The 72,089-nt window shown below is 36.1% G+C and overlaps 1 protein-coding gene across 1 annotated transcript; it reads left to right on the forward strand.

Moving 5' to 3' along the window:
• Positions 1-309: 309 nt before the first annotated feature.
• Positions 310-38,220, forward strand: TRIM25 (tripartite motif containing 25). Its single transcript, XM_051994239.1, has 10 exons — positions 310-1,268; positions 6,860-6,955; positions 7,829-8,062; positions 12,372-12,549; positions 20,549-20,626; positions 20,737-20,811; positions 29,498-29,518; positions 29,863-29,949; positions 30,050-30,148; positions 33,298-38,220. Exons 1-10 carry the CDS (start codon positions 639-641, stop codon positions 33,825-33,827), a joined length of 2,028 nt encoding a protein of 675 aa, XP_051850199.1. The 5' UTR covers positions 310-638; the 3' UTR covers positions 33,828-38,220.
• The last annotated feature ends 33,869 nt before the right edge of the window (positions 38,221-72,089 follow it).

A 72,089-nucleotide genomic window follows, 5' to 3' on the forward strand; every position in this document is an offset into this window, starting at 1 on the left:
GCATATTATTGGATTTAGTGACACAAGCCTTTTCGATGTTTCTTGCAGGAGACCTCCATTTCCGGGCTGCATTTTCGTAGGCTGTCCCCCCATCCCTGGAAAGCTTCTCTTCTTATTTCCTTTTCTTACCTTTCTTAAAGTTCAAATCTTACCTTCTGCAAGAAGCCTTTACCATGCTTCCTTAATGTTAGTGTTTTCTCTTTGTGATTACATATATGTGTGTATAAAGAGAGACATATAGAGAGAGAGTATGCATATATATAACCATGCATACATATTTTGCATTAGAATACACGGATTTTTGTGAATTTTTATTTTTATTTTCGCCTTTCTGTGTATTCCGGGTATACAGTATACCGCCTGGTACATAGTAAGTGTTTAATAAATGTTCGTTGGTTTCGCTAGAGTGTTAAATGAAATATAGCAGTTTCCGGCTTGTATTTAAAAGGAGAGTATTGATATTTTCCTTTAACGAGCCCCAAGGCCATCTCAGCCTTGCCACTCCTCCCCCCCCCCCACGTGATTTCCCGTAACTCTTCGGTGCCCTCCCCTAAAGCTAGTTTCATTTCCCTCTCCTCTGCTGCGGTCTTGGAGAGCTAGTTGTCTTCCTCGAAGGCATCTATCTGGTAAGGATCACGATGGCCGAGCTGCAGCCCCTGACTGATGAGCTGACCTGCTCCATTTGCCTGGAAATCTTTCAGGAGCCCGTTACTACTCCGTGCGGACACAACTTTTGCTCGCGCTGCCTGGACGAGACCTGGACAGTCCGAGACTCCCAATTCTTCTGCCCCCAGTGCCGGACTTGCTTCCAGGTGCGGCCACAGCTGAAGAAGAATACAGTGTTGTGCGCAGTAGTGGAGCAGTTGCAGCAAGCCCACAGCCTCTGGGATTTGGGGGCGTCTTACAGTGAGTCCCAAGATGGCGAGTCCTTGTACCCGTCGTCGAGGAAGGGAAACCAGGCGAAGGAGGAACCCGCAAAGACTGTGGCCTGCGACCATTGCTTGCAGGCTGTTGCCATCAAGACGTGCTTCACCTGCATGGTGTCCTTCTGCCCCGAGCACCTGAAGCCGCATCTGGACAATCCCATGTTCCAGGGTCACGACCTGCAGCCGCCCGTCTGGGACCTGGCCAGCCGCAAGTGCCCGGAGCACAGCCGCCTGAGGGAATTCTTCTGCTCTCAGCACGGCCTCTGCATTTGCTGCTTGTGCCTGGTGGGGCACAAAACCTGCTCTCCTGTAACTCTGGACGTGGCCAGGGCCGATTTGAAGGTAGGCAGAGGGGGAACTGGGAGAGGGAGGGCGAGAGAAGTCTGGGCTGAGCATTTGTAAGCCTGGACCAGGGTCCCAACCTAAGGCCCCTGCGGGAAGCAGGTAACTACGCCCGACTTAGTTTCAATTTCCCGGTGCCAAACTTAGTTTCTTTTCTCTGGCACTCAAGGGAATTGAGCCAGAAACAGGTAGGGGGCTTGTAGACAAGGGCGAGAGCGGCTCAGCAATCTCGGGACATCTATTCTCTATGTTCCGCGGGTTACAGAAAGGCGTTTGGGTTCCTTTTCTGGGTGAGCGTGTCAGTTTCTTGGCCCAGACTGTAGGAGAAGAGGCGACTGTCGGTGTGAGAGGACTTGCTTAAAGGATAGGTTTTTGGGGTTCAAACCCTGTCTCCCATATAACAAAGCTTCTTAAACTATGGGCCACGACACACTATATGGAATTGATAACAATGTGGCGGTTGCTAAAAATTTGACCATAGTAAAAGGTATCAGATATTTCGCCAAGATTTCATCTTTATATAAAAATAAACAAGCACACCTATCTCATTAATATGCACAATTATGGTTTTTTTTTTTTTTTAGTAAAAGACAAAAGTATGTGTATAGCAAGGGACTGTTTTAAAATAAATTACGACTTAGCAGTAAATGTTAGATTTGTATATCTATTTTATGTACCTGTATATTTGGGGTCACGTAAAAATTTCTCCTGTGGGCGGGAAGTGAAAAAAGTTTAAGAACCTCTGCAGTACAGTAGGACAAACCCCCCCTCAGTGCTCCAGGTAACTTATAGATTGCAGAGTTAATGCTATTTTGCTTTGATAGAGGGATATTCCTTCCCCAGAATTTTCTGAGGTACTGGGTAGATCCTGAGATCTTTCCCTATCTATGAGTCATTATTGCTAAACCTGAGAAATCGAACTTCCCAATATTATTTTAAAATGTTTGATGAGGAAATGAGGTCCTGATTGAAATGACTGCCCATGAAGCTCAGCTGTCTTTTTCGGTCTTCATAGAGCCATAGAATTTAAGAGTTGGGATTTCAGAAGCCATTTCATCCATAATCTTTATAGATGAGAAATTGAAGTCAAATGACTTGACAAGGGTGACAAAAGTAGTAAATATCTGAGGTAGGATTTGAACCCAGGTTCATTTTAAAGCCAAAGCTTTTCCCTGTTGGCTTTCAATTTTCTCACATGTAAAATAAGGGGGTTAGATTAGTTGATTTCTAAAGTTTCTTCCAGCTCCAAATCCTATGATCAGGAACTTAAGGGTCAACCTATCCTACTGTAAATCTTTCTGCCTCTGTGTCTCTCTGTCCCTCTGTCTCTAGTCTGTCTCTTGTCCTCTCTCTGTCTCTGTCAGTGTATGTGTATGTATATATATGTATGTATGTCTTTCTCTTTTTCTCTCTCTCTCTCTCTCTGTGTCTGACTTTCAGGCCAAAAATACCTCAAAATTTCTCTCAATGTTTTCTTTTTGGAAGTTATTTGTTGTATCTTCCAGTAAAATGTTAACTCCTTGGCAGCAGGAACAGTTTTTGTGTTTTTTCTTTGTTTATCTAGCACCTAAGATATAGGACCTAATAAATTCTTGAATTAGACTATGATTAGGTCTTTGAAACTCAGCATTCTTGTAAACATTCTTTAAGTCTTCATGAACTTTATTCACAATCTTCTCTCCCTTTTTTCATTTCAGAAATATTTTTATCCTTTATTTTTTACCATTCATTTAAAAAAATTTGAGTTCTAAAATCTCCTTTTCCTTCTAGCCCCTCCCAGACCCATTGAGAAGGCAAACTAAGATATCCATTATATTTGTGAAGTCATGTGAAACATACCTTTTTCTTTTTAATGATGAAAATTGGTTTGTCTACATACATTCCTTTTTTCTTAATCTAACTCTTCCTGGGGTTTTGAGGAAGTTTATCATGGCTGCATTTAAAAAAAAATGTTTTTTCCCCAGTTACATGTAAAAACAGTTTTTAACATTCATTTAAAAAAACGAGTTCCTGATTTTTTCTCTCCCTTTCTCACATTCCCCTTCCCTAAAATGGTAAGCAACCTGATATAAATTATACATGTTCAATCCTGCAAAAAACATTATCATATTAGTCATGTTGTGAAATAAGATACAAACCAAAAGGAACTGCCCACACAAACAAATGTGAAAATTGTATGCTTACAACTGCATTCAGAATTAATCAGTTCTTTCTTTGGAGGTGAATACCATTTTTCATCATGAGTCCTTTGGGATTGTCTTAAATCACTATACTGCTGACAATAACCCAGTCATTCACAGTTGAGCATCATGTAGTATTGTTGTTACTGTATATTGTGTTCTCCTGGTTCTGCTTATTTCACTTTGCATCAATTCATGTAAGTCTTTTTCTGAAAAATAAGTCTGTTCATCATTTCTTATAGCACAGTATATTCATTATAATCATAAGTCATTCATTCATTCAGCCATTTCCTAATTGAGGGCATCTCCTCGTTTTCCAATTCTTTGTCATGACAAAAAGTGGCTGCATTTTAACATTAGTTTTTAAAAAATTTTTGAGTTACAAATTCTCTCTCTTATCTTTTCCTCTCCCCTCTGAGAGAGGGCAAGCAATTTGATATAAATTAGATGAGTATAGTCATGCTATTAGTCACTTGCAAAAAACCCTCTACAACACACAAACAATAGTAACAAAAAAAGTAACATAATCTGTAATATAAAGGAGATTAGGTGGTCTCTAAGGTTGTTTCCAGCTCTAATATCCTAATTATGACTTGTTCAAGGTAATACTGCAAGTTCATATCTCTAAATCCAAGAGTCTATCTTCTGAAATCCTTGACCAAACAGCCTGAGTTTCCCTCTTGCATCGTGGTTCTGTGATTTACTATTTTGGACCTAGATTTTATTCAAGAAATGGGGCTTTTTGTTATTGTTGTTGTTAATCATCTTATATGTCACTGTCTTGTAATTGGGCTTTAACAATAGGATTCTCAGTGACCTCTGCTTTTAGAGTAACTTTATCTTGACTTTATTTTTCTATCATATTCATGTCATCACCTGATTGCAAATTTTGCTTTAAGGTCAGGTTCTGAATTCTGGACTGAGTCAAAAGGGTTGACTGTCAGTCAAACAGGTGAAATGAAGTTCTTCCCTGGGTACCCAAGAGATTATATGCAGCCTTATTGACAACAGGCTGACCTCCTCCCCCCTGCCTATTTCTATGTCCATGGTTTGTATGAGCTATGAATTTTCTATGTGACCTTGGACAAGTTATATCAAGAATGTGAGAACTTCAAATAATCTTAGATGTCCTGGAGTTGGAAGACTTAACCTTTTTTTTTTTTTTTTTTTTTTTTGTATATACCTCATATGTAAGCTTGTGTATTCTTTCTCAGAACAATGTTTTTAGATATAAATAATATATAGGTTTACATATATATATATATGTATATATATATAATTAAGGAGATATAAAATAATAGATAGGATCATTAAAGAAAACAATTATAGAGAAATAAAGTTATCAGACTACTAAAAGAATAAGCTTCTCAGACCTTAAGGTTAAAACACCTAATATGTGGGAAAACATTTTTTACATTCAAAGGTTCTGATAAAGACTTCATTTCTAATTTATAGAGAGAATTGACTCAAATTTATAAGAATTCAAACCATTCTCCAGTTGATAAATGGTCAAAGAATATGAGCAGACAATTTTCAAATGAAGAAATTGAAACTGTTTCTAGTCCTATAAAAAGGTGCTCCAAATCATTATTGATCAGAGAAATGCAAATTAAGACAACTGTGAGATACCACTACACATCTGTCAGATTGGTTAAGACAAAAGGAAAAGATAATGTTGAATGTTGGAGGGCATGTGGGAAAATTGGGACACTGATACCTTGTTGGTGGAGTTGTGAACACATCCAATCATTCTGGAGAGCAGTTTGGAACTATGCTTAAAAAGTTATCAAACTGTGCATACCCTTTGATCCAGTAGTGTTACTACTGGGCTTGTATTCCAAAGAGATCTTAAAGGAAGGACATGTGCAAAAATATTTGTGGCAGCCCTTTTTGTAATGGTAAGAAACTGGAAACTGAATGGATGCCCACCAATTGGAAAATGGCTGAATAAGTTATAAGCTGAATGTTTTTGTTTTTGTTTTTTAATTTTTAATAGCTTTTTATTTACAAGTTATATGCACGGGTAATTTTATAGCATTGACAATTGCCAAACCTTTTGTTCCAATTTTTCCCCTCCTTCCCCCCACTCCCTCCCCTAGATGTCAGGATGACCAATACATGTTAAATATATTAAAGTATAAATTAAATACAAAATAAGTATACATGACCAAACTGTTATTTTTCTGTACAAAAAGAATTGGACTCTGAAATAGTGTACAATTAGCTTGTGAAGGAAATAAAAAAAGGCAGGCAGGCAAAAATATGGGGATTGGGAATTCAATGTAATGGTTCTTAGTCATCTCCCAGAATTCTTTCATTGGATGTAGCTGGTTCAGTTCATCACTGCTCCATTGGAACTGATTTGGTTCATCTCATTGTTGAAGATGGCCAGGTCCTTCAGAATTGATCATCATATAGTATTGTTGTTGAAGTATATAATGATCTCCTGGACCTGCTCATTTCACTCAGCATCAGTTCGTGTAAGTCTCTCCAGGCCTTTCTGAAATCATCTTGTTGGTAATTTCTATAAGCTGAATGTTATGGAATACTATTGTTCTGTAGGAAATGACCAGCAGGGTGAATACCGAGAGGCTTGGAGAGACTTATATGAACTGACACTAAATGAAATGATTATACACAGCAACAACAAGACTATAGATGATCAATTCTGATGGATGTGGCTTTCTTCAACAATGAGATGATTCAAACCAATTCCAATTGTTCAGTGATGAATAGAGCCATCTACACCCAGAGAGAGGAACTAAATGTGATTCAAAACATCATTTTACACTCTTCGTTGTTGTTTGCTTGCATTTTATTTTGCTTCTCTTTTTTTCTTGTGCGGCATGATAAATATATCTATATCTATATCTATAGATATAGATTATATATAGTTTAACATATATTTCTATCATGTTTAACATAAAAAAAGCCAACTAATACAGTCTAAGTCTCCCCATTTTGCAAGGGAGACTACCAAGACCCAAAAAATTGAAATGACCTGTCCAAGGTCTTGTAGCAAGTTAGGAACTTAGACTATGTTTCTTCATCTATAAAATGGGAGAGGTACTCCACACCCAGATCACAAGATTGGGAAATCAAAATGAATTGGGAGATTTAAATGAGAGAGGCAAGGCAATGTGAAAGTGTCTTGAAAAACAATTTTTTAAAAAATTCAATTAAATTTTTTTTTTTTACTAATTTTTCATTCTGAAGTTAACCAAAAAATCACCCTAAAATGATCACATCCATATACATAGAAGAACAGAAAAAGAGATTTGGCATGAAAATTAGCTCTTTACAAATGTATAATGCTGGGGACTTGGCAACTTCCGAAGGCATTTATGGGTGTTGGACTGAGGATCACTGCTGATCAGTCACTCCAATTTCTCTTTTCATTTTTAATTGCAGTTAAAGATGAAGCAGAAGTTGACAACCCTATATGACCACATCAATAAGGCTTCAAATGCATTGAAAGATGTAAAATCAAAACAATATGCAGTCCAGGTAAGTAAGCAGTGCCTTTATAAGTCATTCAAGATTAGATGACTATTTCCCTAACTCCCAGATGTCTTATTTTTAGTGGAGATTTTGACAAATTGGGGAATGCCCAGAGGCTTTCATCCAGGATTATAGAGACCATGCCCCAAACCTTTTAACTCTTAATTTGAGGATTAGTGTTTTCAAATATTTGGAGGTCTATCCTGGGGAAGATGGATTAGACTGATTCTCTTTACAAAGAAATGGCAGAACAAGTGTTTGGAAGAGACTATTTCAGTTCATTGTCATTCCAGTCCACTAATAAAAACTTCTCACCAATTAAAGTCTTCTCTCACTGGAATTGATTGCTTAACCCCTAATACCACTTTTGGAGATTATTGTAGAGTGGAGGAGATTGGATTAAATTACATCTAAGGTCCTTTGAACCCAAAGATTCTATGCTTCTATAGGTCTTAGAAAACATTCTAAGTCTCCTGGAGAGCTGAGAATCAAAGTTGAGCTCACAAATCCTAGTTACAAGTCAAATAGCGAATTTAAATCATTTTGTTGAAAGGTAGCCTTAGAGACTTGCACCTTCTTCCCTCTCTGCTTGCTAGGTAGGAACATTGATAAATTGGAGACATACCTAGAGACTTCCATCTAGGATTAGAGGCACCCATATCTGAAGTAGAGATTAGAATCTTCATATATTTGGAAGTTTACCATGGGGAAAATGGATTGATAGATTGCCCTCAGCTTGTTTTAGGTTATCTAGCACTACTCTGCTAAATGACTCTGATGGGGTAGGGAAATAGTTCTATAGAAGCATTAAAGTTCTCGGGGACTCTTCTATTTTAATTAAAGCTGCTACATATCAAAATATTTCTTTGGATTCCTTAGGAAACAGCAGCCAGAAAGATGGAGTTGTTAAAACATGAATATGAAGAAATGAAAGTCCTCATTGAATCAGAGGAGAAAAATTCTCTGCAGAAAATGAAAGAGGAAGAAAAGAGAGTTTTGGACAAATATGATCATGTTCATCAGGTCCTGCTCAAGAAAAAGAGTGAAATTGAGTCTATGAAAGAAGAGATTGAACTTTTGCTCACAAAAAATGATGAGATTGCTTTTTTGGAGGTGAGTCCTCAGTGGGTCAATCCACAAGAGTTGTATTGAATGCTTGACTCGTCAAAGTCTTGCTGGGCTTACTGCTCCCCACAATTCCACCCTTTTGAGACTGTCACTGTTGTTCTGGACTTGTGATTTTATCAATGTAAGGAACTCCCAATGTGGAAATTTCTAATGTAGAAGAGTAAGTGATCTATAATTTAGCTTCAGGATTACACTGAGAAGTATGTATCAGAGGAAAGCTTGACTCCTTCCCATTGGAATGCAAACTCCTCAAGGGCAGGAATTTTTTTTGTTTTTGTTTTTATATCCCCAATCATAGTGCCTGGCACCTGTTGCTTTATTGTACCTCACTGTCTCCCTAGCCATTATAGAATACAAAAAGTATAGGAAAACATGGAGCCCATCCTTTAAAAAACAAACAAACTGTTTTCTTACCTCATATTTAAGGCACCATCATTTCAATACTCTTTCTATTTCTCCAAATTGAACATTCCTTGTAACAAAGAAAAATTAGTTAGTAAACATACTTTTTATGAACTACTGGGTAGCACAGTGGATAGAGCATGGGCTGGGAGTCAGGAAGACTCATCTTCCTGAATTTAAATCTGGCCTCTGATGCTTACTAGCTGTGTGACCCTGGGCAAGTCACTTAACCCTGTTTGAAAAATAAAGCTAAAAAAAGAAAGAAAGATAAAGCTCTTATTTATTTTTTAGACTGAGACATCTATTATTTTGGTAGTATGGCACAGTACAAAGATGATTGAATCTAGAGAAGAAGGAGATCTTAAGTCAGATCCAAGTCTCCCTCTCTGATTTGGGGCAAATGACAGCCTCTTTGGACCTCAGTTTCCCTATCTATAGAGTGATAGAATTGGATGGTCTCTGAGGTCCCTTCAAGCCTTCAAATCTATAAGTCTATGATTTTCTATGAGAGTAGTCAGTTGGTGCAGTGGATAGAGCAACTGGTCTGGGGTCAGGAAGACTAATTAATTTTGAGTTCAAATCTAACCTTGGAAACTTAATAGCTTATATGTGACCCTGCAAAGTCATTTAACAATGTTTATCTCAGTTCCTCATCAGTAAAATGAGATGGAAAAAGAAATGGCAAATCACTTCAGTGTCTTTGCCAAGAAAACCCCATATGGGGTCATGAAGAATCGTATACAACTGAAAAACAACACACAAAGGGGACCTAATATGGGGATTGCCTCTGGTGTACAACCTTCTATCTTGGGGGTCTTCCACTTCCCATTTTGCTGATTAGGTAGTATAGTAGATAGAACTCTGGACCTAGGATCAGGGACCTGAATTCACTTCAGATACTTGTTAGCTGTGTGGTTCTGGGAAATTCATTCAACCCCTGTCTGTTTCAGTTTCCTCATTTGTAAAAATTGGCAATGATAATAATAGCACCTACTTTCCAGGATTATTATCAGGATAACCTGAGATAATGTTTTGAAAGTTATTTACAAAACTTAAATCACAATCTAAATGTTAGCTATAATAATATAGTAGTATTATTTTTCAGTCAAAATTCTGCTTCCTTCTAATTTTATTTCCATTTGTATTGTTGTAGTCATTGTGTATGTGTTACTCTTGGTTTCACTCATTTCATTCATTATTATACCATAATTAGCTTCCTATGTGTTTTTGAACTCACATTTCCTGCCCAATAATATTCTACTCCATTTATGGAGTCTTTCCTCAAACAATGAGCACTTATTTTTGTTTCCCATTCTTTGCTACTAGAAAAAAAGAGCTGCCATGAATGTTTTTCTATATATCAGGCCTTTGTTTCTGAATTCCTTGGGCTCTTTGCCCAAAGATTTCTGGGTTTGGATAGTTCAAGCACCTTTTTGGAGTAATTTCAAATTGCTCTCCAAAACAGTTCCACCAACAGCATATTAAAATACTTATCTTCCCACAGTCTCTCCAATACTGATTCTTTTTGGGGTGTCATTTTTGCCAATTTGCTTGATGTAAGATGAAACCTCAGTGTTGTTTAAACCTGAGGTTTTTTTTTATCTAGTCATTTGTAATATATTGCCAAATATTTTTCATTAAAAAAACTTTCTAGCCTTTGACAATTGGTCTGTTGAGAAGAATGGTCCTTGGCATTATGCATTTGTGTCCAAATCCTAGAATATTATTGAATAGTAAAAAGTGATGAAAATGAGGAGTTTGGGAACATATGGGGGAAATCTGCATGAAGATGATGTGGCTGGAGGACTATCCTTTTTCAATATCTGTCTGATAAATTCTCAAAGTCATCTGCCATCATTCTTATAATAGAGTATATTATAGGCTCAGTATTAGAACTTTCCTAGGTAGTAACAATTCCTCAGCTCCTTACCTCCACCCACATGCCCTTCTGCCTGTTTATAATGCAATTTCTTTTAATCTGTGTAGTTACGGGGAGGGAGACCCACAGACTGATTTGTTCCAGGTCCTGTACTTCCCTAGCATAGAATTGAGTTCTGCTCTCTCTTACCCTAGCAAATTCCCTAACTACTTCCAGTACATTTCCTTTCATTAGGAGTTCGAGGATAGTGGAGGGTCTCTTGAGATGATTTGATTTTTACTTGGTTTCCCCGTATGTCCCATATCATGCATGTCCATGAAGATGGGATTATGTGAGAGATAGTGTAGATGGTGGATAAAGAGCTGACTTCAAAGCCAGGAAGATCTAGAGACTCGAGGCAACTCTGTGAGTCTATAAGTTGCCCAGAAGGTGCTGATCTAGTTTGGCAGGGGAGTTTTAAGTACTCAATCTTAGGCCTAGTCTCTGTCCTCATCCCTCTTACTCAGGTTCAGGGTGTTTGTCACCTATGACATAGCAAAGCTACCTGGATCTTAAAGGATGAACTCTAGGATATTAGGCAAGTTCTTTTTTGTTTTTTTGTTTTCTGAGTTTCAGCATCCTTGGTAAAATTCAGTTCAAGAAATATGTAGTAAGGGTTATGGCCAACAAAATGACAATCCTTGCTCTCTGTGAGTTAGTGTCTGTTAGATGGTGATAGAAAGATAAATCTTCAAAAATAAGTATAATTGGAGATTATTTGAGGAAGGAGACAAGACTAACAGCAGATGGGATCAGGGAAGCTTTCATGGCAACTGAGCTGAGCCTTGAAGGAAATCAAGAATACTAGAAGAAGAGTGGAGGAGAGAGTGCATTTTTTTCTTTTTAAAACATTTAATTGCTCTTCGTTTACATCTCTGCCACTTTTCATTAATAGCCTCCCTTCTAGCAAATCAGAATATTGAGCAAAATACAATGGCCATACCAGAAAATACCTCTCATATTTTATACTTTTGGTTCAATAACTCTTGGAGGAAAGATGAAGGAGGACACTTCACTCACAAGCCCTCAGAGGTCACAATTGGTCACTATTATAGTGCTACCTTTTGGTGTTTTGCAATGTACTCTCCTCTTCTTTCACATTGTTCTTCTGGTTCTACTTATTTCACTCTCTTCTTCAAGCATTGGTTGTTCCATATAGCTCATTAATCATTTCATTTTATTCATATATGACATTTTGCTTATTCCCCAACTACTGAGAGAATTCCAGAGAAACTTTGGATGATTTATATAAACCGATGCAGAGTGCAGTGGACTGAACCAAGAGAGAACATTTTTCTTCTATAATAAACAAGGACTGCTATAAACGGTTTTTTTTTTTTTGTTAGCTGGAACCTTTGGAGGGAGTGCATTCAATCATGAGAGCCATTCATTCCTAAAACCATGGAGGAGGCAAGAGATATACTTGAACACTAAGAATTAATAAAAAGGAAGAGCTTGAGATAAGGCTAAAAAGAAGGTTGGAGGCAGATTATTTAGTATTTTCTAAAGCATCCTGTGAAATTTATAGGCAATAGCGGGCCAATGAGTAGGGGAGTTATATGGTCAGGCGTGTGCCATTGGGAGGTTATTTTAGCAGCCATATGAGGGTGGTTTAGAAAGAGAAATAATTGAAAACTCAGAGACCTATTAGGAAGTTATTATAGAAGTCTTGCTAAGAGGTAATGAGGGACTAAAATGATGTGGATATGGAGGAGGACAGGATGAGAGATTGTGGGGGTGACCACTTGCTATATATAAGGTAGTGGGCTAGGAAAGGGATGCAGCAAAATGACTTCTAGATTGCAAAATTGAATATTTTGGAGGGAGCTTTTGAGATGTTTCAGTGCATACACCTCATTTTCAGAAGAAAAACAGGTCTAGAAATGTTCAGTGAGGGAGTTGGGGAAGGTAGTTCTTCATATCCCTTTTGTGATTTTCTGAAGCTACCTGGGTTAACTATCTGTCTTCTTTTAGAAAGCCTCAAAACTGCAAGAACTTGTCATCAAGGCTGTGTTTGTACCAAAGAATGAATTAAACCAAGAGATGATGCACAGTGTTTATCAAAATGCCTTCTCCTTTAAAGAAGTTTTAAAAGATAAAATAAACAATCCTCAAGAGAAGAAAACAGAAGAGTCATCTGGTCCTGGCCCAGGTAATTACTTAAAAATATATACAACTCTTTTGATCTTAACAAAAAAGAAATCCAATTGGGATTTTCATGTTCATAGTAGAATAGAAAAATATACATTTAATTGAAGACTTTTATTATACCTAGTTTGCTTTTTTAAAAACTATATAATAAATTCACTATGTAATTTTCAAAGCTTCCTTGCTTATCTGTGGTTCTTTCTGGCCTTCCCTCTGTTTTCTTCTGTGTATTGAAAATACCTACATAACTCTTTTTCTTTCTTTTCTTCCTTCCTTCCTTCTTTCCTTCCTTCCTTCCTTTCTTCCTTCCTTCCTTCCTTCCCTCTCTTCTCCCTTTCTCCCTCCTTCCCTCCCTCTTTTTCTTCATCCCTCCCTCCTTTTCTTCCTCCTTTTTTCCATTCTTTCCTCCCTCCATTTCACCCTTCCTTCTGTCCTTCCTTCCTTTCCCTAACCTCTTTTTTCTTTCTCTAATCCCCACTGGAGAGAAAAAAAAGATAAGTTCTTGTGATATTTATACATAGGCAAATCAAATTCCCACATTAATTGTATCTGAAAATGTATGTCTTATTCTTTATTCTGAGACCTACCTGTCACCAGGTAGGTATTTACTTATCAGTCTTCTCAAACTGATTATTGCATTGAGCAGAATGCCCAAGTCTTTCAGATTTGTCTGTCTTTATACTTATATTGTTAGTCTTTTTTTTTTTTTTTTTTAAGTTCTCTTGGTTCAGTCTACTGCACTCTGTATCAGTTTATGTAAATCTTCCAAAGTTATTCTGGGACTATCCCTCTCATTATTTCTTACTAGCCCCAGAATTAATAGTCATTATTTGGAACTAAATTTGTAACCTGCATGGTAGGGTAGAGGTAGTTGGAGGTTTATGAGTTAGTGGTTTAGGGCAGAACTGAAAAGTCCTCTCCATATTGGACGAATTGAGGAAGAAAAGGAGAGTTGATCACTTTTCAAAACTCTAATCTCTTCCATTGCCAACAGTTTAAAGCCAACAGTCAGGTTTTACTCTACTTTTCTAGCCTTATTACACATTGTTCTCTTTCTCACATTCTACTTGCAGGACTGGCCTTCTACCAACTCTCAAATCTCTACCTTTGCATAGACTATCCCCCATGTCTGGAATATATTCTCTCCCTCTCCAATTCTTAGAATCCCTATCTTTCTTCAAAGAAAACACCTTCTTCACCTTCTGCATTGTTAATTAATTAACCTTCTTAATTAATCCTTCCCCCACCCCCAATTACCTTGTATTTTAAAGATATCACAAAATTTTTGAGTTGGAGTACTCTTGGTAGCTATCTTGGTAGTTATCTTAACCAATCAATACACATAAAGAATCCTCCAGAGAAAATAAAATTAATACTAGCTTGATTCTATATTGAATTAATTTTATATTGTAATTGAATCTGTATTTGTCTAAAATTACCTATGTCCTTGAATTGTGCTAGGAGTTAAAGTTATAATTAAAAGAAAAGTTGTTTTCTCTCAGACTGGTAGCCCTTGGGATACTTCCATGACATCTCTTTGTTCTCTTGAAGCCCTACAAGTTAATTTGGCTCTAGCCTTTAATGATATGCCATTAGTCCTTGTGCAATTAAGGGTTTTTCTCTCTTATAAGGAAACAGCCAGTCTGATAGTTTTAATCCTTTAGCAAATTACAAAATGCAGATAGGTCCTACTGAGCAATTAGCATTCCTTAATTATCAGAAAGGGTCAGTAATTAGCCTCATGTGAATGCCAGTCTGTCTTTCTCAATTTAGCCAGTTGTAATGTTCCTGCCCTGACCCTGTAACATTTTTTTCCCCCATGTCTACCTTACCAATAAAGAGGGTCACATTTTCTCACTTAGGTTGTCAGTCTGCCCCCACTTTATTAACAGTTAAACACATCACTGTTAATAAACTGATTTTGCTCAGAGCTGTGTATCTCACTTTACCTTTATTATTTTATTTACCATACCCCATTCCAATTTTGGACATCTCTAATTATTATGAAGTTTATCTTGCTATCATTCCTAAATATAACTCTGCAGTTTCCAAACCATTATTTCTAGTTCTCTAAGGTCATAAAGAGCAAGTCTAATTCCAACTAGGTGGCTAAAGTGTCTAGCCTACCAAACTAGTCAGGAAGACTCTTCTCCCTAAATTCAAATCAAGCCTCAGAAAAGTGGGCAAGTTACTTAATTCTGTTTTCCTCAGTTTCCTTATCTGTAAAATAAACTGAAGAAGGAAATGACAAACCATTTGTTGTGTGATCCTGGGCAGGTTACTTAATGCTGTTTGGCTCAGTTTCCTTATCTATAAAATGAGCTGGAGAAGCTAATGGCAAACCACTTTAGTGGTTTTGCAAAAACAAAACAAAACAAAACAAAACAAAAAACCACTCTCCAAATGAGTCAGACACAACTGAACAACCACAAAACAACAAATCCAGGTGATAACTCCTTCAGATATTGGAAGAGAGCTAACATGTCCTCTTTGAGTCTTCTCTCCACTAAATATTTTTTATCAGTATCCTGAACTGATCCTCATAAGAAACTGATTCAGGGCCCTTCATTGCTAACCAGTGTTTTTCTTAAACTGTGGCAACAAGAACTGAACACAATATTCCAGAGGAAGTGTGACTAGGGCATTACATAGTGCTCTTATCACATCGTTATTCCTGGAAACTATTCTCTCCTAATGCATTGTAATCCTAAGGATTTTTGCCTCCCATGTCAATCACATTGTTGACTCATATTAAACATGTATTCCCTAAACTCCTCAAATCTTTTAAAGAATGATTGCTGTCTAACCATGTTTCTCCCATCTTGAACTTGTAAAGTTTTTGTTGTTGTTGTTGTTCAAAATGTAGGGAATTTTGCATTTATCTCTCTCTCTCTCTCTTTTTTTTTAAATAACTTTTTATTGACAGAACCCATGCCAGGGTAATTTTTTACAGCATTATTCCTTGCATTCACTTCTGTTCCGATTTTTCCCCTCCCTTCCGCCACCCCCTCCCCCAGATGGCAAGCAGTCCTTTACATGTTGAATAGGTTACAGTATATCCTAGATACAATATATGTGTGCGGAACCGAACAGTTTTCTTATTGCACTGGAAGAATTGAATTCAGAAGGTATAAATAACCCGGGAAGAAAAACAAAAATGCAAGCAATTTATATTCATCTCCCAGTGTTCTTTCTTTGGGTGTAGCTGCTTCTGTCTATCTTTGATCAATTGAAACTGAATTAGCTCTCTTTATCGAAGAGATCCACTTCCATCAGAATACATCCTCAAACAGTATCATTGTTGAGGTATATAATGCTCTCCTGGTTCTGCTCATTTCATTAGCATCAGTTCATGTAAGTCTCGCCAGTCCTCTCTGTATTCATCCCGCTGGTCATTTCTTACAGAACAATAATATTCCATAACATTCATATACCACAATGTACTCAACCATTCTCCAATTGATGGGCATCCATTCATTTCCCAGCTTCTAACCACTACAAACAGGGCTGAATTTTGCATTTATCTCAACTGAATTTCATCTTATTACATTTAATCCACTATTCTAGGCAATGCAGATTTTTTTTAGTCCAGAGATTTTTGAATCCCCATTTTATCATTTACCATCTTAGTGATCCCATCTAGTTCTATGTTTGTGTAAAGTTTCAGGAGAATTCCATTTATGTTGCTTTTGATCACTTTTCAGTTTTGTCTAACTCTGACCCCATTTGGGATTTTCTTGGCAAAGATACAGATATGGTTTCATTTTACAAATGAGAAAACTGAGGCAAACAGGGTTAAGTGACTTGCCCAGAGTCACACAACTAGTATTTGAGTACTTCATCTATAAATTTATCTAAATCACCAATAAAAATGTTAAATTCTGAAGGGCCAAATACAGATCTGTAAAGTCCTTTCTTAGACATCTCCTGCTATAATGAAATTGAACTAGAAAATAAATATTTTTTGAGTCAGGCCATCTAATCAGCTAACATCCATCTGATTATCGTCTTGTCCAATCCCTGTCTCTCCATCTTTTCCAGAAGAATAGTATGAGCAAAGGTGTGTTGATAATTGTGTATCATCCAAAGTAGGCGATAAAAGAAATGAAATTTAACATACATTATTCACGTTTTCTCTGTCACTTTAAGTCTCAAAAACCAACAAAACAAAAAAAAAATCAGATTTGTAATGTTTGCCTGTTTTTGAGATGTGAATGCTCACACTAAAAATTTAACAATTGGCTCTTGTTAATTGATTGGAGCTAATGCCAGCATGCTCCTGAGTTTTGGGCACTTTATCAAGAACTTTGCTAATATTCAGGTAAATTATATTTGTGATATTCCTTTCATTTCCTTGTTGGATTATCCTGACCTCAAAAGAAAAAAATTTACTCTGACATGATTTCGTTCTCTGAATTCTGACTCTTTGAAATTATTTCCAGAAATTCACTGATTCTTTGATGACCCATCTAAGTTACTTAGAAACAGAAATGAGTTTATTCTCTTTCCCCCCTCCCCTTTTAAAAATTGGGATAATATTTGTCATACTCTGACTCTCCAATATCTTTCCCACTTCCTGTGATCTTTCATATATTACTGGTGGTAGAAAAGCAAGCATATCTGCCAAGTCTTTTAATCTCCAACAGTATAGTTGCCCAGGGATGTGTATTCATCAAAATCAACTAAGTGTTCTCTGGTCATTTCCTCTGTAAAGGTCCTAGCCTTTTTATTCCCCTGAGGCAATTGGGGTTAAGCGACTTGTCCATGGTCACATAGCTAGGAAGTGTTAAGTGTCTGAGGTCAGATTTGAACTCAGGTCCTCCTGACTTCAGGGCTGGTGCTCTATCCACTGTGCCACCTAGCTGCCCCAAGGTCATAACCTTTTGTAGATAAAAGAGAAGCAAAATATGCACCAATCATTTGTATCTTAGCTCTGTGGTTAATTATCATCTCAGTTACCCTCAAATAAAGGTTTTATCCCTTTGTTCATTCCAAAATAGTTTTTTCCCCTTTGTTTTGTTCCCTGTTTCTTTTTCTCTTCTTTTTCTTTTTTTTAAATCCATTTTTTATTAGCTGTAGTTTGCTTTGAAATGTAGCACATGACACTGTTTTTTTTATGATCTGTATCACACTTTCATATGTATCTTTTGTTACCTAACATTGCTTCCTTTTCCCTACTCTCCTTCTCCCCTCCCATTCTCTGTTCACTGAGTTCCCTATGCATCCACATCAGTCCCTTCAGAGCAGTCTCATTTTTTCCTCAGCCCTAGTACTGTTTGCCATTGATCTTCAGAATTTCATCCTTGAGAATCTCTTATTCTTAGTATCATTTTACTCTATGGGATTCTAGTTAACTTTCTTTTGTACCCATTAAAATTGGTTTTCTCCAGATCCAGGTTGCATGTCTGAATCTCCCCTTCTTTTTCTTCATTATTCCCCTTAGTCCTCCTATTATTTTTACTCCAGTAATTGGTTACTCCTAATTAGAGAATCAGATCTGGAATAGAATTTCCTCTTGTTATTTCTTCTGTTTTTTGAAGGATGAAATACATTGTTATTCTGAAAAGTCAATAACTTATTAGCTGCTCTGCTTCTGACAGAGAAATAGAGCTCCATTAGAATTCTGAATAATTGAAATTCCCCTTCACTATTATAGTATGCCTCTATATCAGGCTTGTGATCTGATTCCATATTCTTTGTCCATTTTTCTTTTCATCTAGATAGTCTCTCATGTACTTCAATGACATCCCTTTTATTTTTTCCTTCATTGACCTTCACCCGATATATTGTGTCATTATTCTCCCTTCCACTTGCCTGTATTTCCTCATATATCTTTTTAATAATCAGTATTACTACCCCTTACCACCTTTTACTGATGCTATTTCTTTTGAATAAAGAATACCTGTCCAGAATTTTACTCCACTCATGGGTTTCATTCTCCCAAGTCTCAGTGATACTTATGAAGTTAAATTTACTCTCCTTACATTAGGATTTTATTTTTTTTGTTGCCTAAATTTTGGCATTAAAAATCTGAGGCCACAGGTTTTACTACTGGATCCTTTCTAGTGTTTTGACTCCTGTGAACTTCAGGGTAACTCAGTTGTCTTTTACTCTTCATTGTAGCTTCAATCTATGTTATGTAGTTTGAGGGATATAAGTAGTCAATCTGCTCCTTCCTCCACCACCAGCATAAAGCTCATGTGATTAAATTGGCAAGACATTCAGTGAATTTTCAGCAGCTGGAATGATTCAGTGGATAGAGTGCTGGATCTGGAGTTGAGTAGAGCCTAAGTTCAAATCTCTTATATATTTATCAGCTATTTCATTTGGATGAAACTGGATGGTTCGGCAGATAATAGTACTGGGCCTGGAGTCAGGAAAACCTCAGTTCAAATCTGACCTTAGACACACACTAGCTGTGTGATTCTGGGCTGGTGTTTGTCTAATCCATTAGAGAAGAAAATGATTAACTATTCTAATTTCTTTGCCAAGAAAACCCTATACAGGGTCACAAAGAATCAGACACAACTGTATGAATGAACAACAACTCCATCCCTGTCCCCGTTCCCCCCCCCCAAAAAAAAAATATATATATATATATAGTATATATGTGTGTGTGTTTTCCTTTTTTGGCAAGTCAATCAGGATTAAGTGACTTGCCCAGGGTCACACACTAGTAAGTGGCAAGTTTCTGAACTTGAACTCAGGTCTTGACTCCAGGACCAGTGTTCTATCTACTATACCACCTGGCACTGCCTCTTTCTATATGTTTTAAGCCATGGTCAAGTTCATATCTCACTTTCAGATAACACCTTATTAATCAGATATTGATATCTTAAATTAATGTTTTTTCTCTTGCATCCCTTTCATTTGTGAGATAATAATGAGGAAAACAAATCTATGTCACTTCGGTTTCTTGCCCACTTTCTTAATAGTTACTGACAATACTTTTTAAGGTTCCCTTTTTTAAAAAAAAATTTCAGTATTATTGTTCTATAAGAAATGACCCGCAGGATGAATACAGAGAGGCCTGGCGAGACTTACATGAACTGATGCTAAGTGAAATGAGCAGAACCAGGAGATCATTATACACTTCGACAATGATATTGTATGAGGACATATTTTGATGGAAGTGGATTTCTTTGACAAAGAGACCTGAGTTTCAATTGATAAATGACGGACAGAAGCAGCTACACCCAAAGAAAGAACACTGGGAAACGAATGTGAACTATCTGCATTTTTGTTTTTCTTCCCGGGTTATTTATACCTTCTGAATCCAATTCTCCCTGTGCAACAAGAGAACTGTTCGGTTCTGCAAACATATATTGTATCTAGGATATACTGCAACGTATCTAACATAAATAAAACTGCTTGCCATCTAGGGGAGGGGGTGGAGGGAGGAAGGGGAAAAATCGGAACAGAAACGAGTGCAAGGAATAATGTTGTAAAAAAATTACCCTGGCATGGATTCTGTCAATATAAAGTAATTATTAAATAAAATTTAAAAATAATTCAGGAAAGATTTATTTTACTTTTTTTGCAAGAATGGGTGCCTGAGTTAGTAGACACCTTTGAAACTCCAAACACAAGATTTTATTTCCTATCCTGAAGCATCAGTCCCTCCCATTAGTTATATGTAATAGAAGAATCTCCACTACTCATTACATAGCTAGTCCCTGTCCCCAAGGAGCTTACATTCTTTTGGGGGAAGATAACTGACCTCTACCTTTGATTGTTCTTTGATATCCTTAAGGGTTTCAATTTTTTAATTTTAAATTTCTTTTCTCGTGAAATTTCACGAGATATTTTCATAAATAATTTTTTCATAAATGTGGAAACCATCCATTTCTCACAATTTACCCCTTTTAAAAGCAGGCTGAGAATAGATTGATGGGAGAGATGGGAAGGGGGTTGCTTGCATCATTTTGGGGAGTTTGCAGAGTGACTGATGTTTCTTTGAAGTTGAGATGTGTTCTAATCCCTGTTGAATTCTGTTTGAATAGATGTTTTTGGAAAAGGTTTGCCTTTCTCTAAACCGACGTATCCCAATAGAGAATCTCGCCTAACGAGACGGATCCTCAGTAAGTGATTCCTCCTAAATCTATACCCTGCTGTGGTGATACATTTTATTCAAAGAAATGGCATAACCTGTTACTGGTAAGATACTTACAGCTCTATTTTCATCTCTTAGAAGGGGACAAAGTAGGAGACAAATCACAGTTGCCATTGGGTCATCAGCAAGAGAAGAGTGGAACTCCAGACCAGAGTAAGTAAACATGGAAAAACAAAAAAAAATTGGGATTTTTTTTTAGTTGTTACTGTTTTTTTTCCCCCCATCTCCTTCCAATAGATGGCACTGAGGAAGGTAAAAGGATTTTATTTTGATCAATAAATGCTGCTGGGTAATTATCTAGTTCAACTCTCTCATTTTACAGATAAGAAAACAAGACCAGTAACTTGTTCTAGGTCAAATGAATAGACAGTAGCAGAGTGGCTAGTTTAACCCAGGTCCTCCAATGACCTTTTATTTAAACATCGGAATGTTTTCATGTTTGGGTTTTGGGAGGAAAATACTTAGTACTTTTAGATACATTTATTGATACCTTTTGGTTTTTACATCACAATTATTTCTGGAAATATTCTTCCGTTCTCCTACTCCAACTTCAAAACTGAGTCCTCTTTTGCAACAAAAACAGGCAAAAATACCCACCAGGTGACAGCATTTGATAAGATATCCAACATTCTTTCCTGTTAAATCACTTTCTCTTAGCTAGGAGGAAGGAGATAATAATGTCACTTTCTCATAAAGTATTTGAGAGTTAGATGAGGATATTTGTAGATCATAGAAATATTTGGGAAGGGGCTGAGAGAGTGGGGAGTGGAGTAGAGGGCTGCAAAGAAGAGGAAAGAAAAAAAAGTCACTGAAAGTTTTTTTTTTTTAAATGCACACAAGATAGCCAGAAATAATCATAAATAAGCAAGCCATGTTTATCTTGTTACATGTTGGATTTTTTACATATTTAAAAAACTGTATATTATATTTTATTATTTATGTATTATATATTTAAAAAGAAAAATGTATATTACAGAGATCTGCACTTTCATGTACAATCCCCTTTTCTTTTTTACTACATATATGGAAGTACCTATTATTTTTTGTTAAGTTCAGAATCTTTTTTTAAAAGTAATTTTTAATAAGAAGAATGGGGGGAGATTAATTGGCAAGGGTAGATAAGAAATCTCTTGCTTAAAATGTAAATGTGAAGTCAAAGTTTTTTAAAATATGTAGTTGTCTTACTTTTAATGTGCAAATGTATGTATTGTGAATTTCTAAATGGGAACTATAAATAAAATAACCAGACTATGAGGAACATGGAATCCTGAGTTAGGTCATGTGTGTAGTTGTCCTTCAGAGTAGATGGGAAGGTACAGAAATAATTCTGGTTCTTCATTTTTATATAAACATTGTTTATTATTGTAAGGAAAGTCCATTTAGTTATATGCTTTTTGATGTCTTTGAAATAGATTTTTGAATTCAGGTCTTTCTGACTTCAAGCCTGGCATTCTATCTGTTAAGGTGGAAGATACCCCAACAAAATTAGTCTCCCAGTTGGTGTCCCAGGTGTGGTGAAAAAATTTGCACTCAGTCTGTCTCCAAGTTAAGGGGCAGAGATTTATTACAATTACAATTGTAATGCCGTTGAAGCTTGTTCCAAGGGAATCTAGCCAAGAGTAAGAAGATAATTTTATAGGAAAAAAGTAACAGATATGCTAATTTTATGATTTAGAGGTACAGCTGAGGAATGGTAGGGAAAGGGTAGTTTCTATCCCAGCTCTCATCATTGAATTCTGTGGCTTCCTAGCTCTTGGATTGTTCTCTGACAGCCTGAATTGTTTGTGGTACTTCCAAAGTGGGGTAACCTTAGAGTTTTTCAGGAATTACTACATTCTCACACCTTATCATTCTGCCATGTAGCTGTCCATCTATTTATATTTATATTTAATTTTTATATTTATATTTTACCCAATGTAATTCTTACCTTTTTCCTTTTCATAGAGCTATCCCATATAACAAATTTTTTTTAAAAAGTAAAGAAGAGAAGAAAAATTTCAGCCAAACTCATTAGTACAAAAATCAAACCCGGATTTACCCATAAACCCTTATTCCTACCCTCATTTCTCATAAAAGCAGAAGGAATGTCATTTTATAGTTCTTCTTTGATATTAAGCTTGTTCTTGACCATTTTGCAAATTGTTTTTACAATGTCGCTACATTGTTTACTGATTTTTCTTTTTTACTGAATTTTTTCCTCACTAAGCATGTGGTTTCAATTTTACTGATTTTTTTTTCTCTAAATTTTTCCCTCACTAAGCATTTGGTTGTTATATCGTTGTAGTTATTTTTGAGGTTCAGAAAGAGACCCCAAAAGGTTAGGGGTGTAGAGTGGTGTCATGAGATATCTCAAAAGAATTTGCAGGCTTGAACCCATCTCCAAGTCAAAGCAAAGCTTATTATAATTGTAATGCCAATTGAAGTGAGCTAAGTTCCAAAAGGATTTAGCAAAGAACCAGGGGCAAGAAGACAAATTTATAGGGAAAATTAGAGAGACTTGAGCTTCATGTTACTTATTTGCTTATGGCTTATTTTATGGCTTACAGGAAGGTTTGGGGGTGGTCTATTCACTACTATCTCAGGAATTTGGTTATCACTGACCAGTAGATAATCTGACAGTCAGCAATGCTTGTCTTAAGGGCCAGACAATCTTAAGGCCAGAAGACTTTAGAATCATTGACAGACTGATTGTTAGAACAATAGCACTCTAAGGTCAAGGGACCTTAGGATTACAACTATATTTACCGACATTTCAAGCAGTTTAAACCCCAAATTCATTTGGGGCAAAGGGACAAAGGTTCCATCTTCTGAAGCTGTTTCAGGCTGACAAGGGATGTAGAACTGGCCCTGCCCAATGGGGTCCAGATTGAGAAGGGGAGGTAAGTGATTTGAAGGTGGCAGCAGCAGCATCCAGCAAACCAGCAATCCAGCTGATTGTCAGAATCAGGTATCAGGTAATAATTGGGTTGACCAAATAGTTGGAATTTTATGGTTTGGAATCTGGAAGAAACAAGTCTCACAAACAGATTAAAAATGCAGAGATCAGAAATGACCAAAAAAAAAAAAAAAAAAAAGAATAATTAAAAATAGAGTTAGTATGGGAGTTACTAGGGACAGTAACCAGGAACTCTACCTAGAAGATTTGGTTGGGGGGAGTAGATGAGGCTCATGAATGTCTCATATCCAGACAGCTTTTCCTAGGATATATACTAACGAACATCTCCCCAAAATCCCTGCTTTTGTTTCCTCAAAGGAGTAGGAGCAATGGGAACAGTGGCATTACCCAGAGTGAAAGGAGTGCTCGGGTGGCCTAGGATGCAAGCAGCATAATGTTTAAAAGGCATTAATCCTTGGGTAGAGAGGATGACAGGCAGAGTGGAGATAATCCTTTTCAGTCTTTCAAGGGAAGGCTTTTACTCAATTAGTAAAATTGTCAACAAAAAACAAAAGCAGTTAGAAGCCCTTGGAAGGGAGCATTTGTGTAAAATCTATCTGCCAGTTCTTCCCTGGGTATGTACTCCTCCTCTGGGTGGGCTTCAGGATGGGGATTTAACAGCCTTTTCAGGATTTGCCTGATCAGGATTGATAGACCTGTTTACTATTTCTCCTAGCTTGTGAACAGTGAAAATAGGTTTCACAAGGAATTGGAGAACATTTTTTTTTTTCAAGTGAGTAGCTTGGTGTAGCCCATGGAGAAGTTTCCACTGGCTGATTCTGGAATTAGAAGTTGGCCTGAAGGTGTTTGAAACTACCCAGAAGGAAAAAGTGTGTACCCCTTTTCTTTAGCAAGGGCTTGTTCCTGGGAGCTCTCTGAGGGAGTATAGGAGTTGGGGAACTAGTGAATTAAAGGTGCCACAGTCAAGGGCAAACAGGTTGCAGCTTGGGCAACTGAATCTGCAAGCTTCTTTCTCTTGGCCTGAAGTGAATTCCCCCTTCTGTCATCCTTTACAAAACATAAAAAACCTCTCTAGGTCCATGCACAGCTTGCAATAATTGTAGAATTCCCCCCGCATACTTAACGGGGAAAAATTTCCCCCAAAAGTGCCTTTTCTTTCTATGCGGTCCCATGAGCATGCAAAACATGAAAGGCATATTTGGAGTCAGTATAGATGTTCACTCTAGTTCCTTTTCCCAATTCTAACCTTCTGGTGAGGGCAAAAATGCTCTGAACCCAGTGGGGAGTTAGAACCTCCAGTGACTGGTCTAGGATGAACTTAGAGGCTTCCTCAGTTAGAAGGGCTGTTGTGACTACTGTTCTAAAGCAGGAGTGTCACCCCACAGACACCCCATTTCTTTGAGAAGCCTACAAAATCCAGCCAGGCTCAGGAAAACACCAAGCTGTTTCTATGAGGAACCTTCAGGAAGTGATAAAATTGTCTGGTTTCTCTCCACTGTGAGCAAACAGGAGGTGGGAGTTAATTCATTGCCCAAATATTTAACAGACTGATCAGCAATGTTGGCTTTAGACAAAGAAACTATCTCCCCAGGAAGCTAGAAAGTTAAGGGTTTTTATGACTGAAGCCAGAGAAGCTTCTTAGGTTGGGCTGCAGATCAAGATCTCATCCACATATTGGATAGCCAGGGCCTATCCAAATATGGGGGGACTATCACGGAAGTCCTGAACTACCTTCATGTTATGGACATGACTGCTCATGTTAATTGGTGGAGGTTACATTCCCCTGGATTTGCCCCTTCAAAGACAAAAAGAAATTGTCTTTATGCAATGATATGAAAAAGAAAGCATCTTTAAGATCTAAGGTAGAAAACCATTGTGTCCTCTGAGATACTTGTATTGGGCTCATGGCTTCTACTGACCATTTGCTCTGATTATAGAAATTTGCTATAAGAGGAAAAAGCAGGGACATAATTAAAATAGTGTCAAAACAGAACCTTCAGTCCTCAGCATGAGAGCACATACATGACAGGATATAGCATAGCTTTGCTTGACAATCAGTCATGTAGTAACAATTCCACCTCCTAGCTAGACTTAGGAATAATCAAGTAGAAAACAAACAGAACTGGGAAACTGAGCCAGAAGGATCTGGCCTTGAGCAGAGCTTAAGGTTGTCCTCCCAGCTCTTTTCCAGATGAGACATCCACCTACAACAATTCAGGAAGACATCCCTCTGAGTAACATGGCATTTCTCTGAAATAGTGGGTTAGTGACTTAATGATCATCAGTCAATCACAACTCAAAAGATTATCAGTTATAGTCCCAAGAGATTTTATTTCGAATAGCAAATTCTACTATAGATAGCTTAGGGCTAGATACATTATTTTTTACCAGGACTTACACACATAGGAGATTTTGTTTAACATGTTTTTCTTTACTTTTTCTTGAGTTTAAACTCATCCTGGTGCAAAGGATCAACCATTAAATAAGTTTATAAATTCTTAGTAAACACATTCCTTATTTAGAAATTATGCATCCTAAACAGAGTCATTATTTACTTCAATAGCTTCAAGAAAACTGGAAAGCTTACAAATTAAGGAGAGTTGACAGAGATCCCAGGGAAGGGGCTGAGCTTGCTGTTGCCCACCCCAACTATTCTTAGTGTTTTCATGGGTGTGGTGTTTGATACCTCCGCCCACTCTGTGAAGGGAGAAAAAAGGTGTTGCACACCCTCATACTTAAAGATGAACTAATAAGGCTTTTACCTCATCCCTCTTGTTCCACACATAGTAATTACCAATTTTAGGTTTAACATGATGACAAGTAACTCCAAATAACTTAGTTAATAACTTTAGAATTTTCCTAAGTAAATAGCCAAATATTCTTTAAGCCTGTGGAGGCTTTAATTTCCTTTTAATTTTCTAACAAAGATGGACATGCTTAATTCCCTAAATTACATTTATAAAATATTATAAAATTTGTTTAGCAAGGCTAAACCTTCTTTTAGTTGTTCAGTTTATTCTGTCCCCAAGCTGTTGCAGCTTTTGAAATTCTTAAGGAGAATTTCTGTTCCCTTAAATAAGTTTCCCTTTTGTTTTAGGGAGAAAACAAGACAATTCTTAAAAGTGAGATAGAACAGATTTTAAAATTGACTTAACTTCAGTTCATTGGATTCCCTAAATTCTAGACAAACTGAATTGATATTTGGTTATTTTACAATTCACACAAACCATTTCTCTTTTATCGACCAGGAAAGGGTTAAAGTATCACTTTTTACTGATAGGTTCCTTAGAAGTCTGTCTCTGATAACTCAAAAGAAGGCTGTTTGTTGCCAAAGTTTCTAAAAGTAGAAGCAAACAGCTTATCTGTTTTTCCTAAAGTTTCCAAACTCTTAAATTTTCTGTTAACATAGTACAAATAGATTATAACTTACATATCCCTTTAATGGGCTTTAAAACTACTTTTACTGTCATATCTCAAAAAAGGAATTTCATTGAACTCAGTATATTTTCTTTTTCCCTCTCACCCCTTCTTCCATGTATCCCTGCTGCACTTAGGAAAGGAGGGAAGAGAGAAAAAGAGAAAGAGATTCTCTTACTTTTGTGCACTATCCTCCTAGTCCTGGAGAGGCTTTAATTTGGTTGAATTTATTTCCAAATTACTTTACACACACACAAAAATCATTATCTTAATATTGGCATTATAAGTTGGTCACATCTAAAAACCCATGTAAAGTTATCAAATATGAAGCAGTTATATCCAATAAAGCAGTTAACATTCATATAGTATTTGTTTTATGCTAAGCCCTTTTGTAATCATGTGATTTTCTCAACAATCATTATTATTTCTCTTTACAAATCAGAAAATTAAGCAGAGATAAAATAATTTGCCATAAATTACATAGCTAATGCATATCTACAATTGAAACAGAGAATGGTGGGTTTACCAAATGAAAAGACTGACTGGCTTTCTCAGGTGTCAGGGCTCAGGGAATGCTGACCATGGAGCCTGACCCCCATTCCATCTCTATCCTCCCCCAAAATGGATAGGGGAGGCATTTGGGCAAGGTTGTATGGGGTCTCACAGCAATTACTGCTTTCGTGTCTACAGATGAAGCAGAATTTAAGTTTCCCTACAGTTCTTTAGCATTTTCTTTTCTTAATCTGATTTGAGATGAGAGGAGTTAGCAAACATAGGGACTTGGGCTATATCTATCTTGTTAGCAATCCCCACAACCAAAATATACTCAGGACTCCTAGGAGTAGAGCATGCTGAGTGATCAAGTTGTGGAATGGGTCCCTTAATACCTTCTGGGTTGCTTTCCCAATGGAGCAGAAGGGGACTTCAGACAAGATAGGAATCAAGAAAGGCTTAGCAAAAAGTTGCTATTTACCTAATTTTTATTTTTATTTTTCACTTCTTTCTTTCAGAATGGAGTAATTGCTGGAAATATCCTCAATATTTTAGGAATTTTTTTCTTGCAATCTCAAAATGAATAATTGCCAAATTCCTTAATCATTGCTCTCAAAACCTTGAGAATCTGCTAAGATGTTATTTTAGCACTTCTAAAATTTTAATTAGCTACCTTTATTTCTGTAGCACCCCAGATTGGCCAGAGCGGGGATCCACAGGAAAGTTAGGTTTTTTCCCCCTTTTACAAGGTGGGAGATAAGAATGTGAAGAAATCTTTCCAGGGTTCTAATGTCAGCATATAAGGTTTTTTTTGCTTTTTGGTTTTTGCTGGCTGTTTTAAATCTTTCCAGATAACAAAATCTAGGTCACAGAACAACCATGACATAGACATGTTGCACAGAGACACAGATACAGAAAAAAAAATTATATGGAAGAGGATTGTCCTATCTTTGCCAAAAGTCATAAAATTTCTTTGCCAAAAGCCATCCTATAGCTTCTCATCTCCTCTGGTGTCCCAGAGAAGGTGGAAAGGCAAAAGGTTCCCTAAGAATTTTGCTGAAAATTGCAAGAATTTCCAAGTCTGGGTATCCCAGTCAAAGAAAATCTAAGCATGGAGCTTAAGACAACTCAGACAAGTTTTTCCCAGTTGCTTGAGGTGTCCCAACTAGAGGTTTGAAGGAGAAAAAAATTGGGGAACTTACCTTAACAAGGAGGGGATGAAGCCAGGGGAGGCCAGACTCTCCCCTACAAGTCACCAAATGTTGAGGTTCAGAAAGAGACCCCAAAAAGTTGGGGTCACAGCCTGGTGTTGGTAGGTATCCCAAAAGAATTTGCAGGCTTGAACTCATTTTAAGTCAAGGGACAGGTTTATTATGATTGTAACATCAATTGAAATGGGTTTAGTTCCGAACAGATTTAGCAAAGAACCAGGAACAAGAAAACAAATTTATAGGAAAAATTAGAGAGACCTGAGCTTCATGTTACTTATTTGCTAATTTTATGGCTTACAGGTAGGTTGAGGGGTGGTCTGTTCACTATTGTCTCAGGAACTTGGTTATTACTGATCTACAGATTATCTGAGAGTGAACAATATTTGTAGAACTATCCTAAGGCCAGAAGACTTTAAATCATTGACAGACATTGTTAGAACAATAGCACTCTAAGGTCATTGAAATTCAGGATTACTGCTATATTTCCCTTAGAAGCTGTACTCCCTTCAGTTCTTGTGTATATTCTTTTGTTGGTTCTGCTTACTTTACTTTGCATCGGTTCGTGTAATTCTTTCCATAGTTCTCTGTATTTGTTATATTCATCATTTCTTACAGCACAGAATATTCCACTTTATTCAGGCGCTACAATTTATTTAGTCTTTCCTCAGGTGATAAGCAGCTATTTATTTTCCAATTCTTTGCTGTCACAAAAAGTGAGTGGATATAAAACCTTTGTTTTTGTCAGCATCTTTATCATCTTTTGAATACTTCTGTATTTTGTTCTAAAATATCTTAATGCAATAAATTGTATTTTTTTTTCCAGAACAGAAACCTAAAAAACCTGGTAAGTATAAGCAGCTTCTGTACTTTTTTCTCCCTTTTTCCCCTGCAGATACAAATTTAAGTGCTGCAAGCTTGTTTCTTGACCCCCAAAATCTGGGTCCTTAGTTGGTAACTATAACATGGCTACTCCTTCTGGTCTCACCCACCTCCCCGCCAGTATCTCCCTAGGTATTCTGAAAGAAATGAGCCACATAGTTGGGACCAAATGGGCTTTGCCCTGGGCTTTATATATGTATTTAAATTATTTAAGCCCAAGTTATTTTTAAAATGGAAATAAGGAGGGAGTTGACGAAGTCTTATCTTGTCTTTTCTGCACATCACCAATTTCATTTTCTCCTCATTCAGTCCCTGCTACTGCTTCAACCCACAGTCAGAATTCCGGCATGGGATCTTTGACAGACTTAACAAAATTAAAAACCGCTCTCCAAGATAGTGAGTACTTTGAGGATTGAGGAGATGTGTGCTTTTGCTCTTGCCTTTTGAATGTTTTATGCTGTTTATTTTGAAACAATGACAGGTCTCTCCTCTGCAGCTACAGAAAAAGTCAATGCCTTACCAAAGAATTCACCAACTCAGAAGACACAAGTACTAGAGGCATTCTTGGCAAAATCCAGAGCAGAGCTTCTGCAATGTAAGTGCCATTATCACTGGGGGAAATACCTGGCATTGTATAGCTATCAAGGCTCTTTGAGGTCATCTCAACTATTCCTTTATGTCCCTTTCCCCCTATTCCTATTTTACAGATGGGAAAAATGAGGCTCAGGGAGGAATCATATTTAGATTTAGATTTAGAGTTAGAAGAGACATTAGAATTCATCAAATCCAAGCCCCTTTATTTTACAACTTTGGAGAGAAAAGTTCCCCAGAGAAAGAAAGGACTTGCTCAAGATCACAAAGCTAGCAAGTAATGGAACTTAGGATTCGATCCAGAGTTATCTTCAAGTTACAAATGCAGGACTCTTTCCACTGTACTATTTTGCCTGTCACTTGTCCTGGATATATTCCCAGAAAAGTTAGAAAAGTTACTGGACTTTTATTATACTATTAGAATTTGATCTTATTAGTATCATCAATAAAGAAATGTTTATTTATTAAGATTTATTTATTTATTAGGAAAAGTGTTACCAATATTGGGCCTAATACGTGCTATCCTCAAATATGAAGTTATATTCTCTAAATGACATCTTTAGGAAGGAAGATCATGTAAAAAAGAAGCTACATAAAATTGTTAGGAACTCAAGCCAGCTTGCTCTCTACCTAAAACTAAAATTCCTTAATCCATTCTAAGATCATTCCCCCAAATCTCCCCTGACTTTGTTTCTCCAAATCTTCCAGGCTTTGTTTTTCCCAAATCTTCCCTGACTTTGCTTTTCCAAATCTCCCCTGCTTTTATTTCCAAATCTCCTGACTTTTATTTTTCCAAATGTCCCCTGACTTTCTTTCTCCAAATTTCCCCCTATTCCTCTCTGATCTTATCCTTCAAGCAGAGCATCTCCCCAACTGTCAAAATGACTCTCCTGGTCTCTCCCTTCTCCTTCTGTCTATAAAAATCGCCCCTTCCCAAAGCATGGCACAAAATCATAATTGGATTTTGTCCGAGACCTTTACTCATTAATAAAGGTACCTTTTGGCAGAGAAAACACTTCATTGTGATTCCTCACAGTCTGTACCTCATCTTTGCTCTCCCAAACCTCATCACATGACATCAAAATTATCCTATTTTTAAAAAACCATTAGGTTTTTTTTATTATATTTTGTAACATTTTAATTATTACTTCTCTCCTTGTAGGAATGATACAGTAAAGAGAACACTAGTTTTGGGTGTGACCTTGGACAAGTCACTTTGACTACCTAGAACCTCAGTTTCCTCATCTGTAAAATAGGGAGATGACCTCTAAAGTACCTTCAACTCAATGATCTTTATAGCTTTCATTATTGTTTCCTTAGATTGAGAGCCAGAAGGGACCCTTCAAGGTCAACTGGTCTAATCCCCTCCATTTTGTAGATGAGGAGCTAAAGCTCAGAGATGGGAGATAACTTTAACATCATCAAAGTACCAAGTGGTTGAGTCAAGATTTGAACTCAATTCCAAAGGCAGTGTTCTTTCTCTTCTACCAAACTGATTTTTACCTCATTTGCTTACTTTAGTATAATTTTAGGTCCCAATGAGTTGTACAAGATAGGTGTAGGAACAGACTCCAGACAATATTTAGACTAATAGAATAGTATCTCCATTTTATAAATGAAGCAATGAAGGCCCAAGATAGGCTAAGCAGCCTACCCTGAATCAGTCAGTCAGTCAGTCAACAAACATCTGTTCATCCATTCGTTTATTTGTTTGTTTATTTATGTTTTCAATAAGTATTTATTAAGTGAATTTTTATGTTGGTGGCACTGTGCTAAGTAAGCACTGGGAGGCTCTCCTTCCCAAAAAAGGCAAAAGACAGTACCTGTCTTTGAAGAGATCAAAATCATTATATTTAGGAGTTGAATCTAAAATTAATAACAATAAGAGCATTTATAGTACTTTAAGATATACAGAAGTTTCATTTAAATTATCTCATTTGATTCTCATAATAACTCTGATATAGGTACTATTATTATTTACACATATACTCTCTCTCATAATTATGCCATAATATATGTAAAACACTTTGTAAAGAGTTCAGTTCTAGAAATTTTAGCTACTATTACTATCCCTGATTTATAGATGAGGGTACTAATGTGAATTTAAATGAATTTCCCAGGATCTCATAACTCTTTGATGTCTTAAGATTTTAATTCAGTACTCCCTGACACCAATTCTGGTACTCTGTTCATTCTACTACCTAGATTCATCACATGGTACCAGGTTCCTGCTCTTTAGGAGCTAATCATCTAAAATGTACTTGGTGTTTTATAATGGAAAGAACATAGAATAGTCTTGGTCATCTGAGCTTCAGTCTTGGTTCTGTTGCTTATCAACTGTATGATCTTGGAAAGTAACTTCCCCTATCTGTGCCTCAGTTTTCCTATTCAATAATTAATAACAATAATAATAGCTAATATATATGTATATGCATATATTTGTGTATATATGTATAAATAACATATATATAACTATATATTTGCATATACATATAGCTAACATATATATGGTGATATATATAACTTATGATGCTAAACATTTTACAATCATTATTTCATTTGAACTTCACAACCATGGCAGTAGATTCTATTATTATTCCTATTTTACAACTGAAGAAACTGAGTGAACAGATGTTAATTGACTTGCCCAGAACTATACAGCTAGGAAGTGTCTGAGCCACATTTGAATTTGAATTCTAACTCTTCCTGTTTTCTGGCTTACCATTCCATGATAAAATAAGTGGATTGACCTAAGTGATCTTTCAATTCCCATATAAAGCATAGAGAAATAAAAATATCAAAACAAAAAACTTCCCATTAATTCTAGGTCAAGTTGCTAGGTAATTATATTGAGGACAAAGAAAGGTATATAATTGGACAGGACAATGGAGATGGGAAAGAAAAACTCTTCTGAACTCAAACTTAAAAAAGTTTATTAAAGAGAGGAGATTTCAAGAGTTATTTGAATGATTCAGGGATAGATAGGAGCTGGAAAATATAGTTAATAGTTTATTTTTATTATGTATATAATAAATTTTAAATAAAAATAATAATAAAAAATAAGATAATACTTCATCATTTCAAGGAAACTTCTGTCTATTTCTTTTAGTTTGCTCTTTGCACTCTTATACCCAAGGATTTTTGTCTCTATAGATGCTACTCGAGTGGTTCTGGACTACAACACTGCCAACTACAAAGTGGCTTTGTCAGAGAACTATACTGTAGCATCTGTTGCTTCAGCCCCCCAGAACTACCCATCCCGTCCCCAGAGATTCACCTACTGCTCCCAGGTCCTTGGGCTGCACAGTTACAAATCAGGAGTCCACTACTGGGAAGTGGAATTGCAGAAGAACACCTTTTGCGGCATTGGTATCTGCTATGGAAGCATGGATCGCCATGGTCCTGCCAGCCGACTGGGTCGCAACAGCTCCTCCTGGTGCGTAGAGTGGTTCAACAACAAGATCTCCACATGGCACAATGATGTGGAGAAAAACCTGCCTCTCACCAAGGCCACCAGGATTGGCGTGCTCCTGAATTACGATGACGGCTTTGTCATTTTCTTTGCCATCACAGACAAAGTCAACCAGATCTATAAGTATAGGGCAGAGTTTTCAGAAGCAGTGTACCCTGTCTTTTGGTTATTCTCCAGTGGCACTACTCTATCCATCTGCCCCCTGAAATAGGAAGTCATTTTACTCAAAGGATGGGGCCTAGGGCTTACCCCCCCCATCCAACTCAGGCTACATCCTGTGCTAAGTTCAAAAAATGAATTATCATTTTTGGCTAAGGCTGTCTGATTATGGGAGAAGCAACCTGCTCCCTTTTCATGATGGCTTTCTTTGGATAATTTTACAGATAATTCTGTATGAGAGTTTTCTTTGGATAATTTTACAGATAATTCTGTATGAGATTGGGAAGAAAGTTTTAGGAAGGAGGGATGAGCATTTGGTTTGATAATGGGGGTTCAGTTAAGCTGAATTTTAAGGCCTAAAATCACATCATCTTTAGATAAAATGGCTTCTTAAAGTTGCGTTAGCTAAATACCAAGCCATTGATCAGTTTATGGAAGCTTATATTGTTGGTACTTTTTCTAAACCCCAGAAAAGTATAATTAGTCCTACAGGTTGCCAGGTGCAGGCCTTACTGACCCCTGAAAGTTGGGTTTACCTCATGTGGTATACCCCTGCCATCCTTCCTCTCTCTCTCCAACTCTAACTCTCATGATTATCTTCATCTCTTTATCTATTTGATCAATTTGATTTTTTTTTTTTTTTTTTTTTTTTTTTTTGCTGAGGCAATTGGGGCTAAGTGACTTGCCCAGGGTTACACAGCTGGGAATTATTAAGTGTCTGAGTCTGGATTTGAACTCAGGTCCTCCTGACTTCAAGGCTGTGCTCTATCCGCTGCACTACCTAGCTACCCCTATTTGATCTTTTTTTTTTTTTTTAAAGATCTACAAAGAGAAGCATTTGAAATTGAGACCTTGATGCAAGCCCCCCTTCTAGTAGTTCTAATTCAAAAGCCAAAAAAATTTTAAAGCTTTGCTAACAAGTTCTATGCTTCCATTGTAATAAATTAAATGAAATTGATATTGTGTTGGGAAGGGGAAGCTATATATTTTCTCATGCTAAGAGAAGAAATTTTACCAAAGACCCAAAATTTTAAAAGAAGAGATCTTTCTTTTTCCTTTTTTCCCCATCCTCTGTAGAGGGAAGATAGTTTTAAAAACTTTTGCTTTTCATGGATGTATCAAGGTCTTAGATATGACTCTGGAAGAGATTATAAAGCTCAATTTGCCTAGCCCCTTCATTTTATGAATAAGGAAACTGGGACTCTGTAAATTTATGACTTTCTCAGTCACACAGGTCAGGAAAAGAGTAAGGATTGGTACCTCCATTCTCTTACTCTATATCCAGTAATTTTTTTGCTACATCAGGCAGAAATAGACCCTTTATTATTGTATCTGCCCTCTTAAGATGAGAATAAGTATTATTTTCCTTTCTAACTGTAGAGTATCCCTTATTCAATTCAAGGCTCTAGGATTAGGTCCAAAGTGAGCTAATGGGTATGGAGAGGAGGTCTTTGGCTTTAAACAAACCAGTCCCCAGCTTCTGAGTTCTTAGTGAAGCTTCAATATTGGGGAAACTTTGGCTACTACTCTCTTGTGTCAGCCTCACAGCTGCTGCAGCTAATCTGAGACCTTTTCTGCCATGGTACATGTTCATAGGAGGAGAAATAGCACTGGTGTTAATCCCAGTCTTTTGGAAGTACGTTAATCTTCCCTCCTCTCCTTTAACCTGAGTTTAACATGATAACCATGGTTTTGCCGAAGTATTTTTCATCTCTTTCATTTGTGAATAACTCATTTTTGTCTATATTTTCTCAATGGATTAATGAGTTATTGGCAATATGTAGACATAGTTGGTCATGGAAAAAAACAGGTATACAATATCTGAATCTTCCATGTGATTGTGTCTCTAAGAAACTGCATTCTGGTGATGTTGGAGTGCTAGACAAGAACATGTACTTGAACTAGACTCCCTTCCCCTGAAGAAAATAGATATTCATTCATTCATTCACATTGAGATCATGAGGAACATAAATTAGACCCTGAAAGCACTGTAGATGCTGTGAAGTCTGGTCTCCTCATTTTATAGATGAGGAAACTGAAGTATCTTGCATAGAATCACACAGCTCCTTAGTGTCTGAAGCAAGATTTGAACTCATATTTTTCCTGAATTTCAAGTCTTATGCTTCAGTCATTATACCGCATCGGTATCCAGGTTTTTTCCCCAATTCCTTCCATTTTGAACTTGTTGTCTACATTATCTAGTATAATATCCCCAGCTAACTTGGCCACAGAATGCTTTGGGATTTGAAATTCTAGCCTAGAGGTAATTAGGGGTTTGGGGGGATCCCAAAAGAAAAATTATAAAAAAAGATAAAGGAAATGATCAATTTTCATATTGGAAGATTATTGTCTATGATAGGTATTTTCTGATATGTTTTCACATATGATATATTTTTTTTAGAGGAGAAAATGCTATTATCAGTGAAAGCATCTCACAGAAACCTCTATCTATGTATTGTGTAATAGTCTAATAGCTTGCACAAAACCTGTCACAAATATAAAGGTGTGGGCTTTTCTTCTCAGTGACTTAAAGTAATGACATGGTTTTGTGGAATAGACTCCAGGACACCAAGGGAAATTTTATTCATCTTTGGTCATTAGAATAAAAGCTCCAGAGTCGCCCTCTCAACTTGTAAAGTCCTTCTTAGGTCTGAGACAGAAGGCTTACTGTGAGACTTTTTCGAAATTCCTGATTCCTAAGGAAAGATTCTCTCTTACCCCCAATATAGTGGTACAGAGTTGTGTCTTTCTTGGCAAGACTTGCCATTACTTCTCTACAAAGTTGCTCTGTTTGTGAGAGATTTATTAAGCAGTTACTCTGTTTACAAGAGGTTATAGGATACAAATGGTTGAAACTTCTCTACATAAATAGATCATCTTGAGAAGTATTCTGGGAGGTACAAAGGTTTACTTAGTTACTCTTTGAGAGCTTTACTTGGGGGAAAGTTCTCTAGATCTCTTTCCCTACTTTCTCTCTCTACTTTATAGTGATAAGTAACAAATATGTGTAGAATAGGGGGAGAAATGCTTCAGTGGAGACTAAGCTTACTGATGCTGAGAATAAACGAAAGAGAGGTAATCACTCAGCTCCCACCTCCTTAGACAAGAAGATAATGCAGGTTTCTCCCTATTATTTGCTGACTCAATAAATGGCAATTGATGCTCTAGGAAACATGTTTTTGGTTTCTTTTTTATATATTTCATTAAGCACACTCTAATGTTCAGGATTTAAATGATAGGAACCTCCTCAACTGGAAGCTTTGAGCTACTGTGGTTGTATTCCTAGCTTTTCCTTGAACATAAATGTCACAGAGCCAGAAGGTCAAGACTGTGAGGACCTGAGGGACCATCATTTTGTTCCTGTCCTTAAAAAACAAGCTAATTATCATATTAAGGTGTGGCTGATTAAGGAGGAAAGGGCTGTCTCAAAATCAGACAGTTACACCCCTTTATATTACTACCCCAAGATTATTAGGGTTACAAGTTAGGGGCAAAATGTGGTATATATTAATATACAGCCACTCTCTTATTTTTGCTTAGTTGGTTTTCCTAAAAAGGAAATAGATAATCATCCATTATTTAGCATGAAGTAGCATAAATTACAAGCTAATAGTATCATAAACTTAGAGCTAGAAGATCCTCAGAAGTCAGTTTATCTAACCTTCTTGAGATGAGAAAATCCAAGTTCAGGCAAGTGAAGCAGTTTGTCCAAGGTCACACAGATAACAAGTATCAGAGGTGGAATTTGAACCCAAACTCTGACACAGAGCTAGCGCTCTTCCCTTTGTCCCATGCTAGCCCTTAGCATGGTTTTGCTGTTGAATTCTAAATGCTTAGCACATAGTGAATGCTTAATAGATACTTGTGAAACTGAATCCATTTTTTCATCATTGATTGTCTTGAGATAGATTTCTAGCCCATAATGAATCCTTAATCTGTAAGGTTTCCTCTATTGATCTCTGTTGATCATTGTAGAAACTGATTTTTCATATCCTAAGGGAATTGCCCATCCTGTGATTATCTGACATAACCATGGTTAAATTCTAGCTCATAATTGTAATATTCTTCTCTGTCACCTTAGTTCCACTTATTTAGCACCTTGTAAAAATCCTAACACATAATGAATCCGTAATCTGTAAGTTTTCCTCTATTCATCTCTGTTGATCATTATAGAAAATGATTTTTCATATGCTATAGGAATAGCCCATCTTGTGATTATCTGACATAACCACAGTTAAATTCTAGTCCTAATGAATCCCTCAAACTGCAAGTTTTCCTCTATTGATCTCTGTTGATCAATACAGAAACTTATTTTTCATGTCCTAATGGGAATTTCCTGTCCTATGATTATCTGGCATAACCACGATTGAATTGTTGTTTCCTTTGAATGAATCCAATAAAATTTCACCAAAATAGAATTCAATAAAGTTGTATCACATCAGAAATGGACTATGGCTGAGTTTTTATTCCCTTCTATTTATGTGTTGGAGAGATGGGGATTCAAAAACATTATGGACAAATAACATGGACTGGCAGGGAAAAACAGATGCCCTCCAGAGTTATTCTAAATTTTCTTGTAATATGTGAAACAATTTAAGTCTTTTAGAAATAGTGGGGAAAGAGATATGGTAATAAATATCTATAATTCCTGCTACTGGGGACATTGAAACTGATGGATCTTTTGATCTTGGTAGTTCTGAAAAGTAATAGGATGAGAGATGATTGGTTATCCACAGATCAGAAATGATACAGGAAGAAGAGAGAGACAAAGGGAGAGGAGGAGGAGAAGGAAAGATTGGGGAAGGATAGCAATGGAGAAAAGTTACTAAATTATTCATAAGCCACATACACAGTAGGAGACCAAGGACAAAAAGGTCCCTCATGTACCAAAATCTTCATGACACTTTTTGATGAAAACTGGTAATAGAAGGGTGCCCATCAACTGGAAAATGGCTGAACAGAATGGCATGTGAAAGGAATATTATACACCATATAAAATAAGCACCATAAGAAAGAATGAATAGTAAGAATTTAGAGAAATGTCAGAAGTCTCTGAGTTAACAATAGTGAAACTAAATCAAAAAAATAAGGTATGTAATGACCAAAACTATAACACTAAAAGGAAGCCATTGCTGGATAACTGTAATAAGCAATCTTATTTTAGAAAACAGAAAAAAATAGCTCCTTTGGCAGTGAAGTAGGAAAGTATTGGGACAGAATATTGTATACTTCGTCATTTAAAGTTACTATTGTTTTTGCTTAACCTTTTTCTTGTAAGGGATATTTTTTGGTTGGGTGATAAATCTAGAAATCATTGATTTTAAAACAAAAATCATTGGTAAAGTATTTAGCATTGAGATCTAGATGATGCCCTGAAATCAGGACCCGATTTCAAATTTGGCTTCAGACATTAGCTGTTTGACCCTTACTTAATCTTTTTTGCCCCAATTTCCTCATCTGTAAAATACACTGGAAAAGGAAATAGCAAACCATTCTAGCAGCTTTGCCAAGAAAGTCCCAAATGTGATCACAAAGTCATATGTGATTGAAAACAACTGAAAAATAACAAAATATTTTTAAAAAGTAAAAGGAAAGAAAGATGAAAAACAAAAAAGAACCTTGCAAACCCCATCTTTTCTCTGGTATTCACCTCTTCCCCTACATGCCCAACTGACTGATTATAGCAAATCACTGAGTTCTTGGGCAGCCAGTGAAGCATCCCCTCTACAAAACCTATGTCCTTCAAATTTTTGTTAGTAGTCACTCTTCCATTAAAGAGTTCAAAAAAAGTTTGCGAAGTTTATTTGGGGAAGTAGAATTGGTAACTTGTATAGGGTTGGAAAGAAACTAGTTTAAAAAGTCAATTAATTGGTGCGGTAGATAGAGCACCGGCCCTGAAGTCAGGAAGATCTGAATTAAAATCTGATCTCAGCCTACTTCCTAGCTGTGTGATCCTGGGCAAGTCACTTAACCCCAATTGCCTCAGCAAAAAACCAAATAAATAAATAAATACATAAATAAAAGTCAATTAATTGTGGTCTAAGGACCTGCCTCACTTACTTGTACTGACAACTATTGAGGGCCCACATCTTTCTATTGTTAGAAAAGAGCAGTGAGTTGCAGATTCTAAGTTCACTTGCTTAATTATAGAAGGTTAACTAAAGGCCCTCTACCTTTGTTTTCCCTTGTCATGGTGGCCAAGCCCAGCACAGCAGAGATGAGAACTACATAGAAAGTCCCCCCCAAATGGCTGAATAAATAGTGTTCATTTATAGTTTTGGCCATTTCATACCCTTTTTTTTTTTTGGTTCTGTTTCATTATTGTTAATTCAGACATTAACATTTCTCTAAATTCTTAATATTCATTCTTTCTTATGGTGCTTATTTTATATGGTGTAGATTCCATTTAACTTTTTTGTTGTACATTGTGATTTATTTTAGGATTCCAAGTTGCTTTTAAAATCATTTTTAGGGAGTCCAATGATTCTCAAAGATCATTAATTTATTTTCCTTAATATGTTTTCCAGGTCAATTTTTTTTTTAATATGAGTCCTTTCATATTTTCCTTAATTTTTTTTACTCTTTTGATTTTATTTGAATATGTTTTGCTATCTCATGGAGGTTCTTGTAAAAAATAAATTTCCATTGATAATTTTTGTTTAATTATATCATCCAAAATTTCCCCAATATCCTTATTCCTTCCTCTTTCATGGAACCATCCCATGTAGCAAATCATTTTTTTTTTAAAGAAAAGGAGAAAAAAAATCATCAAAACTGATTAATGTATTGAACAAGTGTAAACATATATAATGTACCCTTCCATAGATATTTTTACTTCTACAAAAGCATGAAGTAGGCATGTTTTCTTAAATCTCTTCTTTGGGGTTATGCTTATTCATTGTAAATTAACAATATTTTCTTTTTATTATTTTGTGATTGTTCTTTGTGTTTACATCATTGTGGCTGTGAATGTGGGGCAATGGGTAAGGGACCAGCCCTAAAGTCAGGAGGACCTAAATTCAAATCTGATGTCAGATATTAGCTGTGTGATCCTGGGCCTGTAACTTAAACCTGTTGTTTCTAAATCTGTAAAATATTTCAGAGATAGAAATGGCAAACCACTTCAATATCTTTACCAACAAAACTCCTAATGGAGCCACAGAGAGCAAGACATTGAAACAATTCAACCACAACAAAAGTTATGAATATTGTTTTCTTGACTCTCTTTACTTCATTCTGCATCACTATATATACATTGTCCCATGTTTCTCTGTAGTTGCCATATTTGTCATTTCTGAAGAAGGGACCCTGAAACTTTCTAAAACTCCTTGAAGGACAGATTCTCCTTGAATCCTAGCATCTGTAAAAAATCCTGAGAGATAGGCACCACCCCCCATTGATAACACTTACTACTTATTAAACTTCCTACTGAATTAAAGAAACTCATTCAATTCTATTCAAATTCAGCTCAAGCTGGAGCCAGCCCCATCAAGAGCGACCCCCAGCTTGTAGCCAAGGCTTATAAAAGAGCCAATCTAAAACGCTCTCTTTGCAGAGGTCCTAACATGCCAGGCCATGCTATACCAAGGAAACCTCTGCCTGCTGGAATAATATTCTCTTCCAATGCTGCCCTCTCTTTATCCTCACCTATTTCCCTAACGAGACTTTATACCTCTCTGTCTGGATTTCTCTAAACTTTACTTCTCTGTCAGACCTTGTCACTAAGGAAGTCAGCCTTTTATTCACAAATAGCAAAGGCTGACTTCCCAATGCCTATAACAAACCTTTTTTATCAATCTAGGTTTTTGGGTTCATAAATTCCTTTACGAAGAATCTCTAAGCTGCCAGAAGGGGGGTTCCTAAAACTCCCCACCAATGGACTAAATCCCAAGGGGGTATAGGGGAGCCAAATGTCTCCATTTGGTTCCCTGAATTCCAAACCTGCCACTAGATCTCATCATTTAACTCCCTGACCACCAGGAACCCTAATTTCATTTTGATTCTCTGACAACCCTAAATTTAGACCTCATCATATTTTGGTGCCCAGAACCTCAAAACCTAAACCTCATCAATGTCCTTTTCTTTTTTCTTTCTTTTCTTTTTTCTTTTTTGGCTAGGCAATTGAAGTTAGTGACTTGCACAGGTGGTAGTGTCAGATCAATTTTGAACTCAGGTCCTCCTTGTAATGGGCTGAAGCGCGAGTTGATGCACTGAGGTCCCAAGCATGTGAGGCTAAATAGCAATTGGATGATACAATATTAATATATGCTTGGGGAAAGAATGGCCCTGCCCACTCTCTGCAAGTTTTAATGTGTTGTATAGGAAATGACATAGAGATGACTTAGCTGGGTGGAGAGAAAGAGGCAGGAAGAAAGGGAGAGAGGCTGCTGGTCGGGTTTGTGTCACAATGGCTCTCACTTCCTATCGCCATCCCCCTTCACCTCCATAAAGAATAAAGATCGAGGATTTTCCCTTAACCTGAATTCCTGACTCTGGCTGATTTTAAAATATGGGTCATCACATTTGGCACCCAATGTGGGAACCAAGGACCCTACTTTCACTGAAGAAGTCTCTGGTGACCAGAAACTTAGGTGAGTATTTTAATAGACAAACAGGGAACTTACTTTCTTAAGGACTAAACTAGTAACCTTTTTCTGGCTGAAATGAGACAGATGTTAGGAAAAGATTCTTCTCCATCCCCACCCCCACCCCTGCCCTGAAGTGGCACTATAGAAAGCCTGCTTAAGCTGATAGAAGGACAAGGGCTACTTATAACTTGGGAACAAATAGCTAGACTTCTGGGTACATTAAAATGCACCTCCCCTTGGTTCTTAGAGGAAGAGCAAATCTCTCCAGATAATTGGACATTAATAGAGCAACAACTCTGTGCAGACTACAATGAGAGAGGTCCTCGTTCAATTTCCACTGAAGCATTTTATGTATACAATACAATACAGTTGGCCTTAAAAAATCCTATAAGTTATAGAAAAAGGAAAAGTTCTAGGAATAGCCAGATGAAGAAGCCTGAGAAAAAAAGAGGAAGACAATGAACAGATTAATGACCATATCCTCACAGAGCATGAAGACTTAAGTGAGGCTCAAGGGTGTGAGGAGCAGTTAATTGACTCTCCTCCATCAACTCCACCTTCCGGGATTTAGGGAGGGTTAGTGGGTGGAGGGGGAGTAGTGACAGCACCAGCACCTCCCCCCCCAGCATCCAACTGCTCCTATGAGCAGATTACAAAAGGCACTACTCAAAGCCAGGGCTGAAGGGAGAGATGTAACTGAGTTCCAACCTCACATTTTTCCTGTGATTCAACAGTTTAATTCTTCAGGTCAAGAAAGTAGAAAATACGCTCCTTTTGATATAGAAATCTTCAAAGACCTGAAAAAGGCTTGCACTCTTTATGGGGCTACATCAGTTTATGTTGAGATGTTATTACAGAATTTGGCTTTTGAAATCTTAACCCCTAATGACTGGAAAGCTTTCTGAATATAGTGAGCTCTGTAAGATACAACCCCAACAAAATAGTCAAAGTGGAGTTCATACTGCAATCACCTGTGACCAACTAACAGGTGTAGGTTCTTATGCAGAAATTTCAGTACAGATTAATTACCCCTTAACAGCATATGAGCAAATTGCTACTGCTGCTATTAAAGTGTGGACTTCTCTCCCCAGTAAAAATGATAAAGGTGAAGCCTTTACAAAAATAACCCAAGGGCCAAATGAACCCTTTGCTGATTTTGTGGGATGTTTGCAGACAGCTGTCATATGAACTAATGGTGAAAATGCAGTAACAGACATGATAAGGCAACTTGCCAAGGATAATGCTAATGAGGTTTGCAGAAGAATTATACTAGGACTATGCAAGGATGCTCCTTTAAAGGAGCTCATAAGATGCTGTGCCACAATGGGCACAAATGCCTTTTATAGCCAGGTTATGATGCAGACTTTCCAAGATCCAAAGACATGGGAAGACAGGGTCCCTTCTGGAAAGGGACTTCCAGAGAGACTCATCAATGCTTTCAGTGTGGTAAAGTAGGGCATCTGAAAGCTCAATGTTGGTATAGAGACAGAATGAGAAAACAGGGTGGGAAAACAAGACCCAATACCCCATGTCCAAAATGCAACAGAAGCTTCCATTGGGCCTCAGAATTTAGACTGATTCAGGGAAATGGGCCCCAGGGCCCAAGACAAAAAACACTTGGGGCATGATGGCAGCCGATGCTACACCCATAGAGTGCTGAGAAGTCCAGTCTCCAGATGTGATCAATCAGCCAGGAAGTGTTTCCAACCATGGAAACATTAAGGAACTACAACCCCTATGATGGGAGAAGGGGATTACACAATCAACCAGTCAGGAAGCAACCTGATGGGAGAAAGGGGTTACAATTGGGGAGAATAGAGTTGTATGCAGCTGGGATAACTGAGATACCCCTTGGAGAAGTGAAATCTGTTCCTTTCCAGCTTATGGATCTCTTGTCTCCAGGCATAGTAAGCTTGACCATTTCACCTCCTGAGAGCACTTACAAAACAGTGTCCATTCATACCATTTCCCCAGTGTGGGAAACTGAAAATGTGTAGGTAATATCCCAGTCACTAATATAGGTAGACAATGTGTGACTTATCACCCAGGAGAAGTAGTAGCATCAGGTTTACTGATAACAGACTTCTAATAAGCAACCTGGTGATAGTCACCCAGATTCTGATTCAAAGCAACAAAATCCAGGAATATACTATATAGCAGCTGTGACAGCTAACTAACCTATGCTTACTGTATATATAAATGGCATATTATTAGAAGGATTGTTAAACACTGGTGCACATCGTACAGTCATTAGAGGTTCCAACTGGCCCAATCACTGGCCAAAGATTAAGGCAGACATCTACATGTCTGGTGTAGGAGGATCAATAGCAGCTGAAGTTAGTGCTACCCCTTTGAGATGGACTTTTGAAGGCAAAACAGGAGTTTTTACTCCTTTTATAGTTGAAAAAATCCCCATCAATCTGTGGGGAAGAGACGTTTTACAACAATTAGGGTTAAAAATGAGTACTTTGGTTGTTTAGGCAAGGAAGCTGTTGAAGGCCTGCCAACACTTTCACCTGTCCCTATTGGAAAACTGATACACCAGTGTGGATAGAACAGTGGCCCTTAGGTAGTGATAAAATTCAGGCCTTATTAGATATAATACAGGAGCAACTTGACCAAAGACACTTATAACCTTCTCTAAGTCCTTGGAATTCCCTAGTATTTGTTGTAAAAAAGAAATCTGGAAAATGGAGGATGTTGACTGATTTAAGAAAGGTGAATGAACAGATCGAATCTATGGGAACTCTTCAGACTGGACTTCTGTCTCCTACTCAATTGCCTAGAGAATGGCCTCTTTGGGTTATAGACATTAAGGATTGTTTCTATTCTATCCCTCTGGATAAGGAGGATAAGAAAAGATTTGCCTTTTCAATGCTCAATGTTAACTTAGCTGAGCCTTATAAAAGATATGAATAGACAGTTTTGCCACAGGGAATGAAAAAGAGCACTACTATGTGTCAAATGTTTGTTGCTGCTGCTCCTGCTCCAGTAAGAAAAGCATTTCCAAAAGTGATGTTATTACATTATATGGATGGTATATTGGGATGTGCACCTGAGGAACAAATGTTAGAAGCATGTCTACAAAAGACCATAGAAACACTAAGGAACTACAAATTGTACATAGCTCCAGAAAAATTCGAAGACATGCTCCTTTTCAATATTTAGGATATGAAGTATATCCTAAGGTGCTTATAGTATAAAAACTGTCCTTAAGAACAGAGAAGCTAAACACCTTAAATGATTTTCAGAAATTGATAGGAGATATCCAATGGATGCGACCAAATAGGCTTGACTACCTATCAGTTGCAACCATTATATGATATTTTAAGGGGAGACAGTGCTTTAAATTCACCATGCCAGCTTACAAAAGAAGCTCAAGAGGCTTTGAGAGAAGTTGAACTGGCTTTATTCAATGTAGTTGAAAGAGTCACTCAAAAACCCTTGGAAATATCAGTTTTTGCTACACAAGAGGCATCTACAGCAGTCCTTCATCAAGGAGATAGTGTGATAGAGTGGATGAACCTCCCGGCACAACCAGAACAAAGCCTTACTCCTTATCCAGTGCTTGTGGCTAGAATTTTATTAAAGGCCATTAAGCAAGCGTACAATTATCTGGGATAAGACCTTATAAGATATACACCTTTTATACTAATACACAAATTAATGTATGCTGTGAGACTATCCCAGAGTGGCAAATTTTATTAGCCATGGCTCCAAATTTTGCATACGGGTCTCCGTTAAAGATAACCAGACTATTACATAATTGGCGATAGATTCTTGAAGAAGTTTCTAACGTTCCCCTTAAAAGACAAACTATCTTTACAGATGCATCCAAACATAATATTTGTGCTGTATACTCTTGTGACTTAACTATAAAGAGAGTAGTCAGAACTCCTTTTCAGTCCACTCAGCAGAACGAATTGTATGCAATCATTCTAGCTCTTATTATCCAGGAGATATAAATATAATATCTGATTTGGCCTATTCAGTAGGTGTGGTACAAAGAATTGCTACAGCCCAAATAAAATTTGTAGCCTCTAATATATATCATCTCTTTAAGAAACTTCAAGAGCAAGTGAGAAAGCATCCAGCTAAGATTTATATTTTGCATGTCCACTCTCATAGTGGACTTCCAGGTCCTATTTTTGATTGTAATTCAAAGGCAGGTAGCCTTCTAACTATGTTGGTCAATACTCCTTTATTCCAAGAAGCCCAGGAATCTCATTCTAAATATCATCAGGCTGCTCGAACTTTATGTTTACAATTTGGAATAACAAGAGAGGAAGCTAGGAGCATAGTAAAAGCCTGTACAGCTTGCCTTCCTTTCCATACTCCTACACTGCCTCCAGGGAAGAACCCTCATGGTTGAGCCCCAATGAAATTTGGCAAATGGATGTGACCTATTATAAATCTTTTAGTCACCTGTCTTTTATCCACGTTGTGGTAAATACTTTTTCAGGATTCACTTTTGCAATACCAGCAAGCAAAAGAGACAGTCCAAGTGGTCACTGAATTCCTCATACAAGCATTTGTAATTATGGGTGTGCCACAAGCAATAAAAACAGACAATGGTCCTGCATATATGTCTAAACATTTTGCACACTTTTGTGCACAGTATAAGATTTTAGACATTATTGGTATACCTTTTAATCCTCAAGGACAGGCAATAGTTGAGAGGAGAAACAGAGACATGAAGATGCTCCTCCAAAAACAAAAGAAAGGGGGAGCCACAGGTAACCCTAGAGAACTTCTAATTCTAGCCCTTTATACTATTAACTTCTTCATTTTTGACAAAGATGCACTGACTCCAGCAGACAGGTTTTATAACCCATCGGAAGGGCAGTGTCCAGTGGGAGCGGCTCCACTATCTTTAGATAATCGCCAGGTGATGTGGAGAGACCCAGAATGTGGTGAATGGAAGGGACCAGATAGGCTAACTGCTTGGGGGAGAGGGTTTGCTTGTATCTCTACAGGTGGAGAAGGAATCAGATGGGTGCCAACGAGCCATATTTGCCTTGTCCATCACAGAGAGACGAAGGAGACCCTTGAAACGAAGGAAAAGATTCAAGAAATATTGGGTGGCTCTGTTGCTGATTGTGCTTACCACTGAAAGAGCATGGCAGTTATGGTGTGTGACTCATGGACATCGAAAATTATTGGATTTCAAAACCCTCAGGAATCATTGGATTCTCTGAGACATGATAAGATTGTTGTAAGACTTGAAAGCCCTCAGGAATCATTGGATTCTCTGAGACATGATAAGATTGTTGTAGGACTTGAAAGCCCTCAGAAATCATTGGATTTTCTGAGAAATGATCAGACTGTTGCAGGACTTCAAAATCTGCTGGAATATTTGGATTCCCTACCACATAAAAGAACTGTTGCAGGATTTCAAAAACTTGAGGGGATCATTGGATTCCCTGACATGTGAAGCAATGGACAATAGATTGGTTTTGGACTATCTCTTGGCTGCTGAAGAAGGCATATGTGTGACTGTTGTTTACATACCCTCCTTCTAGGACTTCTGGAAATCTTTTACAATACCATGTTGATTTATATTGTTTGTTACACTGCTATTTGCGTGTACAATTCATATTTGTTACACCACATCAAGCCTACACTGACTGTGGGAAGAGTCATCACTAATAGCCTCTGCGTTAATGCTGTGCTTGTGTAATACCTCCCATACTGATGGGTTTGTGCATACCTGTTTCTATTAAGACCCTTCAGCCCAGAAACCTGCTAGCAACCCCCACTTCCCTTGGTGCTTTTCATCTCCCTTCGTGAGATGTCAGGGAGGGTGTGATCACTTCTTTTTTGGTGCTTTCACTTTTTTTCCTGAGATGTCAGGGAGGATGTGGAAAACCTCCCTTGGGGGCTCTCACCTTCCTGAGAAGTTAGGGGTGGCATGACCACCTGTGTTCTAAAACAAAAGAAAGCGGGAGATGTAATGGGCTGAAGCTCGAGTTAATGCACTGAGGTTCCAAGCACGTGAGGCTAAATAGCAATTGGACGATACTATCTCTGCCCATGCAGAGAGGTTACAAGTTTGTTTGTCTTTGCTGGGGTGGATTTTATTTTCTCAGTGTCTGTGAGCTTCTAACATTCTTTCTATTTAGTCTTAGAGTAGAAGTGATCACTTTCTGTAACTTCTCATTGGATTACTTGATCTTTAGTCAACTGGTATGAATTGTAGGTTTTTACTGGAATAGGTGTGGGGAGCCAAGGTTTCTGCCTCTGTTCAGACAGTCATCTTGGCCATAATTTGACCAGAAACTGTTTAATAAAGAAGTGTAAATCTGTGATGATTAACTGGAGATGAGGAGAGTGGGGTAAGTTAAAGATGAGTTGAAGGATAGTGGCAGGAGTTGAGTCAAGAGAAGCCAATTGTTGGTGGTGATGGCTCCCATGGTATTCTACCAGTTTCCTCACCTGTACAATGAACTGGAGAAGGAAATGGCAAACTCCTATATCTTTGCCAAGAAAATCCCAAATGAATCACAAAGAGTTAGACAGACCTGAAATGACTGAAGAGCAAGAAAAAGCAGCAGAAATGGTTAACTTGAAGTCTATAAACTCATTAAAAATAATTTGATAATTGTATTTTAATATAATTGCTTTTCTTTGTAATCCTATATATTTTATTTTGTGCATTTTATAAACATGATATTAAGAAGAATTTTATAGGTTCACTACACTGTCATGGGGACATAGGGACCCATGACATATCAATTTAGACAGAATGAACTTGAGATGCTGGCAGAACACCTAGTATTCAGTAGATAGTTTATTACTGATATAAAACTGCAGGCACAGAGTTGGGAGTCATCAGTAAAGAGGAATTATGGAAGGACAATCTGAACATGGAAACCAGAGTTGTGCCACAAAAAAGAGCCACGGGAAAGGGCCGCAAGGAGTGCCACGGAAAAAGAGCCATGAGAAAGGCCACAGTAAAAGAGTCATGAGTAAGGGCCACGGGTAAAGGCCATGGAAAAGGGCCATAGGCTATGAATAGTTCAATTGATTGAAAGTAGTGGAGTAGTTCAAAGATTGAAAACTACTCAGGGCCAGCAGAGTTGGAAAAGTCCAGTCCATCAGCCTTCTTTTTCTTCCTTGCTCTCCTTGTGCCACTCCTTGTGGCTCCTTTTGTGGCCCTTTTCCATGGCTCTTTCTCCTAGCCACTTAATCCACGGAAAAGGGCCATGAGGAGGGCCATGGAAAAGAGCCACAAAAAAGGGCCACAAGAAAGAGCTACAAGGAGTGCTATAGGACTATGAATAGTTCAATTCATTGAAAATAATGGAGTAGTTCAAAGATTGAAAACTACTCAGGGCCAGCAGAGTTGGAAAAGTCCAGTCCATCAGCCTTCTCTGACTGAAGGACAACAAGAAGACCAAAATTTTCCCTCCCAGGTAGACTTCTGACTCTGTATTTTGCCACTGCATTAATGAGTTTTTTCTGGGGCTTCCATTTTGGGGATGATTCCAGGTCAGCTATGTTTTATTATTTTGGCTGTACTTTTTTTACTCTCTCAACTTACCTACCAAGGCCCCACTTTTAGCTCTCTTATGTGTTTTTACCCCAGGAATTTTCTTTCTTTTTTGCAAATATTTATATCATGAACCCTTAGGATTGGATCTGGCAAACAGTAAGTACTTAATAAGTACTTATTGTCTGCTTGCTTATAAAATAATGGAATCTTACTAGATAGCTTCCAATGTCCCTTCCAATTCTAAATATATAATTCTATGACAGAAAAATCCTATTTATTCAGCATGAAAGACTACAGGAAAGGACTGGTTTGGATTAGGAATAGAAAGGAGAACAAATTAGGAAAAAAAGAAATAAAACATATATATATATATATATATATATATATATATATATATATATATATACAGAGAGAGAGAGATATCTATATACATTTATGTATGTATATGTGTGTGTGTGTGTGTGTGTGTGTGTGTGTGTATTTATGGCTAAAGTCCTAATCTATATATTCTATACTAGAGAATGGAATGAGACTGTATTTGTAATTCTATAGTTTGTATCTACATAGTTGTTATATGTACATCATTTTTGGAGAGGACTAATAACATCATGGGATGATGTCTTAACTTGTGCATGAATTGGATTTAAGTAAGGTAGGAAGGCACAAAATCTCCAGTCTCATTCTCTCTTCCAGAGCCATCAAAGTTCAATGGCAAGATAAAATTCAAGATCATTGTCGATCACCAGGATAAGTATACTTACCATTAGAGAAATACTAAAGCCAGCCAGCTGGAGGGGAAGCAGAAATGATAAATTTTGTGATACCTGGAGCAAGACTTTTGGTGAGAAATATCAGGGAGCCTTCTGTTTGGGAAACTGGCCTGAATTTAGTTACAGATGTTATTTTATAAAGTGATGTATTGAGGTGTGACAGCCTGAGCAAATATTTCCTGATTTGGTTGCTGCTAGAGGGAGAAAGGGCTAGATAAAAGCTGAAGCTATTCTGCTAATAGCTTTGAAAAATTCCAATTGGCTATTATAGATGTTAATATCATGCCCCCTTTTATGACCTGGTCCAAATATTCCAAATATTCCAAACAATCCAAACATTGGTAATTCACCTTTTTGAAATATGGAGCTCAAGTTTTCATGCTTTACAAACATATCCATTGTATTTCAATACCTCCCATGTTTTCACAATGAGCAGCAATAACAAAACAACCTAATTCAAAAAGCAGAATCTGGTTTAGGTTAGTTAGTAGATTCCTTATGTCTTTATAATCATATCTTTTCAGTTTAGTTAAAATGAAAGAAAAGCTGAATTTCATAAGCAATCTCCTATTGTATATGTTTCAAAAAAATTATTGGTTACTAATGAATCCTGTTGGAATAGAAAAATAAGGCACAAATACAAGATTTTAACCAAAATATGTAATTAGCTATGTTTTGTGCTAATCCACTAAGGGTTATTTGTAGTGTTTTGTAGAAAATACACTGAAACGTTCTTTCAAAAATGTATCACAGTCATTAATATCTGTTTCACAAGTTATTTGAGAAAATAGGAAACAATAAATTAAGAAACTAGGTTGTAGGAGACTGATTGGAACAGACTTTGAACCTCAGAATTGAAAAAAAGACTTTGGAAGTCATTAAAATGTTACTGGCCAATGTAGAAATCCCATCTCAACCATTCCTTGCAAATGATCATTCAGCCTCTGCTCAGTTTCATTGCTGAGTAGCTCACTACTTCTCTATCAAATCCATTAAATGGGTATGACGGAGTGCTGGAGCAGAAAATTGTCAACAAACATTTATTAAGCACTCACTAAATACCAGATACTGTGCTAAGTACTAAAATTTAGACCTCTAAGAGGTCTATCTTTGACCCTGGAGAATCTTGTTTCAAATCCTTCCATTGATATTTACTACTTGTATGACCCCTGAATAAATTACTTAATTTTGTAGAATCTCCATTTCCTTATCCAAAAAAATGATAATTAGGGGATTGGAATTGATGATTTCAGAGCTCTAAATTTATGATCCTAAATGCATTTGTAGTTAGATTTAGTTGTTAGAAAATTTAGATCATATGTGTGAAAATGCTTTGAAAAGCCTGAATGGCTTTATAAATATTCTGGTTTGCACATATGACACTTATCTTCCCCTTTCACTGCCTTTGAATTGAAGAACCTGAAATTCATTCCTCTCTTAATTCTTTTTTTTTCTTTTTTCTTTGCTGAGGCACTTGGGGTTAAGTGACTTGCCCAGAGATTTGAACTCAGGTCCTCATGACTTCAGGACTGGTGCTCTATCCAGTGCACCACCTAGCTGCCCCTTTTAATTCCTTTTTTTAGAGACCCTTTCTTCCTTTAAGATGCAGCTTGAGCATTAGTTGGTGGTATAGAGCAAGCTAGACTTAGAATCAGGAAGACCTGAATTCAAATCCTTCCTTATATCTTTGTTAGTTGTGTCAATCAGGGGAAATTGCTTAAACTCTCTTAGCTTTAATTTTCTTCGCTTCAAAATCTGGATAATTATAGCATGCTTCACAAAGTTGCAGTAATGGATCAAATGTGATAAAATATAAAAATGCTTTGTAAATCTTAAAATGCTAAAAATTATGAGCTGCTACATGAAGCCTTTCCTGAATCCTAAATTTCTAGTTCTTTTCCTCTGACACTATATTGTATATATTTATATTTATTCATTTTATATTAATGTTATTGATTTTATATGTAGTAATTATATGTGCTTGTACTATGTACATCCATGTATTATGTATATTTGTTGTACATATGTTTTATATATTTTTATATATTATATATATTTGTTGTCTCCTGTACTAGAATATAAACATTTTTTATTACATAAAGATTTTTTTCATTCTTTGTTCTTGTAACTAGGGCCTATCATTGCACCTACCCTATAGTAATTACTTAATAATACTACCTGATTAACTGATAATAACAATAAAAATAAAGCTAAAGTTATAATGTTCTCCATAAAACTCTATTCCAGGCCTTCATCTTGATGTGGAGGTGATCTTGGGCTCTTAAGAGCTATGCCAGAAAAGCACAAATTCTAGAAGGTTCTACTGCAGCTGAAAGGCTTTAAATAAGGACCTGCATGCATTATGGCTCCCATCTGAAAATCAGCCTTACTAAGTTCAGAGAAATTCCTCATTAGTCTTAGGGATGAATTCTTTGGTCCTGGCAATCCATGAAACAAAGAATATTATAATATAATCCTCAGAACTGTGCTGCTTTTTTCTCTTTTGCATTGATTATGGTAGAGAAGTGGAAAGAGGGATAGAGTGTGCTAAGAATCACACATTTTTGTCTATATATAAACTTTATCTTTGCTGTTAATGCACCAAAGCTGAGATCTTTGTTGAATGATTGAATAGATATATTTCTGAATAAACAGAATCACATAAATCTTCATATTCTTATTTTAAGTGAAACCAGAAAAAAATAAGGGATTTGCAGCTAAGTAGAAGGATGGCCTACAAACTCCTTTGGAAAGGGAAATGAAGGAGTTGATGGGCAATAAGAAATATCATTTTGTAAGATATTTGGTTGTGGTAGCAATGATACATATTTGGAAAAAGACCATCTTGAAAATAATTTCAGTTAATATACCAGCATATGTTGCAGAAGATGAAGAAATAGAGAAATTCTATGAAGTATTCCATAATATCTTAAAATTAAATTAACATATACTTTGATATTCAGTAATTCAATGAAAAGGTGGGAACAGATGGGAATGATAAAAATATGTTGGCAAATATAGATCATAAAGAATGAAAGAGGGCAAATATTTGTAGACTATATAGACTCTTCATGTCTATACATTATTAATTTTTTTTCTTTAAAAGAATTTAAAGTCTATGGGAGATGGAATCAAGATGATGAAGTAGAACCATTAACCTATCTGAATTCTCCCAATATATCCTTCCAAACAACTTTAAAATAATGCATCAAATTTACTTCTAGTGAGACATTTTTCCAGTCCAAAAAATCCTGGGAAGTCAGCAGGAGAAGTCTGTGACCCCAGAATAGAAGCTAGCCCAGAGCATTTATGGCAATAACATGAGCTGTGGGCTTTGGAGAGAGATAGGAGTACCAGAGCTTGTGGCTGCAGGGGAGCAAGGGCTCTTCATAGATAATATACAGACAAGGAGAGCAATCATTGCACTTCTCTCAGGATTATACCACTTTTGAAGCTCCAAAAACCTGTACTCACAGAACTAGGTCTGAAACAATAGTACAAAAAAGGCTGCCCTAAAGGACAGTGTCTCCTTGTCTGTAGGTGAGTAGAACCTAACTTTAACATAAAGTTCAAAGTGAAAAAATAGGCTGAGAAAATGAGCAAACAACAACAAAAGAATTGGCTCACAAAAAGCTACTATGGTGACAGGAAAGATCAAGATACAAATTAAGAAGACAATAATGTAAAAATAGCTATAAGGAAAGCCTCAAAGAAAAATGTACATTGGACACAAGGCCAACAAGAATTTCTGGAAAAAGCTGAAAAAAAGATGAATGGTAGATGAAAAATGGAAAAAGAAGTGAGTGATGCAAGAAAATAATAAAAAGTGAATTAACAATGTGGTAAAAGAGGCATAAAGAAACTGAAGAAAAAACTACTTAAAAAACATAATTAGCCAAAGTGAAAAAGAGGGACAAAAGCTCACTAAAAAAACCTTTCTTTTAAAATTAGAATTTGACAACTGGAAGCTAATGATTCCATGAGACATTAAGAAATGATGAAACAAAATTTTGAATTTGAATTTTAAAAATAGAAGAAAGTGTAAAATATCTCATTGTAAAAAACAACTGATGTGAAAAATAGATTGAAAAGAGATAATTTAAAAATTATTGGACAAATTGAATGACACAATAAAAAAAAGGCCTAGACATTATATTTCAAGAAATTATAAAGGAAAGTTACCTCAATATCTTGGATAGAGAGAGTAAAATTAAAATGGAAAAAATCCACCAAACACTTCCCGAAAGAGATTCCAAACCCCCAGGAATTTTATAACCAAATACCATAGCTCCCATGTCTAGGAGAAAATACTTCAAGCAGCTAGAAAGAAACTATTCAAATTTCATGGAGTTGCAATCAGAATCACACAAGATTTTGCAACTTCCTCATTAAAGAAGTGAAGGAATTGGAATGTAATGTTCCAGAAGGCAGAGTTAGTTACAATTACAACCAAGAATAACCTACCTAGCAAAATAGAGCATAATCCTTCAGGGTGAAATGAATATTTAATGAAATAGAGGACTTTTAAATATTCTTAATAAAAAGACTAGAGGTGAATAGAAAACTTGAATTCAAACATAAAACCAAAGAGAAGCATAAAAAGGTAAATATGAAAGAGAAATCAAAAAGAACTTAAGATTAAATTCTTCACATTCCTATAACAGATGATGATACATTTAACTTCTAAAAACTTAATCATGATTTATGCCCAAAGAGCTATAAAATCATGTATACCCTTTGCCCTAAGGATACACTACTAGCTTTGTACCCCAAAGAGATTTTTTTAATTTATAGCTGCTCTTTTCTCAGGGCAAATAATTGAAAATTAAGGGGATGTTCATCAATTGGAAATTGACTGAATAAATTGTGTCATGTGATTATGATGGAATACTGTTGTCCTATAAGAAATGATAAGTAGGATGCTTCAGAAAAACCTGAAAAGTCCTCCATGAGCTCATACAAAGTAAAATATATCATGTACAAACAATAGCAATATTGTGGGATAATCAGTTCTGAATAACTTTGCTATTCTCCACAATATCCAAGACAACTCTGAAGGACTTATGGTAAAAAATGCTATTTATATCTAGAGAAAGAATGAAGTGAAGCATATTAAAAAAAAAACAACAACTTTCTTTTTCTTTTTTTTTTAAGGGGGGCTGTCTATGTTTTCTTTTGACACATAACTTTTATAGAAAGGTTCTGCATAATCTCACATGTGTCTTCTCAATGGAGAAAGAAGTAGGAAGAGAATCTGGAATTCAAAATTTAAAAAAAAATTAAAAGTGGTTTTACATGTAACTGGGAAAATAAAATATTTTAAAATAAAAATAAATAAACACTTTTTAAAAAGAAAAAAAGAATATTATTGTTAGAACAGTTATAAGGTTATATGTGTATGTGTGTGTGTGTGTGTGTGTGTTTTCTACATAGATGGGGGTAAAAAGGTGTGAGTTGATTGTAAAAAGAAAATCCCAAGTTCTTTTGAAGATGGCTTTAATTGTTAGAAGATTTAGATCATATGTGTGTGCACATATGACATTTAGTCTTCTTTCCATTAGGGTAATCTTTAAATAAAAAAGGAGAGATGAAAAAAGAGAAACTGAAAAAGGGAAAAGAGAAGAAGAATGGGAAAAATTATGTCACATAAAACAGATTGCAAGGGAGCTACAGTAGAAGGGAAAATGAGGGTGATGGTGGCAGGTAATACTTGAACATCACATTGATAGTAGTTCAAAGAGGGAAGACTCTGTGTGTGTGTGTGTGTGTGTGTGTGTGTGTGTGTGTGTGTGTATGTGTGATATATTATTCAACAAAAGGGGAAAGACAAGATTAAAAGAGATGGTGGTGATAAGTAAGAGAAAAATGAAAGAGCAGATTAAGGGAGGTAGTGGGTCAGAAAAAAACAGACATTGAGTTTCAGAGGATGAGATTGAAACTATTACCACTCATATGAAAGAGTGTTCCAAATCATTATTGATCAGAGAAATGCAAATTAAGACAACTCTGAGATACCACTACACACCTGTCAGATTGGCTAAGATGACAGGAAAAAATAATGATGAATGTTGGAGGGGATGCGGGAAAACTGGGACACTAATGCATTGTTGGTGGAGTTGTGAACGAATCCAACCATTCTGGAGAGCAATCTGGAATTATGCCCAAAAAATTATCAAATTGTGCATACCCTTTGATCCAGCAGTGTTTCTATTGGGCTTATATCCCAAAGAAATACTAAAAAAGGGAAAGGGACCTGTATGTGCCAAAATGTTTGTAGCAGCCCTGTTTGTAGTGGCTAGAAGCTGGAAAATGAATGGATGCCCATCAATTAGAGAATGGCTGGGTAAATTGTGGTATATGAATGTTATGGAATATTATTGTTCTGTAAGAAATGACCAGCAGGATGAATACAGAGAGGACTGGCGAGACTTACATGAACTGATGCTAAGTGAAATGAGCAGAACCAGGAGATCATTATACACTTCGACAACGATATTGTATGAGGACATATTTTGATGGAAGTGGATTTCTTTGACAAAGAGACCTGAGTTTCAATTGATAAATGATGGACAAAAGCAGCTACACCCAAAGAAAGAACACTGGGAAACGAATGTAAACTATCTGCATTTTTGTTTTTCTTCCCGGATTATTTATACCTTCTGAATCCAATTCTCCCTACGCAACAAGAGAACTGTTCGGTTCTGCAAACATATATTGTATCTAGGATATACTGCAACATATCCATCATATAAAGGACTGCTTGCCATCTAGGGGAGGGGGTGGAGGGAGGGAGGGGGAAAAAAATCGGAACAGAAACGAGTGTCAATATAATGTAATTATTAAATAAAAAATTAAAAAAAAAAACAGACATTGAGGAGGGACAGGGTAAAATTAGAAAGATTCGTAAACAGAAGAAAATAAGATGGAGGGAAATACATAATAATCATAACTTAATGTGAATGAGATGATATCATTCATAAAATTGAGATGAAAATCAGAGTGGATTAGCTACAAGAATCCAATAATATGTTGCTTACAAGAAACATACTTGAGACAAAAAAAGACATACACAGAGTTAATATAAGGGACTAGAGCAAAATCTGTTATGTTTCAGCTTAAGTTTAAAAAAGATAAAAGATAAGAATCATGATCTCAGACAAAAGAAAAGCAAAAGAAGACCTCATTAAAAGAAATGGTTAGGAAAACTATGTTTTGCTGAAAGGAACAATAGACAATGAAGAAAGATCAATACTAAACACATGCAACAAATGGCAGCACATTCAAACTCTTAAAGGTACTAAAAAATAAAACAAAATAAAAATAAGTGAGCCAAAATCAGAAGGAAAACAGGAAACTGGGAGAAAAAATTTTTACAAGTTTTGATAAAAAGCCTTACTTCTCAAATATGCAGGGAACTGAGTTGAATGTATAAAAATAAGTGCCATTCCCCAACTGATAAATAGTAAAAAGGTATGTAGAGACAGTTTTCAGAAGAAGAAAGCAAAGATATCTATAGCCATATGCAAAAATGCTCTAAAGCACTATTTCTTAAAGAAATGAAAATTAAACAACTTTGAGATTTTACCTCATACCTATCAGAAGAGCTAACATGACAGAAAAGAAAAATGCTGGAACGGATGTGGGAAAACACGTATGCATTGTGAGTAGAATTATGAATTAGTTCAAGAATCCTAGTGAACAATGCCCAAAGGACTATAAAACTATGTAGACCCTTAGACACAGTAACCACTACCAAATCTGTATCCCAAAAAGATTTTTAAAAGAGATACGTGTGTGTACAGATAGATATGTACATATACACACATGTACATATATGTAAACATGCACACACACAAACATACATATATATCTCAGCTCTTTCTTTGATGGCAAGTAGTTGGCAGTTGAGGGTATATCTACCATATGACTGTGAAAAAATAATGTTGTGTTGTAAGAAATGATGAACAAGATGCTTTGAGAAAAATCTGAGAAGACATATATAAACTGATGAATAATGAAGTGAGCAAAACCAGGTGATCATTGCACACAATAATAGCTATGTTTTAACAATGATCAATTGTGAAAGTCTTAGCTACTCTGATCGACACAAATGATGCAAGCCAATTCCAAAGTACTCGTGATGAAAAATGCTATTCATTTCCAGAGAAAGAACTGGTGAACACTGAGTGTGAATTGAAGTATAATTTATTTCTTGCTTGTTTTTTGAAATATGACTAATATAGAAATGTTTTCCATGTGTATAATTGATACCACATTGCTTTCCTTCTCAATGGTAGTAAGAGGCTAGAGGGAGAGAGAGAATTTGGGATTCCAAAAAATTTTTAAATGAATATTAAAAGTTAATGATTAAATTTTGAAAGTTGAAAGAAAAATAAAATAATTTGATATCACAAACATGAAATTGATTATATTTTGATAGATAGAAGATTACTCTTTAATTATTTGGAGGTCATTCTGGAATCAGCTGTCTATTTACTGCCAAACAACTGGCTTATTAAAGCAAATGTCAAAATTAGGACAAAAGTAAAACAAAGAATAAAAATGAGAAAAGGATGGCAAGCAATCAAGACAACCTGATCCTGACATAGTTAAATAAGTTACTGAAGATAAAAATGTCAATAGAAGACATTGACACACACACACACACTCTAAAAATTTCATGCAATATTTTAATTATTGTACTGTAAGAAATGTTTGGGGAAATGTTTATTGAAAAATCTGATGAGACATATAAATTGATGAAAAGTAAAGTTAGCAGAGCCAAGAAAACACCATACATAGTAACAGTTCTATTGTGACAATGATCAATTGTGAAAGATTTAGCTGCTCTGAATGATATAATAGTCCAAAAATTTTTTTAAAGAATTCATGATGAAAAATGCTATCCATTTTCAAAGAAATAAAGAGAAAGAGAGAGAAAACTGATGAAGCATGTTATTTTTCACTTGTTTTTCTTGCCTTTTTTTTTTGCAACTTTAGCTTTTGCAACCTATACCTAATGTTTTTCATAATTTTACATGTAGAGTGAATATCATATAGCTTGTTTTCTCAGTGAGAGAAGGGCTAGAGAAAAGGAGAAAATTTGAACTAAAAACATTAAAAAATGAATGTTTAAAATAGATTTAAAAAAAAGAAAGATCTTGTGAAGAGAAGAGAAGAAAACTTTATTAGATTTTGTTTTTGTTCAGGTAAAATCTGTGTCTTCATTGGTTCAAGAAGTTCTCAGTAAAGAACTTTTCCCATCAATAAGGATTGGCACCTTCTCTGCAAGAGTTGCCTGGGGAGGTAAGAGACTAAATGACTTGTGTAAGGTGACGTAATTAGGATGTGTCAGGAAGTGACTTGAATCCAGGTCATCCTCTATCCTTTTGGAACATTGACATTCATGTTTATTGTAAATAACCAAATAATTTTGGAGACATGGCTCAGTTCATCTTTGAGGAAAAAATACATTTTTTACTTGTTAATTTTGTTGGATTGTAGAGCTGAAAGCATTCTTGTGAAGAAATCTAGTTTGTTTCCATAGCTTTAAAGACTTCATTTGTATTTAGAATGTCTGAGGCCTTCATGTAATATGATTTTGATATGTTCGTGTTCTATTTTGCCAATTTGTCAGCTTTTTGATGTTATTTTGTTGACTACTTGTTCCTGGAGAACACAGAACCATGTGGTACTTCCCTGGTCACCCTTTCAGTCTAAGGAATAAGAAGTTTTTTTAATAACAAGGTTTTGTATCATATTCTAAAGGTTTCATCACTACAATTATGAGTAATTTTAGTATTACCAGGTATACAGAACTAACTGGGTGTATATGTCTGTATGTTTTATTGTTATCTATCTTTCTGTCTCTATCTCTTTCTGTGTCTCTTTTTTTTTTCTCTATGTCTCTTACACACAAAGAGAGAGAGAAGGGTTAATGTTAACATAATCTTAGACAAAGTTTCAGTTTAGTATATAATGGAAGACATGTAAATCACTATCTCTTCATTTGACAAAGATAAAAAGTTTATGTTGGAATGAGGATTGTGAAACAAATCAGGATGCTGCTCTCTCACTATATGCATGAGGTGCAGCCTGTTGAAGATTACAGGATTGAAGTTGGTTGGTTTGAGCATTTGGGGGTATTTTTCTAGATATTAAATTGAATTTTAAATTTTCTCCACAGAGAAACACATTCCAGGCTGTCTTAGCTTCCTCCGAATCCAGTTCATATGCTATTTTCCTTTATCCAGAAGATGGTTTGCAATTCTACACCACGCACTCTAAGAAGGATGAAAACCAAATTTCTGCTGTGGTTGCATTTAGTCAAGGCTTAGTGGGTTTCTTATGGAAAAGTGATGGTGCCTACAACATATTTGCCAGTGACAGAGAATCCATTGAAAATCTGGCCAAGTATGTTTTGTTTGTTCTTGAGCAGACCTTTCTCTTCCTGACATCGTCTGTCCCTTTAATTAATAAACCACCTTGGTTCTTCTCATTTTTCAGATGGCATTACACTTGAAATGTGTTACTTGAGATTGTCTGCCTTTGCAGATTACTTTTATAAATACTGTAAATTAAAATTTTTATTGATATTATTTTTATATCAGCTTTGTTTCTAGATATAGCCTTCTTCTTCCACTATCCACTGAGTCATTCCTTGTGTCAAAGAATAAAACAGAAAGAAAAAAGAAGTTTAAAAAATCAGTTTCCTAAAACTGACCTATGCTTAGGATTATAGTTCTATAGCTGAAAGAAATCTTAGAAACCTTCTAGTTCAACTCCCTATTAAGTGTCACAGGCAAGAATTGAACCTAATTCCTCTAAACTTAGAACGAGTTCAGTGCTATTTCCATTAAATCTGATAATATCTACAGTATTCTACAACCATTAGCCTATTACTTACTTTTTAGATTTCTATATGCCCTATATTTATGGGATTGTTTTGACTATTAGTAATATATCTTTGGTCCAAGGAATATGAAGCACCAAACACTTTTCTTACTATGAACCTAAACTCTGAGAAAAAAAACAACAAAACTTTCAACCAGTAATGTTTTTTTTTGTTTGTTTGTTTTTTTGTTTTTTTTAGGGTAGGAAGGAACAAGAGCCATCATGTTTCCTTGAAAAAGAATAGTTGATTGGGATTTAAAGAACCTGAATTCAAATCTTGATTCACTCACAATTTTTGTAATCCTGAGTAAGGCTTTTAATCTCTTAGGGTGTCAGTTTCTTCATCTTTAAAATAAGAGTTTTGGGTTAGATGGCTTAAGATTCCTACTAGCTCAAAACTCTGGGATCCTATTTTGCTGTTCAGAAGATGGCTAAAGAAAAAGATATTTAGAATAGAGTTTTCTGGAACCAAAATTGGCTCTATCCTTTTGAGTCCCTTTTTTATAATGGACTAGGCAAAGGGAAACCCTACCCAGTTTTCATGTAGCAAGTTCTGACTTATCCTTCACTTATCCCAGGAGACTTCTGATGCTTGAGCTAAGGAATTTGGGTTGACCAGACACCCTATTCTAGACTAAATTAAAGATCACCTTGTTTTTTCCAGTTTTTCATAAGAAAAAATGTGCTTCTAAAACCTTCCTGATGGCATGTTCTCCATTTCTAATCTGTCTGGAATATGTATAAATAAAATCTGTGTTGAGCATTTTAAAAAATATCCATTTTTATAAGCAAAGTAATAAAGCTTTGAGGAAAAAGTGGGGAATACTAAGTGAAATGAGCAGTACCAGGAGATCATTGTACATAGCAACAGCAACAAGAATATTATACAGTGATCAATTCTGATAGACTTGGCTTTTTTCAATATTAAGATGATTGAGGCCAGTTTGAATGATCTTGTGATGATGATGAGAGCCATCTATATCCAGAGAGAGAACTGTAGGAACTGAGAGTGGATCACAACATAGTATTTTCACTCTTTTTGTTGTGGTTTGCTTAAATTTTTATTTTCTTTCTCATTTTTTCCTTTTTGATCTGATTTTTCTTGTGTAGCAAGATAATTGTATAAAGATGTTTGCCTGTATTGGATGCAACATATTTTTTACCATGTTTAACATATATTGGATTATTTGCCATCTGGGGACGGGGTGGAGAGAAAAGGGGGGAAATTGGAACACAAAGTTTTTCAAGGGTCAGTGTTGAAAAATTATCCTGACATATGTTTTGAAAACAAAAAATTTGAATAAAAAAGAAAATATAACCTTTAAAAAGTGGGGATTAAAGAGAAATAATCAAGAATAATCTAGAGTAATCAAGAAAAAGAGTTGGGTTTAAGTAGAAGGGGGAATGAAGTATTTTTAGTAACTTTGGCATTAATCACTAAGAAGCTAATTATATGCCAAGAATTTTCATTTATAAGATGGGAATCAATAAAATTTCAAGGTAAAAGAATTTTTCTTGACTCCACATTCCAAATATTTCGAAGGAGATTTGTTTAATTAGCAAAACCTCTAGCATTTGTGAGCAAAGAGTTTTCTGTGCGCCTTACTACATAGCATAGCACATCACAGTGGCCCTGCAAATTCCTGGTCCTGTGGCAGATTCAATATGCATCCATTTGAACCTATTCTCTCAGTCCCTGCCACTTTTGATAAGCATGCTATTTTGGTATACTATAGAAGGTTTCAGATACAAGGGTCTCAAGGGTAGGGGAAAACCTGTTTTATATCTCCATGGGCTATTTGTGATTTATTTACTTATTTTGGATAAAAATGCTATCTGAGAATTACTGTCCTAATTTTGTCCCTAGGAACAGTAATGCAGGACTTCAAGGGATTTGGGTTTTTGAGATTGGGAGTCCTTCCACTGCCAGTGGTGTAGTGCCAGTTTATGGCAGCCTTGGGTCTGATGGCGGAGAATATGAAGATGAAGAAGATGAAGACTATGACCTGGTGAGCGTATCCGAGAAGTCTCTGGGCTTGGAAGATGTGAGCACCACAATTGACCCTTATGATGTCCCTGGGAGGGGTGATGAAGACACATATGATTTGTTAAATCCCATCTCCCCATGTCATACGAAAACCAAGAGACCACCTCTAGAAGAACCCATCGTGATGAAGTAGAGGAAACAGGGATTGGTAAGGTCATTTAACTTGATATGGGTACATGCTTAGGGACTTTAGTTTGAAAGGGAGAGATTAATGTTTGAGTTACCCATGGTATAAAATGTAGATAATTCTGGTAGATTTGCAATGTGGAGTTCATAGAATTTAGAATTGGAAGAGATTCAAGTGATTATATAGTTTAAGTTTTTAATCTTAATCCAAGGGTTTAATCTTAGATCCAATGGTTCCCCAAAGAGTCTGGCTAGATTTCAAGGGGTCTATGAATTGAGATTTTTAAAAAGCACATCTTTATTTTCATTTACCTCTAATTGAAATTTAGCTTTTCTTTCAATTATTTAAAAATATTCTTTTGAAAAGGGGTCCATAGACTTTACCAGAACATGAAAGGGGACCAGAACATGACCCAAAAAAAAAATTCTTAATCCATGATGTAGTCTCCTCATTTGACTGAGAAGGAGAGTTGGGTAGAGCAGCAGTGTGTGGTTAAATGTTTTAACAACCGACTCTCCAAAAACCCAAAAAATGTATACACAACATGCTCTTAAGGTTAATCTACATAATTAACATATCCTCCATCACTTTCTTAAATCTAAAAAAATCAGCAAAACTATAAATCAAGCCCTGAATTGTAAAACTTGCTGATATCTAAGGTGTAAATGCTCAGATGATAAAACTTAAAAATTAACTTTCTCTCATGAGTCTACTTGAACTGGCTTTAAAATACCCCTGTGATAGGACATGGACTTGGAAGAAAGGATGTGGTTTGATAGTTTGTAAAATCTACCATTAGAGAAAAATGATTTAGGTCCATCCCATTTAAATCTATTTTATTGAATGAAACAAAATAGATTTAAGTAGGATGGACCTAAGTCTTTTTTATGTTATTTCTTTTAAATGATGATAATTCATGACTACATAGTAGCATATGAAGAGAGTGCTGTTCATGGTATCAAAAGGACCTGGGTTTAAATTCTGTTTTAGACATGAGAAGTATGACTCTGAACAAATCATTTAACCACTCAATGCCTCAGTTTTCTCATTTGTAAAATTAAGATGTTGGGTTCAATGATTTCTAAATTCCCATCTGGCACTAAGTCTATACTCCTATGATCCAAAGTTATATAAAATGCTTTATTCGTGATATTCCCATAGAAAGTTAAGACAATTTAAGGTTTGGCTGGAATGACTTGCCTGTAGCTATGTAGCCAGTCTGTGTCAGATACTACCTCTTCTGACTTCTAGGACAAAGTTCTTTGTATTGTCTCACCCTATCTTGCTAGTGATGTTTGCATAATCTTATCCTATAAAATTATGACAAGGCTTTGAAGAAATTTTATTGTTTAATTTTCATCTACTTATTGTGATTTACTACATGGCCAGCAAAGGCAGTCATGTCATATTTTGTGCTTGAACCTCATTTGAAATTCCCAATGAAAGCAACAGGCAAGACGTGAAGATGTGATATTCTGAAGCCGACAGAGGCAGGTGGTGATTTACTCCAGCTCACATAACAGATCAGTGTCAGGATGAGGAAAAAACTGTATTATTTTGCCTCCTGACTGAAAGCTCAAGGTATCAATGACTCTCTTTTAAACATTTCATCATTAGTGTCTTACATGATACTAAAAGTTCTTAGGAACATGGCAATCTGCCTCTGAAAACTGTTTTCAGTTAATCTTCCCCAGATGTTTTGGATGCATTTTCCTAAGATGTACTTATTCACTTGCAGATGTCTAGTTTGATTCTCATTTTATTTTCTGCTATGTTTCCACCCTATCTAGTTATGTCTGAATTTCTCATTTGTGAAACAATCCTATTTTAAGCAAGATCATCTTCCACCTCTCCTAACCTATGGTGGTATATTTTATATTTGTTGAAAGGAGATTTATACTAGTAAAAGCCTTGAACTGAAAACCAAAATCTAACATAAAATCAGGTGTTATGCCCCCTCATGCACTTTCCCAGCTATTTCACTATTTTCATTAGCAAGTGAAAAATGACTTTACCCTAACCTTTAATATATTCATGATATTATCTGTAGAGACCCCCACTGACAGACGACTGAGAAACTACTTGAAAGGTTGGGGCACAGTTGGAGATTGGATAATCAATAGCATTTACAAGTGTGTTTGTTCAGTTAAAGGTCTTGATTTCCTTTCTTCCAAGTTCCTTCTTTATTCATCCCCCGAAAATGTCCCTTATGTGACTTCATTCCTAGAGGATTAATAGAAATTGCATGTGATTAAATTTCTTTTGCTTTTGACTTCACTCATGTGTTAGTTTCTAATTATACACAAGATTGTAATCAGCAGCTAGAAACTCACCCCCTGTTGTGCTCAGATAGACCACATACAAATTTAATTTGCTCTGGATTGTTCAGTTAAATGAGCCCGTTCATAGTTGTGATAAGTAGGAACCTTAGAGATGAGACCTTTAAATAGGAAGCTTATTTTTTTCCTTTTTCTTTGATCAAAGGTTTTTAAACCTGGTATAATTATGTATTATGTTTGTGAAAAACAATGAGGAGTACCTTACCTAGGTGCTGACTTCTTATTACTGATTATGGTTGATGATCAAGGCTTCTATGTTGCCTATTGTGAGATGTTGTGGCTATCCCCATCTGTATGACTCTACCTTTAGATTTATTCTCTTAAATCTGTCATTTTAAGATGGATTTTAAGTGTGGCAGCTTTAATATCAACCCACAGAATGAATTTCTTCTTCAGTGATATTAAGTATTCTGTCTAACCTTAATCCTCAACCTAAACTTTGTTATAAACTAGTAAAGAGCTAAATTTTCTATAGTGTACCACTCACTCTGTCTTCTCAAGTAATATGTAGGGGATAAAGAGGAAGGAGTCATTAGGTTTATTAAATTTCTTTAAGAAATAAATATCTTTAATCATAAAAGTCTTCCAGGTTGACAAAAATTATTGCACTTTAGAATTTGGAGAAAATTTGACAGTATAGTACCCTTCCTTACCATCCTGTAAACTCAATTGAGTTCTATTTGAATCTGCTAACAAAGCAATATGTTTCACAAATATCATTTTTTAAACCTCATACTAGGACTGTTTTTAAAAATTGTGTGAATTTATGTTTAACTTTGTTTGCTATCTATGGGAAAAGGGAGGGAGAAAAATTTGGAACCCAGAGTTTTGCAGGGTGAATTTTGAAAACTATCTTTGCATGTATTTTGAATAATAAAAAAATTATAAAAAATTAATAATCCTGGGGAAATTCAGATGAATAGAAAAAAAAAAGAAGATAAGAAAAAAAAATAACATTGTAAATTTAGCAGTCTGCTAAAACATACTCCTTCTCCAGCTTAACATTTCAGTTCCTTTTGCCAGGTGCCCTTGAATCAAATAAAACAAATCCTGGGAGTATGGAATAGAAGGGGTTCTACACAAAACATTAGGCTCCTGGATCAAACCCACTAGTATATGACAAGTGACTGATATCTGCTTTAGCTGTGTCCTGCCCCAGAAAGATATGGTTTGATTTTTGATTGGCCAGTCATCAGAGGTAACCCTCACAGAGGCCCTGATTGGAGTGATTTTTTTTTTTTTTTTGATGATAAAAAGGTTCCTGATTGATTGTATTGGTCTCAGCCTCCCTAGCTCTCTGAAATACACTGGGGGCCCTAGAACCAGCTCAGTAACCTATGGCAGCCAAAATAGCTTCTGTGAATTAGTTGCTTTAAGAGAGATATAGTGTCCCCCAAAATAAGAGGTAGCAGTCCTCAGTATTCTGACAGTAACTGATCCTATCTTTATTCAGCTTTGATAGCAACATTCTAGGGAGGACATGGACCAATAGATTTTCCTGCTTGAGGAGGATTAGAGATCATGCCATATGATGAACTAGAGAAGAGGAGACTAAAGGGGACCAAGCTAGATATCTTTAATTATATGAAGGGCTGTCATATAAAAAGGGGATTAGGCTTGTCTTCTTGGTAGGGCTAGGCTGATGTAAAGTAAAACTTCCCAATAATTAGAACTATCTAAAAGTGGAAAGAGCTACCCTGAGATGTGATGGATTCTTCCTCACTGCAAGTGTTCAAATTAAGGCTATATGACATTTTGAATATTTTGTTGAAGGGAGGATCCCTATTTTGATACAGATTGAACTAGATGACCTCTATAGAATCTTTCAATTCTATGATTTTGTGAAGAACCCTGACGGTATTTACCCAGATACAGAATAATTTTTTTTTTTTGCAGTTTCCTATAATTCACTTCTTTTCCTTATTTTAAAAGTTGTAGTCTTTCATTTTTATATCCCAGTCATTTCTGAATATAAGCATTCATTTCATTATGACTTTTAATTAAACATATAATTATATTCTCATATTCTTTTTTCTATATAAGAGCTTTCTCATAACAAAGAAAAATGTTAAATGATCCATTAACACACCAATGCAGGAATAGAAAGCCACTAATAAATCTTCAGGAAAAAAAATCAATCTTTTCAATGTTAGAGGTAAAGAAGACTTTCTGTTTTATAGTAAGTTCAGAAATTAAACCCTCTATAATTTATTTTTAAATTGCGTATACACATACACCCACCCTTGTGCCAAAATAGTTTTGTGGCTTAAATATTTCTTGGCTTTCCTCTTATTTTTAAAAACTTAATTTTTTGGTTAAAAATTTGACATTTCATTTCCTCACCCTCCTTTTATTAGCTTAGCTTGACTCAACTTTTTATTGTGATTGTTCCTAGAATACATTTTTTTGGTATTAGTCTATTGAATCCATAACATTCTCCAGTGTAATGAAAAATTTGTTTGGAAAACTATGCCAAGCTCAAAAGGCTGCACAGTAAATTGTCTACTACTTAGATATGGAAAACAACTAAATAATTGTGGAGATATGGAATCCACCTAGGTGTAAATTTAATTATTTTGTGCTTATTTATTCAGTTTATTTCTCTAATAAATTTTCATGAGACAGCAACCATATTCAAGATACAGAATCACAATATCTCAGAGCTGGAAGAGGATTCTAAGATCATTTAGTCCAACCCATACCTGAACTCATACCTTAACAAGTTGCCCATCAATCTTCCATTTGAACATCTCCAACTGCTTCTATTTCTTTTTTTTTAATTGTTATCTGATGTTGTGAAATCATTTTTTTTTAAATTTCCAAATATATCCCTCTCTCTACTTACCGAGCCAATTTTTGGAACAAATAATACAAGAGAAGTTTTAAAAATCAGTTTACCAAAACTATTCAACAAGTGAAAAAGATGTATGAAGTTATGTGATATTCCACACTTAGAATCTCCAATCTCTGCAAATAAGAGAATAGTATTTCTTCATTTCTTTTCTGAGGCTGAGCTTGGTTAACTAATTACATAGAATTCAGTTTTACTCCCCCTCCCACTTTCTGTTTACATTGTTGTATTTCCTGTACATATTGTTTTCTTGATTATGATTTCACTTTATATTAGTTCATATTAATCTCATGTTTCTCTGAATTCTTATCATCTGTCACTTCTCACAGTTTAGCTAGCCATTAAATTCATGCACTAAAATTTGTTTAACCATTCCTAAATTGGGAATTTGAACAGTATTTGGCCCCAAGGCACAGAAAACACTGCAAAATAAATACAACTTGAATTAAGTCTTTATTCCTTTTGTCCAGAGACCTTATTTGAATCAGGCCTTTTCCAAGATGATTGGTTTCTTAGTCCTAATAGAAGTCCTAATCTGTGTTGAAGTTACTTCCAGTATTAGCAATCACATCTCTAGTAGTTTGGAATTTGTGGGGAAAATGGGAGCTTTGGGGGATAGGTCTAACTTTTTAGCGTCATTTAGAGATTATCTTGTCCAGAGAAAACTAAATTTGTCATATTCCACTGGGTCAGGCCACAGAATTCTTTGAATCCAGGACCAAGACAGAGAATCAAATGGAATGGAATGAACAGAAACACATTTAAGAACTTTTTGTGTGCCAAGATCTCTATTGTATTCTGGGCATACAAATAGGAAATCAAGACAGCCCCCTGCTCATAAAGAACTAATACTCTAATTGGGGCAGACAATGCATGTAGAATAATCCAACTAATAGGATGTGTGGGCAGTCCAAGTCATCCCAAGGGTGCAGTCACAGGACTGATGGCAAGATTCAGAGATCTTTAGGGTGTACTCTTGGGAAGGGAGAGCAGGAAGAATGGGGTTCCAGTGCCAGGACTCTGGGGTTATTTCTGAGAGGGCAAGGCTCCATCTGGGGACATCTTAGGATGAACGGATCCTCTTCCATTCAAAAGTAATGATGACTTAGGTAATAATCTTGTGTCACAGGCTTTCCATTAATTTTCTGGATGACAGTGACAAATTTTGTTGTTGTTGTTGTTCATAGATTTATTATAGGTGCTCCAAAATATTAACTGTGCTGTACACAAAGGAATATCCCTGATCTGACAATAAATAGTTAAAGCCCCAATTGCATAATGATGTTTCATATCATAGTTTTCATTTTATCAACTTTTTCTCAAATTTAGTCCTGGAAAAGGACAAACTTCTTAGCTTATCCTAATATAATATATTCTGGAACTGTAATACTGGTTTGGGTTCTCCAAAAACAAGAACTTATGATAACAGATATAGTTTAACCACCTTTTATCCCCTCCCCTTTTTTTGAAACTACCTTGAAACAAAATCTATGTGACCTGTAGGTTGGGTTTTTTTTTTTAATCTTTTGTTCTCTGCCAACAGGTTCCCCCCAACGAGTTAATGGTAAAGTTTGAGGAAGGATCTTTGTAGGGAATAGTCAAACTCCATTGTCTTTGAGAATACCGACCTCCATTCTTACATTGTGATGAATCATGGGAGATCCTACACAGCCATCAGCTCTCTGGGCTATTCTTTGGTACCTTTGGCTCCTGTGGGAGGAATCATTGGATGAAGGTTTGCTGTGGAGCAGGAAGGATTCAAGAATGGATTCAGCATCACTGGTGATTTCCTTATATCATAATCTATGGATCAACTGGCCTTTTTCTAGAGTGCTTGTGGAGGGTGGAGATGGGGTTGGATATTGTAACACCATCCCTGCAGTGGGAAACATTTTGAGGATCATTTTGGTATTTGTAGGCAGAGCACTTTATTAAGTATATATATTTTTAATAATAATATGAAGGCCAGCGGTGCTCTCAATTTTCAGTGAGGAATGCTGACAATGTCTTGATCTAGAGGTAGAGTAACTGGTAATTTGGAATTCTTCGGCAATACAAGTGATTGCCATCAATGCTTACATGACAACATAATCCTCAGCCTGAGCTTATATAGACTGCTACATTTTGTAGGCTATTAGGTCTCAGCTTCAAAACTTAAGAGACATTTACATATATGTAAAGAGGGAAAACAAATATTGATCCTTTTTTTGAGCTTTTTTTTTTTTTTTTTTTTGTAAATCTCTGGACTTCAATTTTCCTTAGATTCAAAATGAGCATATTGGCCTAGGTGATCTCTAAAGTTTTTTTCTAGATCTAGAGCTTATGTTCAAAAGAAGATAATTTAGAATAGCTGATTCTTGACTCTGTGAAAAAAGAAAGCTTTTTTATAACTAAGTCATTGTCTTTGAAAATCTCCATTAATCATTCAAAGCATAGAGAATAGTATGTACACAGAGATTCTGCTTGTTTCTTCTCAGATAAATGTAAATGGGTAAATCCCACATAAATTCAAAAACTTGTCTTCTAGTCCCCTCCAACTTTAAGTGCTCAGTGCCCCCTAGTTATTTTTTCCTTTTCCCTTTCTACCTACCAAAACAATAAAGTATTGGAAATCAACCTATAGATGTATCAATTAGATAATTGTCAGATAGATTATTTTCACTGTGTTTCCTCAACTAGCATTTGTATGTTGTGTTTTCATCTCTAATTGTGGAATAAAAAACTTCTCTTCTTGCTTTCTTTCCTATCTACGCAAAAAAGGCATGTTCTTCCTTCCTCTCACATTATCCCAGTGACTCTTCTTTCCCTCCTTCCCTTTTATTCTGCTCTTAAACTCCAAGTTACAAACATCATGTTTTCTGCCATTTCTGGCATTATTTTAGTTCCTACTTAATAATACTTTCCTATTGGAACCTCCTGGGATACATCCTTACACTACTTGGATTACATTTCCCCTAGTACCAATCTTTCTTATGAAGAAATAGATCATTGAAACTCATCCTGGTTGTTAATGGAGCAATTCTTGAAGGTGGAATTAAAATTCTTCCTCTACCTCATTATATTATATCTGCTGAGTCTTCACCTCCCATAAATATTTGTCTCCCATAAAAATTAATTAGGACTGTGTCTTGAAATATAGTGCATCTTTCTTAAACATCCTCCTTAATTATCATCACAGATGTTCATTTAATTAACATTTATTAA

The sequence above is a fragment of the Antechinus flavipes genome, chromosome 4 (genome assembly GCF_016432865.1).
Source record: "Antechinus flavipes isolate AdamAnt ecotype Samford, QLD, Australia chromosome 4, AdamAnt_v2, whole genome shotgun sequence".
In the NCBI taxonomy this organism is placed as follows: domain Eukaryota; kingdom Metazoa; phylum Chordata; class Mammalia; order Dasyuromorphia; family Dasyuridae; genus Antechinus; species Antechinus flavipes.

What these genes read in the sequence shown, in the direction of transcription:
- TRIM25 (XM_051994239.1), top strand. Translation starts at nt 639, where the DNA reads ATGGCCGAGCTGCAGCCCCTGACTGATGAGCTGACCTGCTCCATTTGC. An exon ending in GTCATCTGGTCCTGGCCCAG is followed by an intron (nt 12,550 to 20,548) that starts GTAATTACTTAA and finishes CTGTTTGAATAG; the next exon opens with ATGTTTTTGGAAAAGGTTTG. An exon ending in CCTAACGAGACGGATCCTCA is followed by an intron (nt 20,627 to 20,736) that starts GTAAGTGATTCC and finishes TTCATCTCTTAG; the next exon opens with AAGGGGACAAAGTAGGAGAC.